Below are 72,089 nucleotides of genomic sequence, written 5' to 3' on the forward strand. Positions count from 1 at the left end.
GATCAGGTATGATAGAATGAGTGACCAGGAGAAACTCAATATCCAGACAAGCTCATTGAGCCCTTGATTGAGAGGCAGATGGCTGCATACATAGCCCATCTCTGCCACTTCAACTGTATGACCCTGACCAACTTACCTAACCCGAACCAAGCCTCAGTTTTCACATCTGTAAAAAGAAAGTGGTAGCTGCCACGCACATGTCATGTGGTTGTCATGACACCTAAATGAGCTAATGCCAGTGAAGCACTGTTACCTGTACCATTCAGGGAAAGAGGAGGGACTGTTGTTATCATGTCTCATTGCCTGCTGTTTGCCATGCCAGATTTCCAGTGTTCTTCATTGCAGGCTATGCAAGGGCCCTATGCTGCATTTTCTCTGTATAATGTTGAGTTTGCTTTTAGAAACAAAAAGGCTTGGTATCACATATTTTTTAGCTTTAGCAGCATGCATGATAAAATAGGAAAATATGTGTCAGTAGTCTCTGATTTTTCTATTGGAGGATCTCTGGGAATGGCCCTGTGGCTCTCAGGATAACATTTGGAGACCAAAGAGGCTGGGTTATGGCTTAATTAAACACTGGTCCCCTCTTGCTTGATGCCTTGAGTTTTTAAGTCCCTCAAGGGGTTAAAAGAGATGATATGCAAAATTTCCTGCTGTTCTGTAGCTTAAGAAAAAGACATTTGCTGTAGGCTATGTAGTAAACCATTATTAAAGCCACATCTGTTGGCTTCATTTTGTAATCAGCTTTGTTGTTAAGGTTGGTTGGGAGGGTTGGGTTCCTTATTACATATTGTGTGTGTGCATGTGTGTTCTTGTATGCACACACACTCTGCAGATAGCGAGGTGCAAACACAGACTGTCTCACAGTCAGCCTTGGGTACAAGATTCCTCCTCCCTGCATTAGCTAGCTATATGAACTGGAAAAAATGTATGCTCCTAAGCCACATTCACAGAATGATTCCCCTCATAGTTGGAAAAGAATTCCAAAGCAACCCTGTATGCAGCAATGACCTAAAATTCTGCTTTTGGGAGATTTTCCTGCAAAGCCAGGTCTACAAGACAAGAGAGCACTTTTGAGCATCTACTATGTGCTAGTTATTATATTACCGTCTGTTGTGGCTAGTGTTATAATTTCTGCAGCAACCTCCTAAATGATGGGTGTTGTTTTCCACACTTGACTAGAGAGGATACCATTTGGTCAAGGTTCTACCAAAGATCCCAAGGAGCTAATTGCTACTGCTACCTCCTCCTTGAACCTACTGATACACAGACAAGGGCGAGTGATGCAAATATGAGGCTTTTTGTTAAAGCCTGACTGGGAAAAAAATGGTTAGGACCAGCAGCCAGAATCAGCCTACTCCTCTTACTCCTAATCCTGCTCCCAATCTAGACACTGGGAACCCCCAAAGGAGAAAGGGCTGCAGAGATGTGTATAGTAAGACAGGGCAGCTAGAACACCTCAGGCGCTGCCTTCCCCCTCCACCATCCTTCCCGAGGTGCAGAACCTGCCTCAGGAGGGGCAGTCAATGTCACCTTACTGTGGGCAGGCAGATCCCAGAGAAAAAGCCAAGTGGAGGGCTGAGCTATGCTTGCTCACTGCCGAGTTCCCATCTCACAGAGCACTTAAGTAAGTGGTGAGAGGGGCAAATAAAGGAACTGGGGAGGGGATGGTGGAAGCCTTCTTCTCAATACTGGTCTTCCGGAAGAGTGGAGGTTCCTATCTTAAGGTACGAGGTAGAAATTGATGAGTCTCTGAGAGGGAGGAAATGGTTCCTTATTCTTTCACACAGCTAATAAGAGAGAGAACTTGAGTTTGCAATTAAGGTCCCAAGTGAAATACTACTGACCCTCCACAGTCAGCAATGCATTGTTCTAGTACACATTCTCAAACTGGGGCCTTTGGACCAGCAGCAGCAGCACCCAAGAGTTGGTTAGAATTGCATTTCTCAGGCTCCCTCCATGCCTACTGAATTTGAAACTCTGGGGGTGAGGCCAGAGTGTTCTGTGTTTTCATCACCAGGGGATTCTGGTGTGTGCTCACGTTCGAGAACCAATGTCCTAGAGACCTTAGTAGCTCCTTCCAGTGTTCACGTTGGTCTTAAACCTGGGTCTGATGAGGATATGTGGTGTTTCCACTGTTATCTACCTTACAAAAGATGTGACTAGGTACTCAGAGAGAGAAAAGCTGTCCTGGGCCACTGGATAGAAGTCTCCACTCACCTTTCTGACTTAGTAATAACGATGCTATTGTTTATCAGAATGAGTTTGAAGAATGAGGGAGGTGAGAGTCCACGGAATGAGGATTGGGTCTTGGGAGGGAGACAGAGGACTCCTTTGTTATGCTTCCCCCACCCCCTGCAACAATAAATCTCAGAATCCCCTCCAAAAAAACTTACCAAAATTTAAAATCTCACCAACTGATACAACAGCCCCTTCCTTCTTTCTAAAGTCCCAGCTTGCAGCTTCTAAAGGGTATCCACTATGCAAAGGATAAAGCAGTTTCCATTGCTTCTCCTCTGGGCTCCTCAATAAAGTGCCTCAGCTGCAAGGAAGGGGCCTGGCCCTTTTCCATTCATCCCTGCAATTTCTCATTTTCTGCCCTGAGCAAGAGCACCAACTGACCTTGGAAAATAGATCCTAATAGCTTACATCACCCTTCTTTTCTGCCCTCCTCTCATGTAGAATCATAGATTTGGGTTGCTTGGACAGACCTTACTAATGGCATTTTTAAGAAATGACAAATAACTAGACCCAGAGATAAATTACTTGCCAAAGTTTCAGGATGAGCATTGCAGCCAGGGCTGCAAACTCACAATTCAGTGCTCCTTCCACTTCCCTGTGCTGCCTTGCAACTTCTGCCTCCATCTCTTCCAAATTTTCTCTCCAGCACAGGTCCACACTCCAATTAAGAAACTTCTCAGGCTGTTATCCTCAGAAATCTTTGGCCTCAAATGGTGATACAACATCTATAAAAGTGGGGCACGAACATATATAATTCTGCACTGCCAGGCAGAGCTTCCTGAAAAAGTTAGCTGTGTTGTTTATATCTATTTGGATTTTTGCACATGTCAGAAACCCAAATATAAGTGGTTTAGACAAAAATGGAGATGGATTGGCTCAAAAAATCTGAATAAATATTGAATAGTCAAACGATTGGAAGGACAGAAAGGTAGCTAGGATTCAGAAACGACTCAAGGCCAATGTTGAAATATAACCGATGCTTGCTTTCTGCCACTTGTCCCTGTTTCTTTCATTACACTGACTTCACTTTTCTTGCTAAAAAGCCAGTTCTTCCCTCCACATACCAGAAACATGAACACCCAATTTGTACTTCCAACACATCCCCTATGGAAAAAGGACTGCTATTTGTTGTCCGTCCCCCATGCTCATAAATCTCAGGGAAGGGCTCTGATTGGTCCAGCTGGGCTGGGTGCCCAGCTTACACCAATCAGTTGTGGGTATGGAGTGTCATGGAAGAGTATGTTTACATGGTGGAACCACACAATTCAATTGGGGGAAGAACCAGTTTCAAGACAGACATAATAAGCCATCCTTCCTTCTTTGCTTAAAAGCCTGGGATGGATAAAAACCCGTAGGCAAAATATCTGCTGCTTTAGAAGAAGAAACTAACTTGCCCTCAAGAATGTAAAATAACTTAACCAAAGTGAAGGACAGCTCTTTCACATCTTTCCGGGCTCTGACTTTCCTGATTTTGTAGGATGTTCCCTCCTCATTATAATTCATTCATTCATCAAATATTTATTTTCCTCTAGTATATGCTCAGCACTGCTCTAAGCAATGGGAATTAGCAGAGAACAAAACTGACAAAGTCCTGCTGTCATAGAGCTTACATTTTAGAGGAGAATGGCAGACAATACTGTAAATAAATAATGCAGGATGGGCATGGAGTGATGACCTCAAGCGTGTGGAGTGCTGATTTAGAGAGGGTCATGGCAGAAGGCCTTTCTGAGAAGGTACATTTGAGGAGAAACCAAATCACCTGAAGCCTCAATGATTTTGACTTCCCACTCACTTACCTTTATTAGAGCCTCAACACTTGATTCCATCATTTATCAGCAATTTGGTCTGAATAATATAGATATGCTTTCCCATTATCCTCTCATTTGCCTCTCAGATTTCAAAATCTGGAGCACTTATAGCTTCAGGGTACAGTGAGAGAAAGTGACTCCATGAAATCCAAACAGCCCACAGTGGCAGAAAGGAAGGATTCTGGTCCTCTGGTCCAAGTTTTTCCTCTCTTGGCTCACTTTGCATCTTACTATGACCTTGCTATATGCACGGATATCCTGATGAGCTGGGGCACTTATGGTCTCTGCTAGGCTGTTGAACTCAAAAATGAGAGCCACCCTGGCTGGTGTGGCTCAGTGATTGAGTGTCGACCTATCAAGCAGGAGGTCACGGTTGAATTCCCAGTCAGGGCACACGCCCAGGTTACAGGCTTGATCCCCAGTGGAGAGTATGCAGGACGCAGCTCATTAATGACTCTCTCTCATCATTGATGTTTCTCTCCCTCTCTCCCTCTCTCTGAAATCAAGAAAAACATATTTTAAAAAATGAGAGCCAAACCAAGGATTTTGGCACAGGATAGTTAACTAAGTGGTGTATTTCCCATTAAATCTACAACTCATACTTCTAGTTCCTTCTATAGCTATGTAGGCTGTGTCCCATGTGGACTTCATAGGGACATATGTGGCCCAGTGGGAGAAAATATGTGTAAGCCCTTGCCTCAGCCAACCATAATATTGAATTTACCATAAATTTCCTTGGACACAATAAGGGGTGGGAAAAGGAGTGAGGTCAGGAGGGAGAAAGAAAGGAGAGCTTCCTGCCGCTGCATTCACTGACTGGAGTCCCTCTTTCCATCAGTCACCAAAAAGACCCAGTAGAAAGCCAAGGCATTTCTGATCCAATGAGGGCTGGCATCTGATTGAATGACAGGATGCAAGAAGGCACACAGACCCTAAAAGAGGAAGTGGGACCAAAAGAATTGTTAGGCTATAAGATCTTTTTTCTGGACCAGCAAATTCAGGTTCAAGGTCATGTGCTCATTCCACTTGCTCTAGTAGACCCTTCTTTCGTAGCATTCCAGGAGTCTGATTTTTCTTTCTTTTGTTTGATTTGAGCTTGTTTTTAACTTTGGTTTCCTGAATAAAGCTTCTGTGTATTATTACATTAGAAAAATAAGTCTTCCATGTTAGGACTTGAGACTCACATGAGTGTCTCCTTTATGTCGTTCCCCCCCCCTCCCCCATCTAGCTCTACTAACAACTCTGGCCAAATAGATCAGAGTTGGCCTCTGGGTAGAGCGGGCAAGGACCCCTTAATCATTATTGAGGTACCTCTTTTGTATGCAACAAGCTGGTGACTTAAAAAAAATCATGTCTTATATACAAGAGACTGAATTTTTATCAGGTCACTTACCAAACAATCAGATATCAACCAGAATCAGATACAACTGGAAGTTTCCTGGGTTATTTTACCACAACTTTTTCCGACTGTTGTCTTCATAAGTTATGTTAATATTTTGAGAGACAGAATTGGGCAGAGATGCACTAAATAGATCAACCAAGTTTTAATTTTTTCATCTGAATATAATTAACTTTTTGTTTTTTCCATTGACCCTCTTGGCAGTTTGGTAAAGCCTATAGATCCCTTTTCAGAGTGATATTTTTAACGTATAAAGTAAAATACATAGGAGTTCATAGGGATCCAATTATACTGAAGTACAGTTATCAAAATATGTTTTTAAATTTGGGATATAGTAATATATCATCTTTTTAAATTGAAGCATTAAGTAACAACATTTGGTGGTGAGTCTAATAGCTCCCATAACTTCAAAGTGGTGATGAGAATATACGATATTTTGAGATATCTGCAACAACTGTAAAGTGATATGAAGACACCTGAGATATTTACCGGCGATGCGCCAGGGTTCGAGTCCTCCTTCGGCCTTCGGGTGATGGAGTAGGAGGAAGTCAGTGGAATGGAGGGAGAAGCAGATCTACATGTCATCCAGGCAGCAGTATAGATTGGCTGTTGGTAGACTGGCTAGGGTCTTCTTGGTCTATGGATGGTGGTTGGTGCTTGCTTTCGGTCACCCAAGATTATCAATACTGAGAGAGGAATTATTGGGGCCATTTTTGAAAAAGAAAAGAAATCTATCATAGCCCCCACCAGTCTTGGGAACTTAAGTTAGAGAAAGCCCCCCTATGTACCACAGGCTGGGGACCAGGCTCTAAATTCCATAACCCAGGGAACTTAGGATGGGTTATTACCCTACTGCCATAGGCCTTCTAATTTCTTTTCCAGCCAAACTTAGAGTCTTGGGGTCTAAGTATAAGATATCCTTGGGTCAAGAGGAACATCTCTCTGCATCCCTCTAAGCCAAGCAATCACAGATCCAGATGTCTGGTAAATTCTGGGGAAAGTCAAAGGGAAGATTTTTTTTTTTTTGAGGGTGAGTAATGAATTCAAACTGAAAAAATACTCTCAGCTTCTTACTGTTTCTTTATATGAAATTTCACTTGGACGTGTCTTAGTGAGGGCAACTATGTTTGAAGATTTTCTCTGCCCTTGCAGAAATGCCCACTGTTTGAGCAAACCCTGCTTTGTTCTCTAATTGCAAGAGCTCCCCATAATGGCAGGACCGATTCTCTGCCAGTCCTCCGCCCAGTGAGTGCTTTGGAAAAGGGAACCCAAGGGAGGAGGCAGTGGAAAAAACCCTGAAGGCTTTTCAGCGGTGCTGCTGCGTCATGGATAACAAGCCGGGCACCTGCACCGGGGCCTCGCAGCAGGCCCCGCCAGAGCCTTCGCCTTAGCTCTTCCACACATTAGCAGGGAATGTCTGGCTCACCCAGCTGTCTAGTTGGGCACTTCCGAAGAACATTCGAGTCCTGCCTGTGTATTTTCTCAACTCACTTCAGACACATCAGAGAACAGATCCTTTAAGGTCAGACCCTGGGCAGAAGAACTGTCCACTCTTGCAGATCCTGCACCAGCTTCAATTTACTGAGCTCCCAAAGGGGGAAAAAAATTAAAGGCTTTTAAATTATCCTTTAGTGAGAATGCTACCTTAGGTTGGGTCCTCCCAGAAGCAGACCCTGAGAGAAGGGTAAATGTACATGTTTTATTTGAGAGAGGACCCTAGGAAGCATGGGTAGGGAAGCAGGGAAGCTAGATAGGATGGGAAGGAAGCCAATACAGGGGGTATTAGTGAGCAGCAGATCACCACCTGCTGGGGCTCAGTCCTTGAATTGCCCCACCCCAAGGGCAGGGAATCCGGGCTATTTATGCCCTAGCTCCGTATAGATGCAAACTTGCACCCAGCCCTGTGTAAGGCCAGGCCTACTCCTGAGACCAGAAATCCCTAAGGCAGTAAGCAGTAGGTGCTTGCAGTAGAGGCCCTCAGAATATACAAGAAAGGTGGGTGTCAAGGAGATGTAGGTAGAGCTCCAAGAATGGCTGCTACAATTTTGCAAACTGTCATCTCCAGACACCCTCAGCATCACAACGGCTGTCTCCAGCTTTGGTGCATTCATATGTCAGCATATGTGCATCACATATTCATTGGGTTCCTACTGGGTACCATTTACTCAGCACCCATGTGCCAGGCACTAAGCTAAGCTTTTTGTGTATATCATCTCATTTGACTCCCATGACAACCTTAAACATATTGCTAGTTTTATTTTACAGCTGAGAAAACTAAGGTGCAGTGAGATAAAGTCAATTACCTTAAGTCCCTTAGCTTGGGAATGACAGCTGAGATTTCTCATCCAGACCCATCTTCAAGACTAAGTTCCATCCACTGTAATCGCCACCCCAGTGAGGTGGAGAGTCTGTTCTCCTGCTGAGTGGAGAGAAAGGCCACCCGTGCCCAGCCCCTGTCCCTCCATGTCTCCAGAATCACCATCCTCTTTCTCTCTCCTTCCTTTATCTGTTGTTCTCAAGTTGGATCCAGGGAACGAACTTCTTCTGTCCCTTTGGTGTTCTTAACACTCTCTCAGGGCAGTGGGTTGCCCCTCACACCCACCAGGCCCACGTACCCTGGGCACTGTGACCACTTTCTCCAAGCCCATTGCATCTTTGAATCTCTGGGTCCTTAAACATCCTCTGGCTCACACCCACCCATGACTGTGCTCCTTCATCCAGCTTCCGTCAGGTGCTTTGGCAGGTCCTGCTGCCTCTGGTATCCTCCGGAGGGAATCAGAGAACCATCTCTTTGTGACTTTAGGGCTGATTTCACCTGTGAGCACCAAGCAAATGGAACCCAATGGTTTGTTTTTAAGCATCAGACCAAAATGTAAGTCCCAATTTACTGTTGTTAATGTTTTAAAAATAAAGCAGCACACGGTGAGGTCCAAGGGAAGGAATAATTAGTTCCAGCTGCCAGCAGAGGCGTGGGAGGGAGGGGCAGCTCTCCCAGTCTCAGAGGGAGGACCGCAGCAGTAAACAGAGCTTCAGCTTCCAGCTGGCAAAAGCATACATGTATATCAAAGGGAGTGGCTAGGCACAAAACAGTGCTGCACAGCTCCATTTTAGAGATAATAGATCTGCCTTCATGAGACTCATACTATTATTTTGCACAACAATATCATTGGAGCATCAAGGCCAATACCACCTCGCGTGCTCTGAAGCCAATATCGTCGGTGAGCGGCTGATTCTCTCCAACCCTCCCAGGACAAAACAGAAAATAAAGCTGGAATTGAAAGAACTAAAAGAATGGGGCTGAAGTTGTTAATGGAAAATGCTCTGGAAAAGATCAGTGAGTGTAAGTTTTATACCATGGGCCCAAATGCCCACCGACAAAATCCACGGTGCTTTAACGGAGAGGAAGAGTAGGGCCCCTCTGCCATTCAGACCTGGTTTTGAGTCCCATCGTAGATGCCAGCTCTAGGTGCTTTGATCTGCTCAGCAGGCCACGCCGTCCCTGTGCCCCCAGGTGTGGGGCTCGTCCTGGAATCATGGAGTGTCGAGCTGCAAGAAATGTTGGGAAGCTTCCAGCTCAAACCCCTCACTCGCAAGTAGGGACACTGTTGTGAGTTTGTTAAATTAGCGCTTGTTAAGTAGAGCCCCACGCTATCCCGCAAAAGCCACAAGCCTTCTTAAGTAGAGGAGCAGAGGGAGAAGAGGCAGGTAGAAGCCCTCTGATTTCAGAGAGGTGGCACCTGCGACCCACAGGGGCCTTTCTGGAACCCAGGTGAATTCCCTGTCTATTGCTATGCAACAGTATTACTGCAAACCTAGTAGCTTAAAGCCACACACACTTATTATCTCACAGTTTCCATTGGTCAGGAGTCTGTGCACAGCATGGCAGCCCAGGCTGCTTTCTCCTGGAGCCTGAGGTCCAGTACCAAACTCGTTCAGGTTGTTGGCCGAGTTCAGATCCTTGCATGGAAGGACTGAGGGTCATTTCCTAGCTGACTGTCAGCCAGGGGCCACCTTCAGTTCCTTGCCACGTGGGTCCCTTATTTTGCAGGAAGGGCCAGGTCCTTCTTTTAAGGGCCTTCACCTGATTAGGTCAGGCCCACCCCAGGTAATCTCCCTTTTGATTATCTCCAAATCGACTAATTGGGGACCTTAATTACACGTGCAGAATCCCATAACCTTTTCTCATAACATAACCTCATCATGGAGTGACATCATGTCACATTCATAGGTGTCACCCACACTCCAGGGGAGGAGATTACACACAGAGCTTGGGGACCAGGGGTGGGAACCTTGATCCGTCTTAGAACTCTGCCTCCCACACTGGGGAAGGCACAATCTGTCCCTTCAGCTATCCAAGTGCTCTAACCCTAGAGGGCACCTGGATCCACGTCATACAGTCAGAGGCCTCCCAAAAGACCATTTCCTAGCGGCCAGGCCTCCTTCGGAACTGGGTAATTTTGATGTTTGCAGACCTGCCTGCCAGCCTGAGTTGGAGCCCGCAGGCATTTTTCTGACCTGATTGCCTCAATCCACAATCATCGTTCCAGAAGAGCTGAGGCCCGCAGAGCCCTGGGAAAGCAGGCGGGGGCCTCTAGAGCATTCAACTTCCAGTGTTGGCAGTTAGCATCCCGGGGAGTGAGGTGAATGGCTTCATCACTGTGTGGAGCCAGCAATCACTGAGGGCTTTGGGGGTCCCTGACATGCGCGACAGAAACACAGCTGTGAAGCAGCTGCTGGGGGTAACGGTAATGCCCTAAGGCCTCACTGAGCTTTCACGGAACCAGGCAAGAGGGCGGGGGCTGCCCATCCAGCTCAAGGGAGGCCAGTGTGGGCTGTGGGGCCCTCAGCATACTGAGCCCTGCCAAAGCTGGGCTGCCTTGGCCAGAAAGAGAGGGAGGGATTGGGACAGACTTTGAGGGAGCAGACTGGCAGGGGGGGAGCAGACTGGTGTGGGGAGCAATCAGAGGGAAAGGGTAGCATCTTTGCTCTGTGAGTTACAGGCAGCCTGGCAGTGCCTCCTGGGCCTCAGAGGGCATCAGGAGGATTCAACACTGCAGATCTTCATAACGTAGAGTTGGAGCCCATAGCAGACATCAGTTCTCCCTCCCTCCTTCTGTCATTCACCGTTTATTGAGCATCTAGTACATGCGTAGTGCTGCTCTAGGCACTGGGATAACAGGTGAACTTGTCAAGCAAGAACTCCTCTTGTGGAGATAACATTTTAGTGGGAGGAGACAGCCATCGAACAAACCAACAGACGGACAAGGACAATGTCAGATAGGGATGAGGCTAAGCAGGAGATTAAAATAGGTGAGGTGGTAACGAAAGGCGGGGTCTGAGGAGGCCTCTGAGCAGAGGACAGGTAAGCTCTGATGAGAAGGGACCCAGGGAGCAAGGGACCCAAGGTGCTCACGGAACAGCAGTGGGCCAATGCTGTGGAGGGAAGTGGCAGAAGAAAGGTAGTGTGAAGTGAGACCAGAGAGTTAGGGAGGACCAGATGAGCCGTGGCCTGGAGTCTGGCTTTTGTTTGAAGAGCACTGGCAGGAGGGTTTAAGAAAGGGATTGACATAATCTATCATTTCACAAGGTCACTCTGGACTGTGGTGGAGCAAGAGCAGAAACGGAGCCCAGTGGGAGACAATTGCAGTTCCCAAGTTTGGCTATGAATGAAGAAATTTAGACCAAGAGAGATGACGTGACTTATTTAGGGGCTCCCAGCTAGACAGGGGTGGCCAGCGGGGGAGCAGCATCAGGCGGGGCCCCCAGAGAACCCTAAGCTGGTGTAAGTCACGTTCCCTGCAGCAGAATTCATGTGCAAGTGATTCGGTGAGAAGGGGTTCCCAGGCCAGGCTACAGAAAGGTGACCAAGGCAGGGTGGGATGGGGGAAAAGCCCAGCAGGATGTGGTCTCAGCTGAGGACCAGCCTCAGCCTGATCCCACAGGGAGCTTCAGAGTATAAATTGCATCACAGTTTGTCCTGCCTTGAGGCAGGGAGGTGGCCCTGTGACAGTCCATCACCAGCCAGCCTGGTGTGCATGGGCATGTAAACTCCCAGGCATCTCAGAGGAGGTGGCCCCTGTCAACCAGGGCAGGTCTCAAGAGAGGCCACAGGTATAAACTGTGAGCCATAGCAAGCCCAGTGTCTAGGGAACGGGTGCCCCTGCCAGTACAGTGTAATGGAGATCTGGGCAGGGCACCTCCAGCATTCATTATAGTAGCCATGACCTTCCTGAGTGAGGGAAGGGGGATGATTGGACTATGAAATGCCCTGCTGCAAGAAAACACTGGACCCAAATTTTAAAAAATAAATTTAATGAGCTAACATGGGAGGTCTCTTAGAGGAAGGACCTCTCATTGCCCATAGGTTCTCTTCAAATCACCTTTAAATAGTCAGCTCCCACTATGCACTGAAAACAGAAATTGATTTACGGTGTTCCACTCACTCAGCTGCTCAGGAATAAATTCATTGCATGCTGGAAGGTGTCAAAACCCAAGCTTTGCATGCTGAATAAAGCAGCAGAAAGATGAGTTGTTGTTTTTTTAAATATGTCTTTATTGATTTCAGAGAGAGGAAGGGAGAGAGAGAGAGCTTTGAAACATCAATGATGAGAGAGTCATTGATCGGCTGCCTCCTGCACGCCCCCAGCTGGGAATCGAGCCCACAACCCGGGCATGTGCCCTGACTGGGAGTCGAACCGCGATCTCTTGGGTCCTAGGTCCATGCTCAACCGCTGAGCCACGTGGGTCAGGCCAAAGATAAGTTTATTGCAAGGAATTCGACCTGCAATCAGGAAACTGAAGGCTGTGGGAGCAATGAGTTCAGAGTTGCTTACAAACTAAGGGATTTTTTATTTGGGTTTGTCATCCGATTGGTTGCTTTCCCCCCATCTGGATCAGAGCAGCTGAGTCAGGGGAACAAGGAAGTTCAGAGACGGTATGAACAGACTCAGAGTTTGGGGACTGGCTGGTGTCCTTTGCTGAACCCAATCATGATGTGAATTAATATACTTTTATTCCGTGCCCTTGGGAAAATTCAGCCTGTCTTTGATTTTGGGAGGTTGGAGGGGGTAGGACACCTCTTTCAGTAAGTGGAACTGAAGGTCAGCATAAAAGAATCTGGACCACATCCACCCTCATGCTTTGTCTTCCACACTTAAGAAAGGCAACTCAGCCTCCTTCATTTCTGTGTCAGGGGTTGGTAATGCAAAGGAAGTTTCTCATTGTAAGAATTTAGATGGCATCCAGTTATGTTTCCGGAGAATGACTCTTCATAGGGACCTATGAGTCTAAAATAAATGCTGTGTCTGACAGTGTGGGTTTTAAAGTATTGCATTTAGGTTCTCGCCCTGGGTATGTCCCCAGATCCATATGCTTGCACCTGAACTCAACTGCAAATTTCTTAGTGACAGGAGAGCTATCTTATCCATCTTTTACACATACACACACTGAAAATTCCCACACAGTAGGTGCTTGGTGTGTTTTTAAATGAACTTATAATTAAATAGGCTCGTGATAATGTACTGTGACTTGTTTATTATGTATTTGAAACTGCATCCAAATTTGAGACCACAAGAGCACTTGTAAGTCATCAGCTATGTCCTTGCCGTTGTTTCATCGCATCCCCTTATAAAATCATCTTTCTGATTCCAAACTTGAAAAGGAGTAAAAGTATGTTAATTCACATTATGATGGAAATTTTAAACACACAGTTACGGACATCTGAGAGTTCAAAGCTTCAGCCCAGGTAGTGAGTGTCCTTGAGCGCTGGCGTGTTTAGTGAACCTCACTGGGATTCATCTTATGCTTAAATATATTGACTCCACTTCTGTCTGAAGCCTGCTGGGAAAACTCAGAATTCTGGGGTTTCACTGGGAAGGTGGGTCTGAGCTGATTCTGACCCATTATACTTGAGTGAATTTTCCTGGTTCAGAGCAAATGAAAGGATAGTGGGCTTGTGAACATCTGTACATTATGTGTGGGTGGGAATAGGAGATGGAAGGAAGGAGATTAAAAGGGCTGACCTATTTACTGAGAGGAGAGCAAATTGCACTTGTAAGATTCTCCTTATCAATAAAGACTGAATGAGCCCATGGAATGTTGATGTTTGGCTAAAACATCTTATACAGAAGAAAGGAAAGAGGGATGCCACCTTGACAACGGCAGGTGAGGGGAGGCTATCATTTTGCTACCTACCATGTGCAAAATCTCCATCGGTTCCACGGCCATCTGTCACCCACAGAACCTGAGTGAAAACAGCATGCTTTCTGGGAAAACTCACTTTCCAGACAAGTCTCCTAAACTTTCTACCAAATTGCCACTTTTAAGCTGTAAAGAATTTTATGGTCCTCTTGAAATCCAGAAAGAATGGCCCTTCAAGTGGAAAAATAGGACCAGAAGAGGAGAATACATAAATACTCATCACTAATATTTTTTCTCTAGGAGTGCTCACAAACCCCCAGGTGCAACATCTTTGTTAGGGCTTCATGGCTAAGGCAAGGGTCTTTCTTACTCCCTGAAGTGGCAGAGAGCACCTTAGTTTTGCATCTGGGCTCTCATTAATTGATGGCCGTTAGCAGAGTGGACAATAAGTATCATCAATAATCACTTGGTCAGATCAGTGGGTCCAGCCCTACATCCATTTTTTTCAAGCTCCTTAAATGAAATCAGATGATAACACTTTCTTTTACCAGCTACATTCTTCCTGTCCTGCCCACATCCTTCGCATTCCCCTTCAGACTAAGATAGACATTAAATTGGAAATAAATTTCAGCTTCCAAGAGGAACAGACTAAGAATAGAACTACTGGTTGTCCCTGAGATGCCATATGAAAAATGTATATTAAGTCAGGCTTTTCTCCCGCCTTTTGGCCTATCTTCTTTTTTTAAAGGGTGTGAAGGGAGCACCTTTCATTACGGATGTGGCTCTCAAGCATGCTTTGCTTCTGCTCTACTTGCTGCCTGCTGCTCACTCATACTGATGGTCCAACTGTCTGTAAAATGCTTAACATGAAAGAGTAAAAAGAAATTTGACTGCTGCATGTGGAGAAAAGAACAGGATAGTTGCACTATAGCACTCCTTAGGTATACTCAGTATATATCAGTTAGCTTTTGCTGAGTAACAAATAACTCCCCTTAGTAGCTTCAGATAACATCCACTTATTTAGCTCTTCATTCTACAAGTCAGCAATTTGGGCTGAGCTCAGCTGGACAGATTTTCCAGTCTTGGTTGAATTTACTCTGTGGTCAGTTGATGGGTCAGCTGGGAGCTACTTGGTCTAGAGTGGCCTTAACTAAGATGGTTTATTTCTGTTCCACACTGAGAACTCTGTGGAGGTACCTTCCAAGGAGGACAGCTGACCCTCTGGCAAGTTTTAAGTCTGCGTGTCTTAAACTACTGACCATCGGGATCACTTGGAAACCTTGTTAAAACATAACTTCCTGGGCCACACCCTCAGATTCTCCAGTTCAGCAGATCTAAGGTGGGGCTCATGAATTTGCAAGCCTAACAAGTTCTCTGGAGAAGCCCAAGGATGCTGCCATTCCTGGACCACACTCCAACAAGCACTAGCACTCCTTTAGCCAACATTCTTCTTAAAGTAAGCAAAACAAGCCCGGCCAGGCGTGGCTTGGCAGTTGAGCATCGACCTAGGGTCCAGGTGATCAGGGTTCGAATTCCGGTCAGGGCACTTGCCCGAGTTGTGGGCTCCTCAATCCCCAACAGGGGGCATGCAGGAGGCAGCTGATCAATGACTTTCCCATCTTTGATGTTTCTATCTCTTTCTCTCCCTCTCCTTTCCTCTCTCTGAAATCAGCAAAGATTTTTTTTTTTTTTTAAATAAAAAGGGCAAAACAAGAAGCTGACTTCCACTTATGAGACCTTTTCAAGATCTCTGATTCTACAGTTACATTTAAAAATGATAGTTTCTTAATTAAAGAACTCATTTTCTTCAGAAAACCACTTACTTTTAAAACCTATTTTGCAACCAAAGTCTATACACTGTTGAAAGAGCGCTGGTTCTGTGTCCAGGTCATGAAAGAGCTAGTTGAGACTAAATGAGTAGAAGACTGGACAGTACAGCTGCATGATTTCATGTTCGTGAGACTTCGATCACCCTCCATCTGCTTAGAACCAGATCCCCCGATAAAATTGCATGGGGAAATTGCATGGGGTTAAATTCTGGGTTAATCAGGCCCCCAGAATGACACCTAAATGGCAAAGAGTGGTCTCTAGATTCTCTATAAAGGAAACCTTAACATTTTTCTCAAACATTTGCCTTCACTCTTAAGCCTCAATACTTGACCTTCTATGACACTGAGGCCAACGATTAAGTGTTTGAGTGTGTGTGTGTGATTTATTTTATTTTTTATTTTATTTTTTCCATCACTACTTACCCCCTCTGTGCCTTCTTCCACCTCCACCAATTCCCTTCCACCACAGAAATCACCACACCATTATCCATGTCCGTGACTTCTCTCTTTTTTTTTTCCCCCCTTTTTTTTGGTTTTGTTTTGATTTTTGTTTTTTTGTTCAATCCCTCCACTCCCCAACCCTCACTTCCATGACTTCTTAAATTGCTTATTGGACTCTCAAATCTATATTAACATGTTCAAGTTAATTGAGAATGTATTTCCTTAAATCATCAAGGGAAGATTGAAGACAAAAACTGCAGGAAATAATTAAGCATCTTATATGTGGGTGCCTACTCAAGTTTGAGAACCTAGCATCAAGTCAAACAAAAAATATTATAAAGAAGTATGATCTAGGATTCTTTTTTTTTTTTTAAGTATATCTTTATTGATTTCCGAGAGAGGAAGGGAGAGAGAGAGATAGAAACATCAATGATGAGAAGGTCGTCATTGATCGGCTGCCTCCTGCACACCCCCAACTGGGGATTGAGCCTGCAACCCGGGCATGTGCCCTAACCAGGAATCAAACCATAATCTCCTGGATCCTAGGTCAATGCTCAACTGCTGAGGCATACCCGGCTGGGCTGATTTATGATTCCTGTCCTCAAAAATATTTACTCACTGTTTCTGTGTGCTAGCCACTGGGACCAAAAGGGTCCCTGTGAGGACCTGTCACAGAATGGGGGGAGTGGGCATATAGATACATAAGGACGCCAGTGTAGTATGAGGTGAGAAATACTAGGCCAAGACATTTGAGAGCACATGGGAGACCAGAGGAGGCCTTGGCCTGGGCCACCAGCTTCCCCCAGGAGATGCTGCTTGTGCTGAATTTGGAAGGCTAGGTGGAAGCTGGCCAAGAAAAGAAGGCAGGGCAGAGATGAGAGGTGATATTATGGCAAATGAAATAACAGGGATTTGGAGGATTACAGTAAAAGTAAGTAGATAAGCATTTTCATCAGGCTTGCTCCTGAGGGAGCAATGATTAATAGGCATGAGATCTGAATCCTTGGAAAATGTTAAATAAACCTGCTGCTACCTCTGAAGAGGAGCACATAAATCTATTTGAAGGAGTCATGTTTGCACTTGTGATTAAAGCAAGCTAACCTTTCCTGGTGCCTTTGTCTTTCCACTTTGTTATTCATGAAATCTTTCATTTTCATCAATCCCTGTGAGGTTCTAGCTTAAGTGAACTTCAGGCAAGAAAAGCCTGTTTGCCTAGAATACCTGCCCCCTAGAAAGCGAATTTATGGAAATTTTGAATATTTGTGCAGCTAGAAAAAAAGAAATCTCAAATCTGGGGGAATGGAAACAACAGGAACCTGGAGAGACACAAAGTGCAGATTCTCTGAACTCTCTTGTTTGCCAGGGCACCCCACCAGTCTATGCCAAGTAAGAAAGAGAATTGCAAACTTGCTTTCTAATATGGCTGTCAAGACTTTCTAGAACCATCTAGAGCTCTACCATCCTTAGGTGGGTAAGACAATAAATGCCCTGATTTGCTCTCTGGAAGAGTCTGGGGACACAGGGATACATGGACATATTCTGAGACACACACACAAGCTTGGTAGTGGCAAAGTTTAATTTCCAAACAGTTAAAAAATGATTCTCCTATCAACATATAGTGAGCATATGTCAAAGGTTCATTTACACTGTTAGTGAGAAAACCAGTAGGCTGGTAAAGCTCATTCACAGAGTATTCGAGGAACAAATTTATATAGACAATCAGAAAAGGAATAGTAAAGTAAATATGTTCAGTTAAGTAAGAAACTGATTAATGTTCTATAAGGCGATAAAACTAGAACACTTGAGATTATCTTTTCTACCAAAGAGAAATCATTTTCATCTCTATTGGGCAAAAACCATTTGCTCCATCTTCTATAAAGTACCATCTGACTTGACAATCTGGTCTCTAATTGAGAGTAAATAGTAAAAACTTTTGAGGAGCTGATGGATATATTTGTTACCTTGATTGTGGCGATGCTTTCATGGTGATGTACATATGACAAAATGTATCAGATTGTATGCTTTAAATATGTTCATTTATTGTATATCAATTATGCCTCAATAAAGCTGATGAGAAAGAAAAAATAGTAAGCCAAACAAAGGCACATTCCCCTAGAAAATTCAGTAATCATTGGGTGAGCCAATTAGACAATGCGCCAGCATGGTATAAAAGGATGCTGCCCTTCTTTCACTTTAGTTCCCAGTTTTGGATAATTTTTCTTGACCCTAATTAAAGCAATTGAATCTAAAATCAAAGAGATTTAGGTTTTGGCCACTTGCTAATCATGTAACCTTGGCCAAATATTTAAATCTCCCTAAAGCTCAGATTCTCCATGTGGGGAAAAAAAAGAAGGTAACAATAGACTCCTATGTCATAGGCACAGAACTAGGATTAAATAAAATAATGCATGTGGAGTGCTTAGCAAAGCACCTGATGCACACTGTACTAAGGGCCTAGTAAGTGTTGACTGATTTTCATTGTTGTCTTTAAGGAAGAATATAGGTAAGGAGACTGAATGAGACGATCTGGTGGCTAGAAAGACCACAAACCAAGAATGAGCTGCTAAGGATACTAAGGACTGTGTGATCTTGACCAAGTCACTTTTCTTTACACCTATAAACTGAGAAGAGTAAATGAGGGCTAAAGTGGGATCTAACTCTTAAAGTGGAATTCACTCACCAGGCCTGAACCCCATCCTGGTGGCATCCTGGCTGCTTCACATCCAGAACCCATTCATAAGCTCTTAGAGCTGTATGTCACCACACTAACTTCATGGTCAGTGGCAAAGACCCTGGATTCAGGCTCACTGGCTTCAGATCCCACTTACTGGCTATGGAGCCCTGGCCACTGACTTAACCCTCTGTGGCCTGGTTTCCTATCTGTGAAACAGATAATAAAGGCACCCATTTCATAGACTTGCTGGGACAGTTGCAGTGAGTTATCACATACATCTAAACAGGGCTTGGCAGACACTAAACGTTCAGTGATCATTTTATTATTATTAGGGCCTTTGAACGAGTGGTAAGTAGCCGAGGGTCCTGGACATTTAGCAAGACTGAGGAGTGTTAAGCTTCTCAGAGTGATGAGGGTTGAAAAGGTGATTTGTATATGCAGAACAATTCCAGATGCACCTTTAGTAACTCTAAAGGTGCATTTGGGGCACTAACACAAGCTGTCTGACGGCTGCATATACAGTTTATGACAAAAATGTTCTGTCATCTGCTTGTCAGCACACACACCTTGGGGCTGGAGAAAAGATGTTGATGCCCGCAAAGGGTCTGGCCAGGCAGGTTTCAGGGTGACCTGGCTAGACCTTCCACCCTGCTGACTGGCAGTGTTCCCTAAGCAGGATGTGTCCTCGTGTTCCCACAGAGCCCACAGATGGCTCACCACCTGCTTTTGGCAAGGTGGCTCCTCTCTAGTTCTGGAGTATGCTCAGCCTAGAGCTACGAGAAAATCTGTCCCCAGAGAGTTTCTATAGCAGGCACTGTGCTCCCCCATGGGGTCCCCTTGGGTCCCTGTTACCAGCCCCTTACGCAGCTTCTGCAGGTTTTGCTGCTAAAGGCAGCCTATGACTGCGCATACAGAGGACTGCCTGTGGGTGACACCATAGCGGATTGCATCACCCATACAGACAGCCAGAAATCCCTGGGAGTTTTTGTGCCCCTGCCCCAGTCAGTGGCTTTCACCAATAACCAACAGGTATGGGAGGGATTCCAAAAGCCCAGCTCCCTGGCTTTGAGGTGGGACATACTCTAAGGTATGTTTTCCACTCAAGAGCTCCCTACAGGATGAGCTTGACTTGCTCAGCTTCTTTCCCTTTCTTGACTTACTTTCTCCACTCCCTTCCTCGCCTCTCCTGGGAGCATTCCCCCAATAAACCCCTTGTGCAGAGGTCCTTGGCTCAGGGTTGGCTCCTGGGAGGAGCCAACCTAGGATCACCTTCTTTTCCCTCCAGTCTCACTGCCAGGAGAAAAGTATGTCTCTGCCATGATTTTTTTCCAAAGGAAAAAAACCATGGCCCCAAGATGACGTGTGATCTAGTCAGACCTGCCTGGAGTCTAGAACCTTTTTTCCAAGCACTGGGCCATCCCCAAACCTCAGAAACTTCTCCCAAAACAGAGGCAGCCTCCTCTGTGCCTCATTGACTTCAGGTTTCTCCTCCAGCTCAGCCTTAGCAGGGGGACTGAGGCTTCTGCCGTCTTCATTTGAAGTAAAAAGGTTGCTGAGATACAGTGGGACTCCTCAGCTCAGCCATCTACTAGCCAAGGGTACTTGAAATGACATTGAGGCATCGCTTCCCTAGAACGTGTCAGGGCAGCCCATAGCCTGGCCTTTGAGAAATGTTGGAGAAAGGCCTAAGAGTTTGCCTATTTGAGTTTGCCAGATTACAGAGTCCGAGGGGGCCCTTCAGTGAGTGTAATGACCGCGACCACCAACCAGCCAGGTTTCAGAAGTCAGAATTGTCTCACATGGACTGTTTGGTGCTGGAAAACACTTAAGTTTGATTGCTTCTAGGGCCATCAAGTGATGCCTGCTCCCCTAGACATAGATGACACCCTTAATTCCTGTCCACCACCTCGCGTGTATCCTTCTAATGAGCAGTTCGCTCCTTAATCAAGACACGCTGGGTGGGAGACGGCGGAGCCAGGGTGAGCTCCCCCCAGTGTCAGGAATAGTAACACGCACACACGCACGCACACACGCACACACGCACACACGCACAGATGCACACACATCTTCCTCTGCCTTTTCAGGGTTGTGGTTGGAAATTCACCGAAGTCAGCTGTTCCCTGTCACACACTCACTAGTGATCTGTTTAATGCCTGGCAATGGGAGATGCACAATAAAGGTTTTTCTCAAACTCAACAAAGCTAAAAAAGAGTAGTAGTGCTAATGGAGCACACAATTCATTAAAAAACTTAGTAGGGAGAATTGTTTCCTGTGTTCGTTGAAAACGTTTCTGTTTTCTTGAGCATAATTAAAATTTCTGGCTTCCTTTTCCTTTGGGGAATGTGGCTTTGATAATTCCAGGCTTCATTTAATGATTTTAAATCGGGCTTTTAAGCATAGAACAATGAGACTTTAATAATTATAGAAATAATGTAAAAAACAAATATATACATAAATAAAAAATATATTAAAATGGATCCTGCTAAATTCAGAATTGGTAATAAGTCAATCTGGGACATTATGTGGAAAAACCTTTCCTCATAGGTAATGCAAAGGTATAATCAATATTACAGAAGGTGAGTATTTAAAGTAGAACAGATTTGCGCAGGCCTGTTATTGGCAAAGCTACAAGCTCCTTGAGAACAGATTAAAGCCATCTTAGAAAGGATGAGCTATGAGTTGTTTTTCAACACCCAAGAGTTCTTTAAGTGAGTGAGAGTTAAAACCAGAACTAGATAGTGCTAAGAAATGGTAGTGGTTAAAGATGGGCCAAGAATACGCTCAACACAGTTTGTTCATAGTTTCCACATTTCTGTGAGTCTCTTCACTATTACAAAGTACAACTTAACTAACCTACATATTATATTCTTTTCTTTGGATCATAAACTAATGGAGAAGATATGAATTATTCCACAAATGATGTTGAGCAAAGGGCCTGTTTGGAAAAATAACAAATTAGAGTTATAACTATTCCTTATATACACTAAAATAAGTTTTAGCTGGATTAAAAAGTTAAAAATGACCACTGGGAAAGAATTAAAAGAACTTTTTAACTGTTCTTGGGATATACAAATATTTTATAAGTTAAAAAATTGAGGAAATCATCAATTGAAAAGTATATATTTTGGTAATATGTCTCAGATGTCATAAAACATTTATTTTCTTTGACCTGTAAATCCACTCCCAGAAATCCATTGTAAGGAAATAATCCAAGATGTAGATAAAGTTTTTGTATAAATATGTTCATGGCAGTCTAACTTATAATGGCAAAAAAAGAAAAAAGAGAGGAGAAAAATGCAAACAGAATTAAACACCCAGGAATAGGAGATTAACCAAAATAAATCATAATATATTTACATGATCAAACAGGATAGTCTATAAAAATGGCATTTGATAAATGAAAAGTTAAAAATATAATTAATAATAAAAGGAAAACAGTATATATTAGTATGATCCCAATTTAAAAATAAATTCATGTACACACATACTCACATACATACACACACATATTGATTCTAAGTAGTACAGTGCTTCCCAGTCTTGGCGCATATTAGCATTGCCTGAGAATTTTAAATTATATTACTTCCTGGGACCTGTTCTCAGAGATTCTCATTGACTTGGTCTGGAGTGTTGCCTGGGTATCTGGATTTTTTTAAAGCTCCCCAAGAGATTTTAATGTGCCCCCTCCTCAGACTCGATAACCACAGGAATAAGTTGTTTTTAACTTTTCTTCACTAAGTGCACTAGGAGAAGCATGAACATCCACTCAGCCCCAAACCAAAAGTTCACCAGGTGGCTGTGACCCAATTCCATGGTGCAGTGTCCAAGGAAAATCTCACCTGTTTCTGTTATTAGGAAAACTTTTCCAGCCCGGCCAGCATGGCTCAGTGGTTGAGCATTGACCAATGACCCAGGAGATCTCCAATTCCCAGTCAGGGCACATGCCTGTGTCGCAGGCTCGATCCCCAGCAGGGGGCGTGCAGGAGGCAGCCGATCAATGACTCTCTCATCATTGATGTTTCTCTCTCTCACCCTCTCCCTTCCTCTCTCTGAAATCAATAAAGACAATATTTTTTTTAAAAGAAAGAGAGAAAATAAAAATTATCCAAAAGGTGATGGAAAAAATAAAATAATTTTATTTAAAAAAAGAATTATCCAAAACTTAAAAATAAAGCAAAAAGGCTGGATACATGTCTAAGGGATTTGTCCAAAAATTATAGAATTATCTTCGTCTTTTAACTATTTACTTTTGATTAGGCTCCAGACCCTGTGAAGTTACATGTTTGTTGACTTGGAGATTTTTGTGTGCTAAAAATTTAAATGCTTTCTGTCTCGTAGAAAAGATAACTGTTGAAGTTATAAGGTTGGGTTTTTTTTGCCCCAGAAGATATTAACCAGATTTTGTATGTAATTTAGCAATCTCATTCCAGCATTATTATATAGGAATTTTCTTTAAACCAGCTTTATCATTTTTTGGTTCCTTCAGTAATGAGTTACGTAAATCTTTGACATATATTCACTGTATATTTTTACGAGTCATGTTTTTAACTTTTTGAAATTGTACCTTGAAACTATCCACGATCAAACACACTTTCATTGATAGAAGTAAACACAGGACACTCACAATGCGAGGAGGTGTATCCAGCATGAACATCTTACTGCTTGGCCACAGAAAGCCTCCTGCCCTCTGATGTTCACAGTACATGCTCTCTGTGTGGTTTGTAAAATTCCCCAGGCCCTCTGTGCACAGTCTAATCCAAAGTGCTTTTAAATCCACTCCATATTAATGATAGTGAACGCCAAACTGAGTAACTGAAGAAGCCAGATTTAGGCACTGGGGTGGCTACAGCCACACTAGAGAGTTGGGTAAATCTAATATTACAAATCAGTCCTCTGTTCCTGTTGACCTACACAATCACTTCAGAGGCACTTTAACATCAATTGGAGCGCTCTTGCCATCAGCTGGAACTCCCCACACTTTGGCCAGACTTTTTAATTTTTTTGTTCCCACTCTCTCTTTGTCAAGTATTTAATGATCTATAAAATGCTAGAATGTAAGTTAGGAGCTTTGCTATTTAAGAAACCCTGCAGGAGATTCATTTTTAGAGCAAATAATTTTCTGTGAGTTTCTTAGCTTAATTACCGCAGTAAGTTGGTGCATGATGAGTTTGTCTGGAGAGGAATTGTGTTTGTAGGTCCTGGTTGCAGAACTGTTATCTAAGGCCAAAAAATAATAATTATCTCCATCAAAAGTGAAAATAAAGACCACGGTGAATGCCTGTGTTGTTTGATATGAGATCATTAGGTGAATCTGAGAAGTGATGGTAGGGTGGCATTTCTGGTTCTCTCACCTCTATGCAGTAGACTTTGCAAGTGAGTCAGCTAGTTCCTTGGAGTTTGTCCACTTAGGGAATATTCTTCTTGTCTCCTACCACAGTGGATCCGTACTTGATAAAATATAGCTCATAAGCCAGTGGAAGTAGTCTTAGGTTTGATTCCTTAGAAGCAGACCCTTAGGCAGGGATTTGTATGCAAGTTACTTAATAAGGATTTGCTCCCTGGAAAAAGCAGAAAGGGAGGGGGAGAAGCAGGACAGCAAGCTGGAGAGGAAGCCAGGCAGTGGCGCAATGCAGGTGAGGTGCTAACTTTGGCATGACCCCAAGAGGGCCTTTGGCGTATCCATTACACCCCAAAGGTGTGTCTCACTTTAAGGCAAAAAAAAAAAGAATCTGGCTTCTGTACTCCTGTGCCGGACAGCTGCCAGCGATGGGTCTGCAGCTCTCCGTGGACCTGTGACGCAGTCCTGTGGGGTTCTTCCAGAGAGAATCACAGGTGCAAGTCAGGAGTGGAACATGCGGAGACAGGCGATGGCCACACGGAACAGAGAGGGGGCCCAGGGCCGAGCAGAGCACAGCAGCGTCCACTGCCCAAGGGAGACAAGCTGCCTGCGAGCCAGGACCTGGAGCAGCCCTCTTCTCACCGCTGACCTGGTCACTTGGGCTCAGAAAGCATTTGTTCCCATGAAAATGAGGGTCTTTCTGCTTGGTCTTGGATTCTGTCCATGCACACCCCTGAGTGGAACCATTTTATTTGGGGAGTAATGACACTTGTTTTTCATGGGGCCGAGTGTTGGCCCAACACGGATGTCGCTCTTCTCCCAGGAACCAGGCCAGGTACCTTGGAATACAAACATTTCCATCAGTTCTCTCCAAGGCGAGATAGAGAAGGAGACCTGAAAGCAAAAGGCTTCCAGCCAGAGCCCCTCCAGCCGTCCTGGAGGCGGCCAGTCCACGCCGGCTGCGCTGACAGTGGCGCTCAGTAAATATTGGCGATGACTGTGGTTTGCTTTGACTATGATCGGCGTAGACGAGATGAGGTTCGGTTCCGCCCCTCCCTGTCTCCTGGTCAGCGAGTCCTCCTTGCTTTGGCTCCAAGTAAACAATCAGGAACTGTTGCATAATACAAACCTCAGTGCTAAATACCCATTTGGCCACATTTGCAAAACAGACAAAGGAAACATTGGCATTTTTGAAAAGGGGGAATTTAGGCATAATCAGTGTTGGTTGTGGCTGACTGCCCTGTTGCAATTACAGGATGCCAAAGCTAGCTGCATTGAAATGCCAGGCCACCCCAGATCCAGGTCCCTAAAAACAAAAACCAAGCCAAAGCCGCCTGTCAGCTATGCTGTCATTAATCCCAGAATAGGGAAGGGGCTCTTTGGGGAAGTCAGACTTCCCTTCTCAAAAGGAACGAGATCAGGACTGTCTATGTTTCTATATCCAAATGTACAGACATAGAGTCTTGTTTAGGAATGGGGTGGGGTGCGGTGGTTTGGGAAATAAATAAGCCAGGCTTGAAACAAATTGGTTCTGAGGGTGATGATGACACTTCTGTGAGCTGGTTGAAATATCTGTCATTTGAGATGGTTCTTAAGCCTAACTTTCCTGTAAGGAATGCATTCATGGGGTTTTTAACATAGTACATACTATAACATCAAATATTGAGAAGAACATGATGGGGAGGAAAAAAAGGCTGTCACCTCAATTCAAGATGACCTCCTAAATGCTCCAGAGCCAAGTGCTTGCTTGCGTTTCTAGATGGTTTTATCATAGGATTGTCGTTTCCCTTTGGATACTTGGAAAGCCCTTGGGCCTACATGATATTGTGCATGAATCCTATCCTGCAGGCATAAGAAGGACTTGTGATTGTTGTTAAAAATGCAACTTTCAGCCCCACCTTCATAGATCTCTTTCCATGGGTGGTGTGACTAGGTACCTGCATTTTAATATACCACTAAAAAGGTTTAGATGCAAGGACACCTCAGGCCATGCTACTGAGAAGGCCTGCTATGAGCACTTGTGATTTAGCTGAAAACCAGATAATGGGCATAAAATGGATGTAAGATGGTAAATCAGTCATTCATGAGCCATTTATTCTTCATATTTGAAAGATAATCTTTTGATTCAACCATGAAAGTTATAAAAACCATTAGTTTCCACTATGAAAAGAGAAGGGAGTTGAATTTCATGCACAAGAATGTTCAGAATAGACGAGCAGGGAGCCGAGTCCAGCCCACACTTTAAAAGCCTGACACAACCACAGACACAGCATATTTAAGAAATGGCCATTTTAACAACAGAAGCGGAAACAGAACCTTGCTACCTGCTATCTGCTATCCTTTGCTCTGGGCCTTAGTTTAGCATTAAGACCTGCACTTTAATCACCCTCATTCTCGGAGGAAGAAGAATTTATCAGGACAATCTGTAGAGTCTCCAATACTCAAAGTCCTCAGTGCTTTCTCCCCTTTGAGCTCTAATGATCTTAAACAACAAGTCTAAGACTTCACAGTTATTTGGGGAAGATGGAAAATCTCCAGGGTGCTTTTTCTGATAAGCATCTTCCCTTTGTTTTCTGAGTGAAAGACTTTGTATCATGGAAATCAGCCAGTGTGTCCACCCTCCTAGTGCAGGGCACTGTTGTAAGACATTCAGAGCCCATGGCCCATGGAGCTTTCAGTCTGCTTGGGAAGCAAATGCAACTGGAAGTCTGCAGGTCATGTTTAATGGGCAAAGTGAACTAATGGCATGCAGTGCAGCAACGGACATATAGGCACAGAGTCAGGATCCCCAGGGTGGCACACTCAACCTCTTCCATTGACCAGCTCTGTGATCTTGGTTGGTTATCAAGTCAAGCTGTGCTTCATTCTTTTCATGTGTAGTATGGAGATAATGTGGTTTAGAGCAGCACTTCTCAAACTTCTGATGCTTGATGATCCTGTGCAGAAGCGATCTGATCCAGTAGGTGTGCTGTGGAGCCTGAGCTCCCAGATGAGGCTGATGCTGCTGGTCTGAGGACCACGTATGGAGTAACAAAGGTTTGGGGTTCTATATAGACTCCCCAGTTTTATATAAAGTTCCTGACTTGGTTCTTATCACATAGCTAGTTCTCAATAAATGACTATTATTGTATGTAATATTTTGACAACAAGAGTTATGTGACATAGACTGTTGAAACAAATGCAGCTGATTTTTCTTAGTTGAGAAAGGCTGCTACAAACCTGGGGCGAATTCTTATTATTCAGAATAGAAAATGCTCCCAATGCACTTGAGGAATCTTTGGGACTTGTCTCAGTGGCTGTCACTGTGCTTCACTGTTCCCTTAGAATAGGCACATTGGGTCTTACAGTTCCATTTACTTCAAGGAGAGATTTTATTCAATGAAAATAAAGCACTAGGCCCATCCTTGATCACATTCAGTTGGGGAAAGATATAATTAGCTCCTGCCTTCAAACACCCAAGTGCTGGCCCTTTCTAGAAGGTGAGGATGAAAACCCAGAGAAAACAGGCAACTGCCCCACTGTTGGTTGAGTTATGAGGCAAATGAGAGCTCCCACAGCTTAGATGCATTATACTGGTTTGTTTTTGTTTGGGGTTGTTTTCTAAAGATGAGAGGGATAGGTCTAAGATATATATTCCCATCCCTTGAGTTTAACCAAAGTTGTGTAACATAATAACATAGTGAAATAGGGTATATGGGTATAATACTAATCTTTACTATTGATAAAAGAGGAAATAAAAATGAAATTTAAAGCTATTTAGAAATAAATTAGAAAAGCCATATTATATTCTAAAACCTATAAGATAGAACCATTATAGCACTTTGAGGACAATTTATAGCAATACTGTACCCCAAATAAGAAAAATACAAAATAAATGAATCTTTTGTTAATTCAAGAAGATATAAAAAGAACAACACAATAATACATCTTAGGAAGAAAAGAAAAGTAAAAATAAGAATAAAGACAAGAAGAAAAAGAACTGGAGATAAATAACATAGGTGGAGATGATAAATAATATCAAAAGCTGGGATATACTCAGATGGGCTTGTCAAAACACTCTGTAATATTTCCCAACATGTAAATGAAACTAAAAGTAAAATATTTCCAGTTTTTAATTAAAAGACAAAATATCCTCACAATATACTTTGAGAGTAAATGTGCTTTGAAAATGTTTTTGAAAATGACTGAAATTCCTGATCTGAAATTTATCTGTGTGTCAATAGTTACCTCTAAGCTTGTTTCCTAATCTACAAAGCAAGGATGGTATTAGTACGCACACCATGCGTCATTTAAGGTTTATGTATGTTATTATATGAAAAGCACTTAGAACAGTGCCCTGCAAAGAGTAAGCCCTTGATGTGTTGATGTGATTTTTATTAATAACTAAGAATTGTCCTACATATAAAGTCCTTTTGTTCTTCTTTAGGCTTTGTTGAATATAGTGAGTCTTTAATAAATGTTTGCTAAATTTTGTTGAGTCTTTAAGAAACTGTTGTTGAATTCCACCAGGAAGCAGGAAGGGTGGGCAGGAGGAAAAATCCACCCTAAAGAAGCTTCATTTGAATGATTAGCAGTGTGGGGAGACATTGAGATGTAGGTTTCGGTTCTCTGTGACAATTCAGCCAATAGATGTTGAAAAACATAGGTATGTTGGTTTGTTTTATTAGTTAAAAGGTAAAACCTGGAGATAATTATACCTTCCCCAAGACTTTCTGCCCTATGGCGCTTGGAATAATGGCCAGTGTTCCCAGAAAAACAGCCATCTATATCTCTGTTCACCTGGTATACCAAAAACACACACTCTTTGTAGCCACCCTCACCTCTTCTTCCCAGGTCTGAACCTCATATTGAGTTTAGACTCTGCATTGAGAAAGCGGCCTTAGCCTAATGCCTGTAAATAAGTAAGCCCCTTGATGAGGGAGAAAGGGTCATCTCTGGAATCCATCTGCCCTGTGTTCATTTGAGTCTCAAATAGATTTGCATGCATCATTAGAGAATGGAGAGCTTTATAAATTATGCTTGACATCAAGGAGTAACTGAAGCCTGCTCACTTTGTACCACATACCTCAACAGTGACAGACCCTCAGATGCTTCTGTGTCTGATGCAAACAGTCCAGTGATGCATCTGGGGCTGAGAACCTTGGTCTGCAGCTAGTCACGGAAATTAGGAATCTTTGTGAGGCCCGTGTGGGAGCCCCAGAACCCTGTGGTTACTCACATGGATTAAATCTGATTTGCATTCCTAACGTCCTATAGGAATTGTCAATCAAAGGCAAATCCATTCTTGTATCTTGCTTCATATATCATTTCTAGTTTTACAATATGGTCCAGGAAACACAAACCCTATCATGGGAAGCCCCATAAAAAAGGAATTCTACAGTAAAATACAGATGGGAAAAAGCCACCACACACTGTGTTTGTCTATAGGAAATGCACAATGATTTGTGGATATGGAAGACTAATAAGGAATGCTTTAGGGATTTCTGTTTAAATTTATTTAGCCCAGGGATCATCAAATACTTTCTGTATAGAACCAGAGAGTAAATATTTTCAGCTCTGAGGGTTATGTTGGTCTCTTGCAACCACTCAACTCTGCCATTGTAGCCTGAAAGGAGCCATTGACATGGTAGATGGGTACTAGACTTATCAGAGTGATCACCTCATAAGTTATATAAATGTCTGATTACTATGTTTGCTGTGCACTAGAAACTAATATAATACTGTATGTCAACTGTAATTGAAAAGAATAAAAATAAATCAATTGACCAAAAATAAAAGGAGCCATTCACAATAGGGTGGCCAATGGGCTTGGATGTGCTCCAATAAAACTTTACTTATGGACCCTGAAACTGGAATTTGATATAATTTTCATGTGTACAAAATATTCTTCTTCTTTGAATCTTTTATACCATTTAAATATGTAAAAACCACCCAGCCAGCATGGTTCAGTGGTTGAGCGTCGACCTATGATCCAGGAGATCGAGGTTCGATTCCCTGTCAGAGCACATGCCCGGGTTGCAGGCTCGATCTCCAGTGGGGGTCATGCAGGAAGCAGCCGATCAGTGACTCTCTCATCATTGATGTTTCTATCTCTCTCTCCCTCTCCCTTCCTCTGTCTCTGAAATCAATAAAAAAATATTAAAAAAAAAATAAAAATGTAAAAACCACCCTTTGCATGGCCAGTACAAAAGCAGACAGTGAGCTGGGTTTGGACATGATTCCCTGAAGCCCCCTAGTTGAGCCCACTGTTTCCCCACTCTGTATGACCACAGAACCTTCCCCCACCTCACCTGGTGACACATTGACATTCCATGGGACAGGAGCTCCTATAATAGGAGCCACTCACAGTGCTGACTGTGAACCAGCAGCATCAGCATTACCTAGGAGCTTGTTTGAAATGCAGAATCTAACCCTGTATCCGAGCACTGACTCAGTCTGAGAGTGGGACCCAGCGATGTGTTCTCACAAGGTTTCCAGTGATTCTGATGCCTGTCGAAGTGTTAGAAGTACTGCCCTAGACCACACAAGGAAAACTGCTGACTTGGGAACATTAAATGCCACCTGGCGGCGTCAGAGCAGTTCACTCAGTCAATTATTCAATAAGTCAATTAACACAGATTGAACACCTACTAGGGGCCAGACCCCTAAACACTGGTGATTTGAAATAATTAATAGAACACTGTTGGGCCCTTAATGGATGGGAGATTGTGTTGCATCAGAGCCCCAGGGAATAGTTTCGAGTGGCTCTGCTTCTTGTTTCATTTACTCAGCAGGCTTTGTTGGCTGGGGCCACACTCCCAGCTTGGGCAACACACAGGATGGAAGTTTAATGTGCTAATGTGAGGCAAGTGTTCTAGGTCGCCTAGATAATAAATGCCATTTCACTATCAACATCCTTTCAGCTACTGAAATGACCATTGAATGCCGACCCTCAGCATGTTAATATGCTTGAGTTTTGGTTTTGTGAGACAAGTTATCAAACACTAGCATTAAACATCCCAACAGAGAGTCCTGATGTGTGCTCCATGCCCGCTGTCCCTCCATTCTTCTTAGGAGAGGGGATATTGCTTTTACAGCTTTGAAACGCTGTACCCTTGAGATCTGCCACATTCATCAGCCTTCCTACAGAACCTCAGACACACACCCACACTTTAGAGCAGGACAAAGGTGTGGGAGCCTCTGGGGGACCATGAAAGTGGTGAAAACAAAGGTGTTCACCACGTGGCTTCTCTGCCATCTCCCCCACTGCTCATCAGCCAGCTCCTCACAGGGTACCATGAACTTGAAGCCAGGGGGCCCAATGGCTGTTCTTCAGATGCTGAGAATAGCAACTCATAGAGGAGATCGCCAAGGAAACACATGAGACCAGAGGGCGTCCACAGCAGACAGCCTGGAGGAGGGGAAATGGCAGCAGCTTTACGGACCCGAATGCACACAGACTTCTGCTTCTGATCAACTGACCTATTAAATGGAGAGGTCAGCTGCTCGCTTAGCTTGAAGGAAGAAGTCTCCCCAGGAACCTAGCGGCAGAACGCAGAGATTGAGAGCAGGGCGAGAAGGCGCTCGTTTGCCCCCATGTGGTAATCCCACGAGAGGCGCTGCTTAGGGACTGGAGTCCCAGGCGCTCTGCTGGTTTCCCTGGTTTCAGGCTTCCGTGGGTGCTCAGCATGCCTGCTGCCCAGCCACTAGTAAAGGAAGCTAATTAACAAATATTGGATTTGTTCCACCCTTAGCAAAGGGTACAGGCTTGTCCAGAATGAGCAAGGCTTTACGAATATTAAACCCCCACATCCTTACACACAAGGTAGATCAGAACTTTCTGTAACATTTTCCCCTAAACAAGCCTGTGAGATTGCTAGTATTTGCCCTGTGGAGAAAACTGAAGCTCAGAGATGGTAATAAACTTGCCCAGAGTCACCCAGCAACTGAGTGCCAGACCCAAAGCCCCAACAAGGTCTTTCTGACATGCAGGCCCTTATCCACTCCACTAAGTTCCAGCCCACAGTCTACTCATGTTCCCACAATCCATCGTTTTATGCCCCAGTCACTCGGGAACATTGGAACGGTGCTTCTGTTCATCTCAAGGTTCAGGAGTGACTTGGCGTAAATTCCTTCCATTTTCTGTTTCCTAGGTCCCTGATTTCTAAAACGGAGACCTGTATTTAAGCAAAACACAAAGCATTTGAAGCTCCACATCACATCATGAGCACATACTCTGGTGGCCAGAATAGGTTTGTGAAAATTAGCAGGCTCGTGGTATGATGCCCAGTCGATATTTCAAATGACCTCCCATAAAACAAACTTAACATAAGCTTACTATCTTTCTTTTTTGAGTGCCACTAGTAGAATGCAGCTCTGAAGCTTTTTTCTTCTTTTTCACTAGGATTTCATATCTGATGCTTTGCCCAAGAATCACTGGGTACAAAAGAACTGTAAAATCTATTCTCTCCAAAGAAGCTTTACTTCAGGGTTCCTCCTGCCCAGGAACTTGGAATAGTCTGAGTTACTTCACAAGAGCAATACATGTGAAAGATTCTAACAATATGTACTAAGTTAAAATCCCAGAGGAATTCTGCCTTGGCTGTCAGGAAAGCACTATAGCAGTGGCCCTGGGAAATGGGGTCATACAGCCCGCCTCCCCAGGCTAAATTTCTCTGTGAACTTTGGCTCCCTTGCCTCCCAATGAGTATGTTCCTGATTCTTTTTTGATGCAGAGCTTTCATTTCATTTTTGCAAAAAGTGCTTCTCATACAAGTCATAATAGCAATAACAATAATTTTTTTAAAAAACATGGTATTGCCCCAAAGCCCTAAATCTAATTTCCCTTCCCAGCTTCAGTTTTCACTGGAAGGACAAACATAATTGTGTTTTTCAGTTAGAATATCATGCTTCCATGCAATGCCTCTATTCCATTCTAAGTTTCTTCAGGCCCTTATTAGTTAGTGGAACACCAGCTGCTATAACAAAACAAAACCCTCACATTTCAGCAGTGTAGTACAATGGAAGTGCCTTGTCACCTCATATGAAGGCTCAGGTCTTTCTGGTCAACTATTAAGTTTCCTCCAGGCACAGATTTGAAGGGCCCAATTTGCTGCTCAGCCACGGCCTGGCCACCCTCTAGGGCCCTATTTTTGCTGGCAAAAGGGGAAAGAGAGGGTATGGAAGGAATGCTTGCTTCTGCACTGCTTTAGTCTGGCAGGTACACACAGTATTTTGACTACAACTCATAAACCATCTCTAGCCACATGGCACCACCTTCTTCCACTTGGGACTGGAAATGGAATTGCCAGCTGGGCAGCCATTTCCCTGAGACTGTGCTCTACCATGGAGGCGGGGGTGTGAATCCTGGTACAGTCGGCCATCTCAGCCACAAGACACGAGCCCATGCCTTCTACAATTGTGCTACTTACAGAGAAGTTGTTATTGTATCAGATAGTTATCTTGTTGAACCCTCTGTCTGATGGCCATTTCTGGGGACATGACTTCCTTAGGGAGGCCTGCTGTGACCCATGGGTACCCGTGGTGTGTCCCCAGATATAGTTAGCTTCACACTGAACAATCCTAATCTCCTTGTTTCACTCCCATCTTTCCCATTAGACTGTAGTTCTGTGACAGCAGTGAATTTGCCTGCCCCGTTCATCACCATATTTTTAGTGCCTAACACTGTCCTGCATATTATAGGTACGCAATAAATATTTGAGAAGGAAGGAAGTGCAGAGGAAGGAAGGAAGGAAGGAAGGAAGGAAGGAAGGAAGGAAGGAAGGAAGGAAGGAAGGAAGGAAGGAAGGAAGGAAGGAAGGAAGGGTGGAGGGAGTGGGCTGGTTGGCTCTGGAGGCAGCTGTCAGGCTACCTGTAATTTGTAACACGGGATTCTGAGACAGTAGCCAGAAAACGGGCTGGTCACATTTCGGGGCCAAGAACCCATCCCTCTTTGGAGAAATCGTTGCACACACCTATATAATCCCTCTTGGCAATCTCCGATAGAAACTGAAAAAGACTGAAGATTTTCTCTCTTTTGCTCCTACATGTCTCTAAATACAATGGAATACTACTCAGCAACAAAAAGGAATGACCTATTAGTACATGCTACGACGTGAATGAATCTCAAAATAATTATGCTACATGAAAGAAGCGAGACAAAAAAATAGTGCATGTTGTGTCACTCCATGTATATAAAATTTTAGGAAATGCAAACTGACTTTCCTTAGCCTGGGGTAAGGGGGCTGGGGGTGAGGGATATGTTCATTTTCTTCCCTGGGGTCATGGTTCCCTGAATGTGTGTGTGTGTGTGTCTGTGTGTGTGTGTGTGTGTGTGTGTGTGTGTATATATATATATATATATATATATGTCAAAACTTCTCAAATCATGCACTTCAGATACATGGGATTTATTGTATGCCAATTAAGCCCCGGTAAAGCTGTTAAGAATAACATTAAAATAGATAAATAGGTTAAAAGTGTGGTAGCCCAGCAGCGCCTCGGTGCAGGCCCTGGCTCCTGGAAACACTTAGGGAGCAGCGGGGAGCAGGCAGGCCCCCGGCCGGGCATCCTGGCATCCTGGCATCCTGGCATCCTGGCATCCTGGCGAGAGAGCGCCCCGGGCCCTCGCGCCAGGAGCCGGTCCGGAGCGGGGCGTGGGCCCCCGCGTCGCGCATTTGCGCAGCTACCCACGCGCGTGTGCAACCCGCTGTCCGCAGGTCCCGGGCCGAGCCGTCCCTGAGCGCAGCCGGGCGCGCAGCCCCCCTCGCCGCGGCCATGGCCGAGGACGCCGACATGCGCAACGAGCTGGAGGAGATGCAGCGGCGGGCGGACCAGCTGGCCGACGAGGTGAGGGGCCCCTGAGTCTCGGGGGAACACCCGCACGCGGGCCGGAGCGGGTCAGTGACACAGCCCGCGTCCCCTTCGGGTCGCGGCCCAAACCCTCATCTCCTAGGGGCGCGGGGGAGCCGGGAGCCTCCGGGACGAGCGTGTGGCCGGGTGTCTTACAGGGAGTGGTCGCAGGAGCTGGCCACGGTTACGTTTTCTGGAACTTTGCGAGCTGGTATCGCAACTGAATTGTATAAACTGACAGTTGAGTAGATGGTGTTAAAACCAGAGGCACGAAATCCTCGAAACTCATCGCTCCCCGGTCCTTTTACTCTATTTTACCACCATCTGTGCTGTCAAAGGGCTTGACACGCTTGGGGCCTGCAGTGGGGAGACGCAGAATGTGCCCAAGTTCTCCCTCAGCGACAACCTGATGTGCTACTTAGAAATCACACAGGGTGACAGTATTTATTCTGTGGGAACCTGCAGACACTACAAGTCAGGGCTGGACTTACTGTTTTGTTGATTGCCTAGGCTTAAGAAAGGGGAGAAAAAATTAATAACGCAGATTAAACTTAAAAGTGTGCACGTCTGCAGCTATTACACTATAGATAGCACACAAAAATTGAGAAAATCTATATTTGAAAACGATGATTCTCTTCAGCAAAGAAGTCTCCTGCATCACTGACAAATGAGTACAGTTCCAACTATGTCTTCGTGGTTTCCCTTTCCTCTTACTCATTAACATAAATTAAACTATCAACCAGCGTTCAGCAAAGAACCAACTTGTTCCTCCACAGTCAGTTACGGGCTCAGAGGTCAGCACAAAACAAAAGCTTTCTGTGAGAACCAATTGGTTATATGGAACTTATAATAAAGAGTACTGTATATTTTATTATCATTTGTAAATTTTGTGCTATTCATCCTTTATAAATGTAAATCACATATATTCCTATATTTTTTCTGGAGAGCCAGATGTTAAACATTTGCCAGCATACCACTGCTTACAGCCCTTCTGTTTTAAAAAGCAGGCTGCTCACAGCTCTTCCAGGAAAGTTAACATGCTTTGTGTTTCTGCAGAATCTGGCCCCAAATAAGTTGTCACCTAAAAGCACAACTTTGAGAAATCACACTGGTTTTTAGGGTCTAGTAGTTTGAAAGGAACTTAGAAAAAAGTGACAACACTGTGCCTGAGGGACCAGACTTTCTATCTCATTCTTTCTTATCTGAGGTGGAAGATAATTATTATAGCTGGCTCCTATGGGCTAGTTATTTCAAACATGCTTGGTTTTTTTCACCCTAAGGCAACAGCTTAATTTGTATTGATAAGAACTTCCAATTGTGTTTCTAGGGGCTTTATAAAAAAGTTCAATGTTAGATTCATCTCAATTCATGTAAAATTCTGTTTGTGCCTAAAATTCAATATTCCTGCTCCAGGGTGGTCAAGTTAGTCCTCTAAGTATTTGAGATCATTTCTCATGCATCATGCACATGCAAAATAATCTTTTCCATATTACTTTGTCTGATATCAAGATCAGCTTCATATGGTTTTGATTTTAGGAAGATTAGCTGCAATGTAATTGCTTTAGGGAATCTTATGATATAGAAAGCCTGATAGGAAAGAGATTGAAAATGGGAAGACCTTTTGTGTTTCAGTTACAGACATAAAAGCACATGTGATAGCAACCCTTTGTGTTTCTCAAGGGACAAATGTAGTTCTGATTTTCTAAGACCTCTGGATCCTGCACTTATAATATTTATGTTCTTTATCTTAGTCGCTGGAAAGCACCCGTCGTATGCTGCAACTGGTTGAAGAGGTAAGGAGTGATCATATTTTATGATAACCTACTCCCTTTTGCTGACATATTCTATCCCTAGACCCCACTGCCTTTCCCTGGGCCATGATCCCATTGATTTTGCATTAATGGAGCCTGCCAGGAAGCCATATAGTGGGGAGGTGCTGTATTGAAGTTGCCAGGTAGTTATCAGAGTATCTGCCTCCCAGCCCAGGCTACCTTTACAATCTGAGAAGCAGAGATGGATGGTATTTCCAAATAAATGCTCCCGATTTAAACAAATCAGAGTGACTTCTAATACACAAAGGAATTATCTGCATAAAAACCTATTTGTAGTGATTTTGACGCCTTAAGTTGCATCTAATCTTGACATTCTGTTCTGTCTTTAGCCACATGTATGACTTTTTAAAATATGCACCCCTATAGGTATAACATTTTCAGAAATTTTTATGTTTGGACTCACGCACTAACATGCATGAAATAAGAGGATAATTCTTTAATAAGGGGAAATATTAAGACAAATAATGTAAATATAGAAGTTCTTTTATATTCCTGACTCTGGATTAAACATCCATTTTCGAGGCATGGTTAATGAATCGCAAAAACTATTTTTAAATGGGTAAAATAGGTCAGATAGCAATTACAGAATCAAAAGGCCATTTGCCCTAAAACTCACTGATTCCAATTTGGGAGAGCAGCAGTCAACCAGGAAGAATAAATGGATTAATTGAACTTGTCCTTTGGGAGAGATGAAGTAGAAAAGGAATGGGATGGGTTATATTTATTTAAATGAATAGAATAAGCCCAATAGTTTTCTTTTCGGTGAGATGCTATTTTAGCTATGGTTTGAAACTGATAATCAATGTGTAAATTCATGTTTCGTTATCATTTTTAGAGATCTTGGAGGTTCTCTAGCAGAATAATTAAATGAGCCGACTTGCCTCATGCCACTGTAAATTGCTTACGCACTGATACGAAAGGGGAAAAAAAGATAAATTTTACAAGGCTAACAGGAAGGGCAGCTGCCTCTCACACCAAAGGAGCTCCCAGGACACTTGGGAAGGGCAGGGAGCTGGACTTAATAAAATCTGTTATCACAAAAAGTGATGATTTGAGCCTGTAATGTAGCACAAACTGGCACCCATAGGAAGGCAGGCCGGGAAGAGGCCCTCAGCAGCACAGGAAAGCAGCCTTTGCTCTCTAATAAAGAGAAAGTGTTCTTTGCTCTATCCTGGGAACACCATTCATGCAGAAATACTTGAGGGCCAAGATAGGGGCAGATAATCTAGATCTAGGAGTGCTGGAGAGGCTTCCAGAGTAGGCTGATTGTTCCTCAACCTGAGAGCGAGTGAAGGGAGCAAACCTTAGTGGCACTTCTGTGTAAGCTCTGATGGTGACCTGAAGGGAGCCCAGAAGTCTGCTGGCATAATTATCCTGCTACGTCTTCATCACCTTCAACCATGGCCTCCAAGCTCATTTTTAAAATTTTTACTTACATGTGCGCACATGTGAAGTAAATTTCTAAAGTAGCAGACCTATCTCCAATTTGCTTACCTGTGCAATGTCAAGACACTGTCCGAGACGTGGACTGTGATGGAGCAAATGCATCAAAATGCACCCCTTTGAACTGGCCCCTCGCCCATCAGTCTTGGGGCCAGAGACACTTCTTGTTTGTGTCTTAAATTGCAGGCAGTGTGCGCCAATCTTGAAAAGGGAGTGTCTCTGCTCTGATTTATTCTGGGGCAGGGGGAGGAATCTCAAAAGCTCTATTGATTGAAGTAGGATTCTTGAATCATACATGTTTGTTTTTCCTCAAGTGTTTCTCGATCAAGCACAAAGTTACTTCCCAGAACAAGGGGTGAAACAGATGGACGCTCTCTCCCACCTTTAATGAGCGAGAGGGGGCTATTAGACTTTCCATCCTCGGGAAATTATGAGCAGGCCATTACTAGAATAGATTGATTTGTTCTTACTTCCTCCTGGGTTATTTTATATTTATGGTCAAACACCTCTTATGTCTAAGGCATTGGCTATTCAGATGATATTCTGCTTTTCAATCAAAAAGGAAATTCCCTTTAAAGAGAATCAGCATTAAATATTCATCAAGGGCAGAAATGATTTGGAAAATCTGAGCATTGAAATACCAGGATCTTGCCCATGATCCCAAAGTGCACCAATGCTATATAATTTGAATTGAGCAGAATTCCTATTGCAATTCAGTCTCAAAGACAGGAAAGGTTACTGAGCTCCTGATGTCTCCCTGAGGCAAACAATCTCACTTTCAGTGGAACGTCTGACTTTGTGCCGTCTTTCATGGCCTGTAGGGTGGAACGTAGTTGTGGGGTAGAGGCTTGTTTTTTGGCAGAAGCAGCATTAGCATTGCAAGGATGATGTAAAGTTACACAGAGGACAGTGGGGAAAGTTGAGAAGAGCTGAACGCCATACACAAGTAAAAGGGTTAGAAATTATATAGCACTTGGTTCCCAGCCTGGAGGTGGGCACTGTCTCTTTTGATGGATGCATTTCAACAAATAAGTATGGAATGTCTAACTCTGGTGGTGGGAGGGAAAATAAAAATTTGTATCATGCAGGAAAACAGCTATGAAAAGAGCTCTCCAAATTCAAGGTCGTACCTGCCTTAAGAGCACAGAGGAGGCAACAGTGACTTCTGGTAGGAGAGCCGTGAAGGTATCCTAAAGGAGGGAGTATTTGATTCCAGACAAAAAACGTTAGCTCTGCTAACACTAAATGCAGTGTACACGTGAATGCCTTGGGCTATGAAAACTCAGCCCAGGAGAAGCCACACTGCTTTAGGCAGGCTCATTCAAAAGCCTGGAGTGCTGCCTGGGGGTTCCCCAGCGTTTCATGGCTGTTTTAGCATCTTTTCTTTTTAAGCCAATTTACCTTTCAAGACACTTTGGCCATGAGAAGAGAATAAGCATTCTAAAGCTCTGGCTGTGATATGGCAGACCTTCTGCTAAAATGGAAAATGCAGGCTGGGCAGCTGCATCCAGACAGGTAGATGTGGGCCTTTTGGAACTTGCAGCTGGAGAGGGCCTGGCCTCTGCTAGTTTCAGCTCACATGTACTGAACTGGGGGAAAAGCATCTCAGAATGACTAAAGAAAGACTTTAAAATGTTCCACAAACGTGATTTTAGTTCATACGCACAAAAGGAAAAATAAAAATGGGGCGGGGGGGGATAAAAAAAAAATCCCTCACATCTCAAAGTGCCCTATTTTTAGGCAGACAGTTTCCCTAGCAATCTCAAATAGAAACCAAGAACTGAGCTAAGATAAAAATAGAGTCACCTCATCTCGCCCTTAGCTATTATAACACAATACTTGTTAAGAAGAGGAGAGAATAATTTGTCTCCCCTGAGATACTGTCCCCAGGCCTGCCCTTCTCTTTTGCACTGTTAGTTCCCCCAATGAACAGTCCAGTTATTGGGATGAAAGCTGTCAGCAAAACAGTGACGCCAAATGTACACTCTAACATTTCTTGAGAACCTACTATGTGCCCCTTACCGTGCCGAAAGCCATCACCAAGCATATATTATCTCACTCAATCCTTGTAGCCACCTTTCATTACTACAGATGACCTGTGAACCACGCAGGGGTTAGGGGTGCCCACCTCCTGCGCTGTCAAAATCCAAGTATAACTACAGATTTTGATCCCCATTTGACCAAGGAAGGAATGGAAGCACACATTGGTTAAGTAGCTTGCATGAGACACACAGGTACAAATGGCGAGATGAAATTAAAGCCCAGGTCTACCCAATTCCAGAGTGTGAATTCTTACACACCGCACCTAACTTCCTGTCCACCAGCAGCTCATACAATTTACTTTTCTTTAAGAATTCCACAAAAAACAGAAGGACCCAAGAAAACAAATAAAAATAAAAGCAACTCATTCTGAAGCCATTGAGATTCCGTATAAATGCAGTCCTTTATCTTAATGTGCTCCTTTTTAACCACAGCCTCCCATGGAGTTGAATTTGTAGAAGCCTTTTACATGCATAGCTCATTCTATCCTAAGTACTCTGGGAAGTGAAGGAGCTATTTCTATTACCATCAGAAAACTGGGAAAGCTGAGAAACAGAGGTGACTCTAGGAACAAAATTGCAAAGATTTGTCTGGAGGTCAGGGGTACTGACTCCCAGATCCCCGCTCCTCCCACCTGACCAGATCGCCTCTCAAGCTGTGAAACACAAGTGAGAAGCCATGCATTTGTCTACCTACCTCTTATTCTTAGTGCGTGGAGCAGAATGGAGGCTCAGTAAACGCTTAGCAAATGAATGAATGAATGAATGAATGAGCAAGTGAGTAAATGAACCAACCTACCAACCACCCAATTTTATTTGGCATTTCTACCCTTATCTTAAAGATGGGGCCCAGCCGGCGTGGCTCAGCGGTTGAGCATAGACCTAGGATCCAGGAGATCTCGGTTCAATTCCCAGTCAGGGCACATGCCCTGGTTGTGGGCCCGATCCCCAGTCAGGGGCATGCAGGAGGCAGCCGATCAATGATTCTCATCATATTAATGTTTCTATTGCTCTCTCTCTCTCTCTCTCTCTCTCTCATCCTTCCTCTCTCTGCAATCAATAAAAAAAAATTTTTAAAAAGAAAGAAATACAGAATCTCAGGCTCTCCCCCAGTCCTACTGAATCAGGATCCATCTTTTTCTAAGCAGAAGACTCATATGCACATTAAAGTATGTGAAGCACTGGTCTAGAAGCTTCTGATGGTAGTGGGTAATAATGTGATTTTTAGTTTGCCTACATATCCTGCTATAGACGCAGTTTCTGAAGGTATTTATTTTATAAACACTTCTGTAATGCCAAATATAGGCCAGGCACCATGCTATTGCATGCCACATATTAACTCATTTAATTTGAATAACTCGATGTGTTAACTATTATTATACATGACAAATGAGAGAACTGAGGCACAGAGCAATTAAGACATTTGCCCGAGGTCTTGCAGCTAGGAAATGAAATCGCCAGGAGCCCAGGGCAGAGTCTGGCTCTAGAATCTGTGCTGTCGGGGCTCCTGACGCCCTCCTGAGCCACCGCTCTCCAGACTACATCCTCATTTCTCAACCGAAGCCCACTCAACTGTGCTCAAAAGCAAGGCAGGCTTTTGGGTCTGGGAGAGTGAACCGGGCACATTCTCTGAAACGGGCAATTATAAAAGCTCACAGAAATCGCTTTTAGGGTTTTATTTAATTTTTGGAAGCACTATTGGAATTGAACTGTGAAAATACCGTTTAAAAATAAAAACCCTCTGTTGACCTCCACTAACATCTCTCTTTCTTAATTTAAAATAAGTCAGTGGGAAATAAATGGGGCTATGAGAGATGTCTTATTTTAGAATTTATTCTAGGGAGACACAGGAGCTCTCCCTGAAAAACATTTGAAACTGTAAGCAATGCCATTTTATATTTTGTGGAACAGGATGTCTCTGCTTCCATTGAGAGCTGTAGTGGAGAACGGTACTAAAACTCGTGAATGGATTGTTTTCTCATTACTATTGCGCAGAATTTCATGCTTCGGAATGAAGAAATTCAGATTTCACCTGAAATAAGAAATTGATTTATTTTAGGTTTTTCTAAAATCCTTATTTTATGAGGATGATCTTTATTTCTCATCTCCCAGGGCTTTTCTAAATCTCAGACTAGTGAGTTTCCTTCTGAGCTGTGTTCCTCAGCCTTTGCGAAGCAACCTTTCCTCTGATAACCCTAGAAATCCTGCCCCCTAAGATTCTTACACATCCCGCCCCAGTTCAGTGAGGGAGACTTTCTGATCCATCAGGCCAGAGAAGAAGATTTAGTCTAGACGATTTCGTGGGATTAGCTTTCTGTGGTGGGTGTGATGAAAACTGCAGGTGTTTTTATTTTCCAAATATAAAATCCCAGTAGAATGTTAAGTGTGTGTGTTCCCGTCGGATGCCAGGCCCTATCTGCAGCCCTGGCCTGTGGAGCTTGAGCTGCATTTCCCTCTTCTACCCTGAGGATCCCTGATGGGGCAAGTCCACCGGCCACCAGCTCCCGAGCCCCCTGAGCCCCCCGAGCCCCCCGAGCCCCTGATACTCTTGCCCTGTTTCCTCCCTCTGTTCCTCTGGTCCTCCTTCAGCTTCCATTTCTAATAGAGCGAATTATCCCCTTTACTGATTTTTCTTTCTCTCTTTTCTCTCTAACTCTTTTTCAACTTTGCTACCATTATTGGAATGTAGAGTAAAGATGCTGGTATCAGGACTTTGGTTATGTTGGATGAACAAGGAGGTAAGTTGAGATTTCTTCAGTAAGAACAATTTCTCGTCTGAATAAAGTGCGTTAAAAATGTTTTGCAGACACAGGTGGTCATTTTTAGACATGTTAAACACGTAGATGAGTGTGAAGATTCTAGAGTTTCCATCACTTGCCCTTTTTTTTTTTTCTGTTGAAAAGATTGGTAAAGGTAAATGTATTAGAAATATTGAGGCTTTCGTGATTAAGTGAGTAGCGCTCCTGTCCCTGTTATATATGGTGGGGTAACAGAATTTTGAAGACAAAAGTTATTTGTTTGGTTGATTTTTTTTTAAATGTTAGTATTTTAGACAGTGCAAGAATTTTTTTATTCTCCTTACTCCCAACCTTTCCCATAAATTTGATTTTCTTTTAATTATTGTTAGATAGAATAAGATTGAGGCACACACACACATATATAATGCTGTCCATTTCTTTTGACCATCCTAATTCAGTAGCTGGCAGCTTTGATTTCCAAGTCATTATAAGGAAGCCTTAAATAACTGGACACATGCTATATCAGAGGGGGATCGTAGGAAAATGGGAAATCAAACCAACTGAAATATTAGACCTGTTTTTTAAATTATGGAGACTCTAAAAGCAGTGAAAATCAGAGGGCCAACATTTTAGTGCAGGATCTCTAAGGTGGGATCAAGAAGGGTATTACCGAATGTTTCCTTTGTCTCTATATAGGGAGTCATATGGTGATGATTACTTTACTTTTAGCCACAAGTTAGTTACCCAATTTCATACTGAATTCTTATCATAATAAAGAGATTTTTGAGAAAATTTATCTTTGTTCATATTTTATGAAAGCATTAGAAAATTCTTCAGAATCATGAAAAAGTTTTATAGTGTCAAAGATAAAAATATAAAACTCACAACTTATTCACAAGTGTGTTTATGGGATCATAAATAAGCTTGTGAGTAAGTTGTTGTGAAATACCATAATCAACCTTGTAAGTAAGTTGTTGTCAATGTTTTATATTTTTACCTTTGTTTACGGGATACCATAAACAAACTCAGCATAAAGCTCAAGCTGGGAAAAATTTTGCCATGCAGATAAGAGACATAAAGCATTTTTCTAAAATCACAAAAGGAAAGGGCAACAAACTAAAATAAAAATGGACGTAAGTTCTAAATCATCAGTTTACAAACAGACATATGAAACCATGCTTCAAGCAACAACAATGAGATACCATTCTTTAGCAGACTGACACAAATTTTTAAAATGTATAATCACCAATGCTGTGAATATATTCCAAAAACACAAACACTTGCTCTACAGATGGGTACTACAGACTGATGACACGTTTGAAGGGTAATTTGATAATATCGTCAAAGTTTGAAGTGCACCTGTGTCTTTGACCAAAACATCCCACTCAGAATTGTACATTACAGATACACATTGACAATTATATTTTAAAAATGTCCATGCCTTACCTGCAATCATATAAAACTAGAAACAGCCCAAATGAATTATGGTCTGGCCATAACAAAATATATTCTGCAATCATTTATTATAGGATAGATAGGGTGGGCAGACACTGGGGAAAGGTGTATCTTTGGGGTCCTCTGGGAAGCTAATGTTAAGAATCATTTATGAGGGCCTGAGGTTGATTAGGGGAATGTCTGTGATGGGTGAAGGGGAGAGGAAGGAGCAGTAGGCAGGGAGAGCCTTCTGCCTGTGATGTGGATCTGACCCAAGAGACGAGGAGGGAGGAAGCAGGATTGGGGAGGAAGGGTCTCAAGTGCAGCACAGCTCTGAGAACATCCCAGCCAGGGGGATGGGAAGCCAGGAGCAAACACTACCCCAAGAGCAGCCCCGTGTTGGGCAGGAACACCTCAGCTCTGGTAATGCCACTGTGCTCAGTCATTAGCTAGAAGCTTCCTGGGAAGATGTGGCTTCCATGTAAGTGCTGTGGCAGATCCCACAGGCGCAGCAGCCGGAGTGTCAGCTAACACACTCCTCCCGGCAGGGTCCCTCTCAAAGGCACAGCTGAGGGGCAAACCCTCATGGCTGTCGTGTAAGGACTTATGTTCCTACATTATTTATTTGTATTCAAATTTTTCAGTAAGTAAGACACCAATCAATCAAAAAAATCAAGAAAAAAGTTTTTTGAAAGCAATAGAAAACCAACCCCAATGCTTTCCCCCCAATTTCTAATATACAAATTGTCAAAATTTATACGCAAATAATGGAGCCTAGTAGAACTGTATTTGAAGGACATTACAATGGCTGTGGCCATCTTCAGAATGCCCCAAATGAATTTGCTATAACTATAAGATTTACTGGCTTGATCTCTGTAACAGTGGTCCAGACTTTGAAACTTAGGGTGCATCAAACATTGTGTTTGTTTTTCAAAGTAGACACATATAGAGAGTGATGCCTCATTTCCAGAGCTAAGGTGATACATATACACTCAAATAATTAGCAGTTCCACCTTATTAACTCCTTTAGTTAAGAATTTGTATGTGCAGGGGATGGAGGAAGGAGCATTGCAATAGGAGGCAAGGTTGGGCAAAAGTTAGGAAATGCCTTTTATCCCCCTAACTAGAAAGCACTGATATAAAAACATGGAAAATAATATATACAGATCTGGGATTAAAAAGAGAGAAAGGGAATAGCAAGCATGCTTACTTGAGTCACAAAGTTCATTGTACTTGGATGAAAAAAATCTAGAGAAAAAATTGCCCAAATTGTCGTACAAATGCAAAAATATATTATTCTTCACAAATGATTCCCAGAAACATCTATATATTATTCTCTGAGAAGCAAAACAGAATAGCAGGTTTCCCCCACAAGATAGTTAATGTTCTCAGCTAAAACATTTCAAATGTGGCCGCACCACAGTAACTGCTGAATTCCTCGGTTAAATGTACTTCACATGCTCCCTTTATACTATAACAGGGGAGGTGAGCACCTTTTAAAACGACAGGTGAGCATAAGCCAACAGCTGTCTTCACTGCCACCGTAAATGCATTTTAATTCTGCATATGCTGTGTTGAGTTGTTCAGATCAGTAACTGCTTTAACATTTCTCTCCACGATGCTCTAGTACTTCTCTCTGTGCCTGAGCACCAAAGGTGTTGACTGTTTCAATCCTGCAGCTGCACAGGAGTCTCGGGAAATGGCCGTCCTGCTCAAGAACCATGCCAGGTTGTCCGGCTAGATGGTCGTACTCAGAAATTCCTTACTGGATTCTTGTTTTATGCCCAGGTATCAGGAGACACCAAGGAGCACTGAGCATGGCAGACGGCCCTGGAAATGTACTCAGTCCTGGGACTTTTCTTGTCTCCAAGAGAAATTCCCATGAAACAGCCTTAACACTCATGGGGGATGACTTAACCTTTCACTTCCTCATCTCTCGTTCCTGTTGGTCTTTGCTGGGTTATATGTTTGTTTTGAGGCTGAAGCTGCAGCTCTTGGGAAAAATCCCATGGGATCAACTCTAAACTAAACAGTAAAATTATTGACCCCTGCCTGGAAGAGTACAGGCAAAGTCAGGCCTCACCCAGAGAGCTTGCTGACTTTCTTAAAAGGTGCATGACACTACAAGGTAGCATTTGCGAAAACACCCCTCTTGCCAAAGTCCACTCACCAATACATAGTGAATGACTAAAGCTGCAACTGTCCAATATGGTAGCCACATGTGGTTATTTGAATTTATTTAAATGCCAAAAAAAAAGAAAATCATATAGACAGCATCCCTCTTATAACTGAATATACTCAGGAAAGCTTGCACACTGGTCAGTCGCATTGATACTTTGCTCTTCTTCCCGTTTTCTTATCAGGTTGGAGGTTCTATCAGGTTGATGCCTTATTAAGTAAGATAAGTAGAATAGATGTCTGAACTTGGATCCCACAGTATCCTGCCATTGGTGGGTCTATCACAAATAACCAGTCATCCAAACCCGATAGAAGAAAGTTCAAGCTCTTGCCCCAACGTATAGTGTTAGCTACTGGAATACCTCTTCTGACCCAAAATGTTATTCTCCTCCCGGCTCCAAGAATAAAGAAAAACAAGCAGAAAGCAAACTTAGGGCAGGAAGGAGCAGTCGGCCCTGGACAATGCATTGTGACAGCCTCCGAAATGCTGTCCACCTCAGAATGAATGAGGCGATTGGTCATTTTCAAGCATTTCCTGAGAGATGTCTTCATAGAAATTATTAGTGTGCTATGAAGTTCCAATATGCCTAACATACCCGCAAACATAACTCAGTCCACCCTAAAAGTTAATATTATTGTTAGCCTATCTCAGAAAATGGCTCCACAAATTTTTTAAATTAAGTGTTTGACTTACAACTGTGTGTAAAGATACATTCAACCAATATTGGTAGCTATAAAATAGTTTTCTGGGTCACCTTTTCTGAAAGAGCTTCAGAATCCTCTCTTAGCTATGACCTTGCCAAGCAAACCAGCAACCATGGCAGAACACAGCTCTCGGAATATGGATTTGGACCCGCTTGTTTTCATCTATTAATTAATTATTTTGTTCAGAAGTCCAATGCTTGTGGACCAATGTTTCTGTTACAGCCTAATCCCTGAAGGCACAAGGAGTGGGGCTCCTGAAATATAGTCAGAGAGTTAATATTTTGATCAAAAATATAAACTCAAGAGAAACTTCAGGAAGAGCACATATATGGCCTGCGGATATATATACACATCCACACACACATATATCCATATCCCTAGGCCAGAATCAGTATGTATTTCAGCTATCATTAGTGAGTGCAACAGCCTTTCTTCCCTCTGAGCCCTGACACTCCCTCAATCTCATCCCAACCCAGCACTCCAGGGAGCCATTAGCAATTATTCTGTTGGGATTTGGCACCCCTATTTTTGTCTGTACTTAACATGGTTTTTCTTTTGATGATGTTGATTGGTTCCCTATCACCAATCACTTCATTTAATAGTTAATTTGATCTACAAACTAATTTATTGCATTTTTTAAAGGAAATTGGAATGAAGTTTAAAAAGTACAAAATCTTCTGGGATGTAAAGAATCGGTTGTTTTAAAAACCTTACTATATCTGTATTTATTCGGCAAACGGTTGCCAGTACTAAACTGTGTTTCCTCTTGCTATCCAATGCTGGAGAACATTGAAATTTTGTTTTCACTGGTCATTTGAAAAGCATAGCAGAAACAGCAGATTCCTAATAATCTGAATCCTATTCTTCAGCCTCACAAAAGAGAAAACAGTAGGCTCTTGTTTTCCAAATGGACAGTCTCCCCAGTTTGGGGCACTAGTGAACCTTTGTTTTTCGGAATGATGATTTCACCATCCATTTCACATGAAATTGTTTTTAAGTGATTATTTATGCCCGTAGACTGGAAATGTATTTATCGGTTTAATTCTAATCATGCCCCTATTCCTGGAAGCATGGGCACGCATGCATGAAAGTACAGATGAAAATGAATGGAAGTGTAATTAGGTTTTGTCATGAGACAGCCAAGACATCCCCTTGCTGCCTTCCTTTAATGGTCTTAAAAGCTGTTTTAAAAATCCTTTCATTGAATTTGTAGTTTAATCAATTTGGTGACACACGTTTTGAAAACTTAATCAAGTTAGTGTAAGTGACTGGGGCAACCTAGACGTGCACTTCGCTTTTACGGCTATTGATGTCTGTCTCCGATACACTAAGGTCAGCCTTGCTGGCAGCGATGACCCCGAGCTGTTCTCTGTCCCGACCCATCGCTCCTCCAGAGACTCACACACACGTTTTCCCTGCTTTCTGCCTGCGGGTGACATCCAGCGTGTCCCCCATCGTAGAGGATGGGAGCTCGGGGGGCAGAGAAGTGAAACGCCTTCCAAAGCCTTCCTAGCAAGCAAGTCATAGGATGGGAAGATGAACTGAAACGCTGTGTGCTGGTGTTGCTGTTTCTATGGCTTCTGTATGATTTTCTATGATTTTGAGTTAAGCACTCAAAACCGAGAGCTGCCATGTGCTGCCTTCAGCCAGATGGCCAGCGCTAGGGGAGAAAAGACCTGAAACCCATTGCTAATTATCGCTTTAGTTGTTGTTATTTCCCCCAAAGCAAAAGGTGGATTCTGCTCCCTGCCCTTACTTGGTTGAAGGTGCTTCAAAACCAAGACAGAGACATTTGAAGGTTGAAGCCGATACTTGTCTAGTAGCTTTCAATCCGAGTGCCTGACTCATAAACTAACGCCCCGTTTTTCATTCTCTTGGATGTCACTGGCGCCTGAGTAAGTGAACCTGCCCGTGCCTCTGCCCTGGACACTCGGGCTCCAGCAGGCCTCCCTCCCCGCCCCGTCGGGTCTGAACCGCAGGGCTTTGAGCATCGCGTGTCCGCCTCCCGCAGCCGGGCCGGGCCGGGGCAGGAGCGGCCGCTGCGGTGCGTGCTCCCGGACAACGCCTTGTAACCGCTCTTTCCCTTTCAAAGCCCCTTTCACGTAGTCGTTTCTCATATTGTGTTGGAAGCCCCCCAAAAATTCATTCCGCACTGTCATCCCTTTGTCCTAACCAGAACAACTCGATCGTGTCGAAGAAGGCATGAACCATATCAACCAAGACATGAAGGAGGCCGAGAAAAATTTAAAAGATTTAGGGAAATGCTGTGGCCTTTTCATATGTCCTTGTAACAAGTAGGTACTGGGTACCGGCTCCAATCTGTGGCGTCCAGTTTTCTTTCTTTCTTCTTCTTTTTCTTTTCTTTTTCAATGTCAAAGTGAATGTCTGAAGTTTTGTCTTTTTTTTTTTTTCTTTGTTCTTTGCCGTCTGCTTCATTCTGTGGGGATAAAATACTTGTGTTTAATCAGAACAACTGGAACGCATTGAGGAAGGGATGGACCAAATCAATAAGGACATGAAAGAAGCAGAAAAGAATTTGACGGACCTAGGAAAATTCTGCGGGCTTTGTGTGTGTCCCTGTAACAAGTAGGTGCTGCCTGCCTGCCTGAAGCTTTGGTTTCCCAAGGCCCATCTCCAAGCCTTGACAAGCTCATTCCCGCCGGGCACAAAGGCAGGATGAGCATGTGGCATGCAGAACAGATCAGTCCCGTCTCCAACGCATTCATCTCGTAGCTAGATGATATTAGCGGGAGTTACTGTTGATGCATTAAAAAATCAGGCATACTACAGTGAAAGCTTCACTGTCAGCAACTTTTATTGACGAACGTTTCAACATTTTCCAGAAAGTGTACTTTGACACGGAGACTAGCCTCAAGAAAGAGACACCCAATGAATTTTATTTTCTCCCAACCCCCCCAAACCAAAATTGCATATTTAGAAAAGATGGGGGGGTAAGTTTGGAAGGTGAGAAGCACATATATCAAGGTTCGGTTTTTCAGAAGCGAAAGAGAGGTAATTTGGCCCAAGTAAGCATTCTGTAAGTTAGAGTCTGTGACAGTGACTCGCCCTCTCAACTGCCCACCAGTTGCCAAAGCTGATCAGCAATTAGACAAGAGATGCCACAGCCATGCCTAAGGCAGAGGCGAGGAGTCCTTCAGCAAGAAGTGCTCAAGCCTTACCCAAATTACCCATCCCTCTCAAATTCTTCCTCTTGGAAGATCTGCCTGTACACTGGCCGAAATGTTGAAATGTGTAGATTTTGCATGCACAACATCACAAAACATTCAACTGTTCTCCAGGTTCTGCAACGCTTTTTTGGAATGTAGCAGAAATGTGACATGTGGTTATAAAGGTTTGCAACAGAAGGAACCTGAAAACGAGGGTTCTGGAAGATAGTTTCATTTGACTAGCAGTGGGAAAAAAATGCATGAGTGGGTTGTCCAACATGCATTTGGAAAATTAAACCCATTACCCGATCTCCCCTACCCCTCCCGTTTCCCTTCGAACAGAAAACTTTTTCCTAAAAGCTCTCCTGGTCCTAGCTTTTAGAATAGAAATTGATGTCATTTCTAGCTGATTATATGACCATCCACATCCTTTAAACTTTGAGGCTGATTTAAAATATCCCACTTCCTGTTTAGGAGGGGGAGGGGCTCGATTTACAATAAATTCAAAACTTTTTAAAAAAAGAATGATCTACAGTAAAGCCTGATTAACTGGAATCTAGCTAATTGGAACCCTCAAATGTACTTATATTTTTGTTCCCTTTCACTTTTGGCAGAAAGAGACAAATGAACAAAGTGGGGGGCAGGGGGGAATCACATCAGGTATTGAAAATGGGCAGTCTAGGAAGTTTGGATTCTCTCACTCAGTCTCTTCTATAACTTCCACATCTAAGAGGACCAAGCAATGAGTTGACTGATCTTCGGAGGAAAGGCCATCAGACACATCAAGAGAAAACATAACCAAGAAAAGCTTTGGTCACCTTCACGACCCTAAGACTAAGGCAGGAAAGTGGCTCGAGAATCTGACAATCTACAATGACCCCTGAAACAAAATTCTCCTCCATGGCCCACTGTTAATTAAGAAAGTCATATAACTTACCAAAATGACTTATTTCAAAGCATTCCAGTTAGTCAAGACTTAACTGTATGTCCTTCAGTGGCTACTTGCCACCAGGTGAGAGTTACACCTGTTTATGATGAATTCTGGAAGATAGATTTTTCCCGCTCATCAGCTGTGTGTGCAGAAAGGGTGGAGTAAGGCCCCCGGGGATGAATTCTAATGTTTGAATGAAATCATGGCCCCTGCGAATTCCCCGTATTAGTCGGCACCAATTCCTTATTGCACAAGAGACCCTAACTGAGCTTCAAAGCTTGACCGAAGTGTTCCCTATTGTGTGTAAATAATGCTTAAAAACCATGTGTCACAACGCAGTGTCTGGTGGTGCCCTGGACTCTCTGAGGGCTTCGCCCTGTCTCGGCATGTTTCGAAGGATTATGATAGATGTACGGCAGTTCTGTGAGTCTCTGTGCAGCATTGTGAGTGCAGTGATGTGCCTTCTTTCAGAAACGCAAACCTTCCTACCCCCTTGACTTTGCCAAAGATGGTGTACCAGACATTTACATAGCAGAAAACATCACCAGGTCCATGTAACTTCTTTTAATGTGAGGAGGAGGGGTTGGGGGAGTTGGAAAAAAAAAATAAAACCGGACACTAAGCTCTGTTAACTTAGTTCTTGCATCCTGGCCCACTGAGCGGGCCCCTGGTTCTTGAGCGCAGTAAATGATGACTGCTCTAAGGGCTGTGGCGTTATACACTAGATTGTGGGAGCTACTGAGATTCCATTTGTACAGTTTTCTAATTTGTGTCCAGGGTTGTTTGATCCTCAATCTGCAAGAATTAATATTAGAGCCAGTTTTACAAGATGGCTGTTCTCTAGTTAAAGTAAAAAAAGAGGCGGCAGGGGCAGGGAGGGGGAATGTCTTTAATAGAAATTGTGAAAATGGGACCAAAGGAAGTTCTTTTGTTCTTGGACTAAAAGAGTGTGGTTTCTACTATGCAAAGAACCTAAAAACATCTTTGATTGCCTTAAATTACAACACATCCACCAAAATATGCTGCACATGTTTCTATTGGGCACAACAGGTATGCCTGGATTTTAAGTTTCTCTCCAAGGCAGCTCAGTGAAATATGGCCCATGGAGACCACACTAGTTCCAGACCACTCCCCCTGCCACATCCCAGGATAGTTGGAAGTAGGAGTTTGTACTCACTCCCACCCTGCCCTTGAGCCCGACAAAGAAGCTATTGAAACTGCGTTTCAAATCCTCATGAAGGCTATTACTGTCCTGCTAGTGCCTTTTTCGAGAATGGTCAACTTCTGGAGTAGTTTGGCTTAAATGAGAATGCTTCACTTTCTACTCATGCCTGTAGCTGGTGCATGAAGAAGACGTAGAGGGATTTCCCTTTTTGGTGCTAGATGGCTTGTTCTCTCTTCTCTTTTTCTGCATTCATTTCACTACACCTCTTTTACTTTTTGTCTCTGTGGACAAAGGTTTGTACATCAACTCTGGATGTATGATGACTGTTTGAAAGTACCGATATATTATCTGATTCAGATCACGCTAGAGGCAACTCAGAGACCATCGCCCTTGGCCAACCACCAATCCTTAATGTCCTTCATGCAGAGTTGGAATGGTTAGTTCCACACGTGCATTGGGGGGAAAAATTAAACAGGGAATCCTGCATGATAGTGTGTAAAAACTTGGTCAAGTACGTTTTTCTTGATGACAGTGTGTTGCTGTGGTGTGATGTACACACTCGACTTGGCAGTCTTGTTTTGTGTCTGTCTGCCAGTATGTTTTCCTGTGTGTTTTGTGTCTCAGAATATAACCATGTCACCGAAATAGAACTGAATGTCCTCCAGCTACCTTAATCCTTGTCTTAAATCGAACTAAACCACCAAAACGTAACGAAACCGGAACAAACTGTGGGCAGAGGTTACAGACTTGACGATTGCAATTGACTCGATTGATTGGAAATGAAATTCCGAGTAGCTGAGGCATGGTGGTGGCCAACTGTTTGGGTCCATATTATGATATATCGGTATTCTCTAATGCCTCAAATTAAAACTCATTCGCTTGGTTCGGTTCTTGGCTTGAAGAGATAACCGTTGCTGTGAGCTTGATGCTCTACCCCCTTGCCTTGTTACTCACCCTCTTTTTTGCATAGGCTTAAATCAAGCGATGCTTACAAAAAAGCCTGGGGCAACAATCAGGACGGAGTGGTGGCCAGCCAGCCTGCCCGTGTGGTGGACGAACGGGAGCAGATGGCCATCAGTGGTGGCTTCATCCGCAGGTGAGCCCTGTGCTGCCAACACTGTAGCAGTTTGTCTGTTTTTGAGTAACAGACAACCCCAAACTGAGTGGTTCTTAAAACAACCCCCTTTTTATTACTTAAGATTCTATATGTTGGCCTGACAGTGCTTCTGAGAGCCCCTCCTGGGCTCATTCATTACAGGCAACTGGGTATCCGAAATGGCCTCACTGGGTTGTTTGGGGCTGTCCGCAGAGCGCCTCTGCTCCCCTCATGTTGACTCTCCAGCAGGATAGCTCAGGCTTCTCACATGGTGAACGCATTCCAAGGCCAGGCTCCAGTTCACAGGCACTTATCAAGCCTTTGCCTGTGTCATGTTTGCCAGAGTCTCTTCAGACAGAGCAGGTCACATCCAGGGTCAGTGCAGCAGCAAACAGACATCTCATTCCATGAGTTTAACTGAACAGAGCCTAAGTATGCCTTAGCTATTGATGATCATTTAAATAAGCTTCTCCTCTACATAAAAAAGCTAGGAAGTGCCCCTTTAATTTTCTCTAGACTGGGCTGCTTTAAAAACCTTAGGCTAGCCTGGCCGGGCGTGGCTCAGCGGTTGAGCATCAACCTAGGATCCAGGAGGTCAGGGTTCGATTCCTGGTCAGGGCATATGCCCAGATTGCGGGCTCATTCCCCAGTTGGGGGCGTGCAGGAGGCAGGTGAATCTCTCATCATTGATGTTTCTATATCTCTCTCTCCCTCTCCCTCTCCCTTCCTCTCTCTGAAATGGAAGGGAGGGAGGGAGGGAGGGAAAGCAGGAGACCAATTGGGCAGTCTCATCTTTCATTAAAAAAACACACACAATAGAAACCCCTTAGGCTATAGTCTGCATTGGGAGTTCCCATGGGGGAAGGATTTTAACCCCTCTGAACATTTTTTGCCCATCTCCATGTATTGTGGAAAAATGTTATTTAGCCAGAACATTCTGGAATAAGTACCTACCATTTGCAGTAAAGAGTTAGTGCCTTTTTAACTTTCAAGGTGAGCTATAGGGAAGAAAAAAAAAAGGGCAAGATGGTAAGGCACTTTGAGAGCCTAATCCTTTCTCCCCACTTGAAGTAGAACAAAACCCTTCATTATAGTTTTTTTCACCTGAAATCACCCATTCACAATGCCACCCAAAACCCCATAGCATTGAAATGTGAGTAAATAAAAGTCATCTTGAACAAGTAGCTACCTCTGGAGTTCTTGGGAACAAGGGGGATTAAGGGGCAGATTGAAATTAACGTTACTCTTCCGATTGACATTGGTCCCAAATGGGAAAGCAGATGAGCAGAGAAATTCTCTGATTGGGCACAATGACTTTTTCTTTCATTCTGAATTCGACTCTTGGAGATTTTGGTCGATATTTCAGAAAGAAAAATATAGTTTCTAACTAGTTCCATCTTCTTTCTCTGATTTAGAATCCTCCCAACTAAAATAATTTTATTTTTAAAAAATGAAAATTAGGATAAATATTTGAAGGGAGAAAATGATGTGCTGGTGAAGTGAGAGAGGTAGATAAATCAATCTATTTGATAATAGAAATCCTTTAACATTAGAAATTCAAGGGTTTAAAAATGCATTCAAAATTTTTTTTCTAATACAATAACAGAAAATAAATAAAAATTATTTTCTAATGTATAAAAGCTAAATTGTGTTCTCATATTGAATGGAGATTTCAGAGGGATAAGATTGATACCTAGAGGACTTTGGATTTTTTCCTAAGTCTTGGTGTCCTTGGTGTTCAAGTTTTTTTCTCAACTTCTATCTACTAAAAATTGCTGTTTGATTCCCAGGGTAACAAATGATGCCCGAGAAAATGAAATGGATGAAAACCTGGAGCAGGTGAGCGGCATCATTGGAAACCTCCGTCACATGGCCCTGGATATGGGCAATGAAATCGATACACAGAATCGCCAGATCGACAGGATCATGGAGAAGGTGAGCATGTGGCAGTCAGCAGGTTTCCACTGTTCATTACTTCTGAAATAAATGCTGAGAAAGCATGAAGGTCATGATGAGGCCCTCAAACGGTGGCACTGGATTCAGACACACTGGCAGATGGAAATTTCCCATCTACCCCAAGACAGAAATTCAGCCACAGATAAGTAAATAGAAGATAGAATTTAATCTAGCAGATGTTCCTCAGAGGCACCTCTATTTCAGGCATTGTGCTAGGCATTGCAGAACATATAAAGATGAGAAGGATAGCATCCCTCTGCCAAGACTCACAGCCTAGGGGAGGCTGTTAACCTCCCCTATTTACTGCCATAGAAAATGTAATTCACTGAGAGAGCCACGCATAAAATGCTAAGTAGGTTAGATGAGGAAAGGGCCAGGGGGTGGGAAAATCTAAAAAAAAAAAAGAATTGAATTTGAACTGAGTCTTGAAGGATGGTTAGGAACTTGTCAAGTGGATGTGATTTAGGAATAAAATCAGGAAATGGGGGAAAGAACAGTTATTTTAGTTTAGCCGGAAGATGAATATAAGCTTTGATTTTTATAAACGCCAAAGTTTTAATGATTGTTCTAAAAGGCCCAGATTCCATTTTCAGTCCAATAATACACATGTCCAGATTTCAAAGTGAGGAACATAATGTGACGAGGTTGAATTCATACAAGGACACCAGATGTGGCCTTAAGACTGAGCCCATAGTCACCGAGAGGCCTAAGGAGGAGTGGCGAGAGTAGAATGGGAAGGGGTGGGTTTGGGGGCTTGAGAAAAGAAGGGAAGGGAAGGAAACACTGGAAAGCTTTTATAAAAAGATTGAGGACACCAAAACCTAGTATTCTACATGATATAAATCTGACATAGTTTCTATGTCCTTGTATTCCACCCTCTCCCCAATCAGTAGAGTCTTGACTATTACTTACAATCTCTTAAAATGTCCAGATGCCAAAAGGAAAAAATAGACACATTATAGGTTTAATGATCATTGTGCATCTATAATCAATTCTAGTTGGCTGATCTTACAATGTGAGTTTATTCCCTGGGAGATACTGAAGTTTTCTAACCCGAGACCCTGAATTTCCTTTTAATAATTCACTCTACTTTGGTGAACAGGGAAGGAAATTTTTGAGATCTCTTGAATCATAAGGCTAAATACTCAGTTTCTTGGTACCCAAGCAGTATCCACTGACTTGAAAAAGTAATGAGTAGACATAAAGGGAACACTTTGACCTGTTGTGTTCTATGGGCTCCATATTGAAAGTATCTGATCACATAATGTTTTGCCTGATCAATATTGAGCTACACCAGTGACAGTGTTGGTTGACAAAATGCTTGTGCTTTGCTTACTTTCACAAGTCATGACATATTTGCTTTTGTTTAGAGCCTTTCATACGCTTAAGCTTTTAACGCTGAGCAAATCAATAGATTTTAGAAGGATATTAAGAGTTTCAAAAAGCCCTGGAGCCAACACACTGACCTAACCCATTATGGCCCAGAAAAATGAACTAAGAAACATTTGCTGAACTACCTTGCAACAGAAAAATGATTTGAAAAAACAAGTAGTCGTTTTCTATTAATGGACTCACTTTACTCAAAGATGTAGGGAGATAATGTATTTCGAACTCAATTAGAGTTCCAGAGGAGAACTCTTACTAAGAGAGAGGGGTCAACCTTTATTGGTAGAGTTGGACTATAAGCAAGAAGAAGTGTTCCTGGAAAGGCAAGTGGCACTTTAATTGTGCCACTTTGCGATTCTAGCTTTCTTCTTTAGGGAAACCCTTTCATTCTGGGCCCAATATACCACAAGGACAGAGACGTATGCAGCTGTGTGGTTTAATCCAAAGTCAGGATGTGAAATAGCCTTTATGGTTGGTATCATTCCTTGAATGCTGAATTGCTTAAGAAGTGGGGAGGTGTCTAGTTGCCTTTGAATAACTAGCTCCCCACCCCATTAATTGCAATCTGGACATGATTTAGTTAGAACCCATTTTAACCCAACATTGCCTTCAAATGATACACGTTATGTGAGCTTCACAGTTATTAACAGGTTTTCACCTTCTCATGTATGTTTGCACTTCTGACAATAGGAAATGGTGTGCAGAGGTCTCCTGCATACCTGAGACTACATTAAAATAACGCAGTAGGAGTAAATAGAATTTCCTGATGTTTCTCCCATATTCTCTCATGACCCCAATAACAACCTTCATCCAGTTCCATCAATAATATCAGTTCTTATCACTTGGATTAATAATGAAGTTTTTGGGGTTTCAAAACAAGGCAATTTTCAATAATACATCCCCAAGGACTGTCAAGAAATTACTTAGCCTTTTTAAAAACCTTGCTTTCTAATTTAGGACAGTTCTATATCCAGGTGAGCAAAAGTAGGTTTACAGTTGCTTGTATGGAAAATAATACAATTAATTAATAATACAAGAATAAACTGTGTTTCGCATACTCACGACTGTAAACCTACTTTTGCCAACCCCGTATAAATTCTTCTAAGGTTAAAAAGGTACTATCCTTTCGGAAAACTAAAATGGGCAAGTTTATACCAGATGTTTTATGGGAACCTGTTGCTAAAGCAGTCACTAAGTGTTGTTCAAACTTGAGTGTAAAGTTGTCAGTGGTAGATGTCACACACGGTGAAATACAGGGAGGCTGCGTTAGCATACCTCAGATTTTCCTATCAGCAAGTAAACAGGATGTTTGAAAACTAAGATCTTGGTTCCAGCAGGGTTTTCCTGCTCACCAGCTTCATGACCTGGTTTTCTCATCTGAAAGGTAATAAGAGTTCACACCTGGAATCAGAACTGGCTGCCATGTAGGGTGATGAGCCTCCACTTCTGGCAGCCTGAGCTGTCGCCTAAAAGCTACCTGCCATGGTCTGAAGCTGAGATTCCCAGAGTGTTCAGAAGGATGGGCTGAGTAGCTCCTTCTAACTCTCTTACTGGCTTTCCAGTGGGCATCTGGGCTTCCCCACAGGGCAAATCATGTAGCACATCTTGGGCATGCCAGCAAGTTCAGGATCCTCTAAATAGAAATACGAAAACAGGATGGGATGTATTCCCTAAATACAGTTCTGAAGCATATAAATAGAATAAACACAGGGGCATTCTCCAAATACCAGGAAGACATCCAAGAGGAGATTATCTCAGGATTTTTTTCTAAAAGGGACTACTTCTGTTATACCAATAATGAAGATGGCACCTTTTGTGTCAGATATTGTATGGGCTGGAATTCTGATATGCTTCAGAAAGAATTTAGGTGGAAATCACAGATGTTCATTGAACACAGGTCTGTTCTAGCTCCTCCCAGATCCTTTGAAGATATCCAGAATAACCTCTTTCTCTACTTCAAAATATCCCCTTGCACCACCATGTGAAGCTCACCAGTGCATTCTTAGTGCAGGAGGTCCTAGAATGTTTGCTCTAGATAGAATGCTATTCATTTTGAAATGGATAAATTTTTTTTTATTTGAGCTTTACTCAGAGTTGAACCTGGGAAAACAGCATAATTCAACCTGCAGGAACATTTCCCATTGGTGTGAGCCTGTAATTTTCCTTTGCACCAAAGTATCATTATTTCTGATAGGATTTGTAGCTGAAGAAGGAAGATTTGAGAGTCAAGTGAAACTGGAGAGAATATCATTTTCCAAATTAGGAATCCAAGGCCAAAAATATTCGCCTATAGATCAAAACAATCAAAGAAAATTAATGCTCTCGCTTACTTGTTTTGAAAGTCAACTCTTGATAATCCAAACAGATGGTAGGGAATCATTGCCAGATAATTCGGAGTTATGAATAATTTAGAAATACTTCCATTTCCACTTGGCACTTCCATTTCCACTATTTCAATATGGATAACTCTAGTGCCCTGGGAATTCACGATTAAGCTGAATAAAGAAGACCCAACCTGATAGAGATTGGAATGTACCAGGCACAGTAGTTGATGCAAAATCAGTAGTCATTGAATAAATACTGATTGACAGAAAAACAGCTCAGTTTTCCTGGAATCTTTGTCTTTGCCTCTACTTGCTGACTCATCTGTTTCTCAGTTATGTTAGAAATAATTTATTTTCTGGGGTTTAAAGGTCTATCATGGTAGCAGCCCTGGGTTTCATGCTATATGAACAGCAAAAGGTAACTTAAGCAGTGAGGAGATTAGTCAAGGCACAAAAGTATGGTAAATGTACCCATGTTAAAGCAAGTCAATTATCAACTCATAGGAGTCAGTTTTCAGAAACGGGGCTGAAAAATTATTAATCATCCCCAAAGCAAGCCAAGTGTTCACCAAATAACAATAATTGCAAGATAAGATATAATGAACACTTATTGCAAAATGTTATTCTAAGCCCATTACGTGTATTTCATCCACACAGCAAACCTAAGAAGTGAAATGATTAACATAGTGATTAGCAGTGTGGACTCTGACTCCAAGCTGCTTGCCTTCTGATTCTCACTAGGAAATTCCCTCATATTACTAATACTGTGACTTTAGACAGATTGCCCAAATCCGCTCCTCTTGGTTTTCTTACATGAAAAAAGGGGCTAACTACAGTATACACCTCATAGTTGATGTCAGTCTTGATGTTACCAAAGTTAAATGAGTGAAACATAGTAGACACTCATGCTCATTGGCAGTACTCTTTACTGCCCTGGCTTATAGAGGAGAAAAGCCCCACCTTTAACTAAGGCCCCATCGTGTTAAATAATTTACTCAAAGCAGCACTACTACTAAGTTATCCACGATTTGAACCCAACAATACAAGTGTTATTAATTCAACTCAATCCAACAGATGTGACTGCCTACCATAGAAGTCACTGGGTATCACTTCAGGAGAGAGAGATAAATTACATAACTGTCCTCAAAAGGACACTCTCTGGTGGGGAAAATAGCCATGAGACCTAAGATCAAGTGTCTGTGATCTTGTCCAAGCAATGGTTCTAGGAACACAAAGAAAGGGATCGTCGATTCTGATCGGTGAGGCTTCAAGATGCCTTCACCCAACAGGGGGCATTTGAACGGGACCGAGGATGAATGGAGTGGTAATGGGTAACTGGATTCTGTTTTCTTCCCCTTTTCCCAGGCTGATTCCAACAAAACCAGAATCGATGAGGCCAACCAACGTGCCACAAAGATGCTGGGGAGCGGTTAAATGTGCCCACCTGTGTTCTCTTCCAGACGCTGTCGGGCAAGGCAGCGCCCTCATGCTTTTCTCATGGTATTACCTAGTAGGTCTGCACACACACACACATCAGTCCACCCCCGTTGTGAATGTTGTCTTGTGTCGTCCATCAGCTGCCCCAAAATATTGTGTCTTTTGTTCTTTCTGGGTCTCTTTCTTTCCAAAGGTTGTATATAGTGGTCATTCGGTGGCTCTAACTCCCTACGTAAGATGTCTTGGGTTTCATTTTCCTTCTCTCTCCTCAGTGGCGTTTGCTGAATGACAACAGTTAAGGAATGCTCAATGTGCTGTTGATTCTTTCAATACACAGTCTTGTTCTTGTAAAACTGTGACATTCCACAGAGCTACTGCCACGGTCCTTTCTTTGGGTGTCAGGCTCTGAAACTCTCAAAATCCGCTGTCTTCGGTTCCTCCCGGCTGTCATCTGTCTTTATGATTTCATGATTAGACAATGTGGAATTACATAACAGGCATTGCACTCAAAGTGATGTGATTTATGCATTTATGCATGAGAACTAAATAGATTTTTAGGTTCCTACTTAAACAAATTCTTTCCCTGGCAGTAGCACACTGATGAGAAAACACACACACACACGTGCAACAACAGCAACAAACAACAAAGCATGTTCAGTACCGAGACTGTCGAGATTAAGTTCTACCAGCAAAACTGCAGTAGTGTCCCTTTCTTTCTGTCAATATATAGACTTATTAATCATCATCCTTTTTTAAAAAATAAAGAATTTTAAAAAAAGATGAATTTGACACACTCACCATTTAATCATTTCCAGCCAAATAGACGTTTGGCGGAAACTATGTCAAGTGGATGTAATATAGGGTTCGTTTGCTGCTTTTGAAGGCTGTGTTTCGGAGAAGGCAATCTTGCTGTGAACAGTGTGGAGATGTAAATTTTATAAGGCCGACTCTTACCGATCACCATTTCCCTGTGATTTGTTACCAGTACAATTCTCTGTTGCTTAATCTAGAGCTATGCACACCAAATTGCTGAGATGTTTAGTAGCTGATAAACCTTTAAAAATAATATAAATGAATGAAATATAAACTGTGAGATAAATATCATTACAGCATGTAATATTAAATTCCTTCTGTCTCCTCTGTCAGTTTGTGAAGTGATTGACATTTTGTAGCTAGTTTAAAATTATTAAAAATTATAGACACCAGATGTCTGCTTTAACTTCTTCGTGGACCCCACCTGACTTTGCACTTACACAAGAAGAGGAAGCCTGGCTGCTCTGTCCCATTGCTCCTAAGAAGCCAATTCTGTGTGCTGAGGACACTGTATGGAAAAAGCAAGGGTGTCTCTTTTAGACAATTTCAATGGCAGTTGAAACTTGACTTGATTTTTATAATCTGTTTCGGAAATACTTGTGTGTAGATTCAGTGTTGGCTGTGGTAGGATATATAGTTTTCCAGAAGACATAGAAAAAAGAATGGGGGGAAATCTGTGGTGCTCAGACTTGGCCCTACTTAGATTTAGGTACATCAGTTGTCAATCAACTATTGCTCTTCCTTCCTCTCCCCGGTATACCCCCACCAGAACGGAGACCCCTACAGCCACCACCATTGCTGCCCCAACTTTTTAACAGCTTTTTGACATGTCATACAAATCACCTATTTAAAGTATATAATTCAATTGTTTTTAATATACTCGGAGTTGTGCAATCTAATTTTAGAATAATGTCATCCCAAAAAGAAACCCGATTCCCATTAACAGTCACTCCCATCCCACTTCCCCCAGCCATAGGCAACCACTAATTTATATTGTCTCTATAGATTTGCCTATTTTAAACATTTCACATAACAGAATTAGAAAATATGTGATCCTTTGTGACGGGCTTCGTTTATTCAACATAATGTTCTCAAGGTTCATCCATGTTGAAACATATAACAGAGCTTCATTCCTTTTTATGGCCAGATATTATATGGAAAACACATTTTGTTTATCCATTCACCCATTGATGGACATTGGGATTATCTTCGCTTTTTGGCTATTATGAGTTATGCTACTATGAACACTCATGTATAAGTTTTTGTGTGGACATGTTTTCAGTTCTCTTAACATCACTGTTTTTTCCACCATCGGTCTCTGCCACCAGCACTTCCACCAGCATCACCTTCACCATTACCTGTGGCACCTGCACCTCCACCCTAACCACTGCCCCAGCTACCACCATCTTCACCTTCCTCCTGCCTCCGCCACCTCTCCATCTTAACTGGCACCTCCACCTTTGTCACTGCCGCCTTCCCAGTCACCATTATCACCCCTCCATGACCACTGTCATCACCACCACTGCCTCCACCTCCGTCTCCGTCACCACCTTCACCAACGCCACCATTACCTGCCTCAGCTCACTGAGTAATTAAAACCCCACGCTGGATACAAGAAAGGCTTAGGGGCATTTTGCTTTAGTGGCCATCACATAATTCATTCTGAACGTATTTCTTTGATCATTGAATTTGTTCAACGTCAGCTCTGATGCAGGCAGCTCCTTTTGACTGAAAGAGAACATATTCCCCGGGGCTGAATCAGCCCCAGGTAATGTGCCAACTCAGGATGGACATTAGACATATAATGAGGAGGAGCACTGGAAGAGCTGAATCTCCCATCTCCCTCTTCCATGACCCTTCTACAAAAGATGGGACAGAAGGTCAAAGGTGGTCTTGGGTCCTAGTAACAGTCCTTTCCTCTGTCCGCCTCTCCACTGCCAGCTCTGTTATCCTCCCACATCCTTCCCCAGCTCCCGATCTGACCAGCTTTCCCCAATCTTGGTGTCACTGCTTTGCCAGCAAGTTGATGATTGCAAAAATTAAGAGAAAGGGAAGAAAATTCATACTTTGTGATCATCCAGTCCATGCCAGGTACTGTGTTAAGTGCCGTATTTATGTAGACTCATTAACCCTCTTAAAAACTCTATAAAAGAGGCATTATTAACCCATTTTTTCAGAAGAAGAAATTAATAGTTTATTTAAACAAGACCTCCCAGCTAGTAAGTGATATAGGCATGATTCAAACCTGATGTGTGTGACTCCAGAGCTAAAGAAAGGCCTGGAAAAGAAATTGAGGATGGTGCCTCTCTCAACTAAATCAGGAAACTCGAGAAGATATGTGGCCTCACAAAGAACTGCAAAGACCAATGTACTGGACTTCTTAGCAGGAGGTCTTGATGAACCTGCCTTTCATCTGCGAAATATTTACTGAGCTTCTATGCCACACCCTGAGTATTGAGAGCACATCAGGGAGGGGGAAAAGTGGGAAATTCCCTGCATTCATTGAACTTACACTCAAGCTGGGGAGAGATAAATAAACCAACAAGTAAAATTCAAAGTATATCAGATGGTAAGTGTCAGAGAGAAATGTAAAGCAATGGAGGAGGTAAACAGTGCAAAAGATGGGAGAGAGGGCGTTATTTTAAAACAGTGATGGGGGAAGACCTCACACGTGAGAATTTAAGCAGAGAATTATTCAGTTATGGAATAACTAAAATGATATGTTCCAAGTGAACCCATTTGGGAAGCAGGGGCCAGGATTGATGAAACAAATGTACAAGCTACTTATATTTTTTCATTTAGTAATACTGGAGTACCTCCTCTGCGACTCAGTCACTACTGGTTTAAAGTTTTCCTCCCATTGTTCAGAAGAGACTTGCAAAATCCTTGGCCCAAGCAAGGAGGCAAGTTTAGAGGGTGAAACAGTGTGCAAGGTATGAGTATCAAGTCAAACTTTGTTGGAAGAGTTGAAAGTGTTGACTTCATGGTCCACGATTTAGGAAGTCTTGCTCTAAGTGGTCTTTGTAAAATCATCAACTTAGTAATTTACTTTCAAGTAGGTTAGTCATATACCTCAGGTTCTCCATCTAGGTTTTAGAAATTCAAATCAACCTCCTAGAATATAAGAGGTTTGGAGAAAAAAGAAACTAAGGAAAAGTAAACTATTAATAAGTAATTTAACCATAGGGCTCTTGGCTATTTCCAGGATGAATATCGAACATTCTCGAGTTCATTCCCAGGCAGAGTGCCACCCGCTGATGTTCCCCACCCACCCTTACACCCATCCTTAGCTCCTCCAGGCTCTTGCCATAGGGGGTTTACTACTTTGAATTCAGGATCCTCTTTCCACAAGCAACTCTGAAAAATGTGGCTCATAATCCTCCTACTGGACACTGCTGGGGCCCTGTCCACATCCTCTGTGCACTCACCTCTACTCACAAAAGGCTGTGGCAGTGAAGAGCCCTGTAATGCTCTGCTCGGGGCAGGGAACGCCTGGAAGGCTGAAGTTTTAACACCCCTGGAAGCAGTCCTCAACCAGGATGGAAGGGGGCGAGTGAGAGGACACCCCGTTTCCTTGGCCCCAGGTTGAGATGGCCTGGGTGTGTGTCCTACATCATCTCCCAGAGTTTCCCCAGAAGAACCAGTCTCCAGTTTCTCACATGATAACTTAGCTGATGATTATTACTGTCTTTATTGGCTGTCTTTTCTTCTCTCTTCCCCACCTCACTACTTGTGTTTCCTAGGACCTCTTCTCAAATAAACTACTTGCCCCCAAATTCTTGTTTCAGGGTATGCTTCTGGGGAAGCCTTAACCTCAGGCAATACTATCTCATGAGATACTAACTAACTGCTGACAGTTTGTGGCAGCCTGTCCAGGAGACTGACCTTAATCCTGAAATAATGAAACTAATCCCTCCTATTCAAAGCAATAGCGTGTCAGCACCATCATTAACCCCTAAACAACTGAACTCGAAAGAAAACATTTTAAAACGTTCAAAATAGAACTGGATCCTCAACCAGCACTTGACAAATACCCTTATTCTAGACTGTTTTTTTCCCCCTGCCATCTTTCATTTGTTGCTATTTTGCAAGAATTTACACTGAAATTTCAAGGAGTGGGTGGGGGGCTTTCTTTTCTTTTCCTTCCTAATCTTTTCTGTACAAAAATATACTGTTCCCCTTGCTAGGATGATAAAAAAGACTGATTATTCAGGGGTGGAAAGGAAATTATGTGTGTCAGAGACAGCTTAAGTATACACAAGATGTATCTTGGGTGTCTGGGGGAGTGGGGGTGTGGGAGGTGACTGTTGCCTTCCAAGGCACTGTCTTACTTTAAAGGAACCGTGACAACCACCAGTTTAGGAACGATGAAGCAAGTGCTAATGGGGTGCGTTTTTAAACTTTCAGAGGCTGCGGAGATAGAAAGCCCTAGAGACCTAAGCCCATGCTCTTATCTGTTCTGGAAGGCAAAACTCCAGACTAGACCAAATAGATTCTCCAAGGGGCTAGAGCTTTTATACCTCTCCACTAAAGATCCACTCTCTTTTCCATACCTATTGATTTGCACATGGCAATGGCCCATATGAATTTCTGCCCACTGGACTGTCATTTATGCACCTTAAGTGCAAATAGCCAGCTCAGCTCAAGATATCCCAACAAACTATCTCAACATAACTTTATTCCAAGGCAATGACTGCAAGCCAAGAAGAACATTAGGAGTGCTTCGGAAGTGCTTTCCCCACCTCCCCACCCCCCAGGGGCTGAATTAGGGGGTGCTACAGGCTGACTCCTCAGAAAACAAAGCCTGAGATAAAGGCCTAAGTCCTGGTAGTTTATCTGAGAGTGTGATTCCAGGGAGCAGGAAAAAGGGATGGGAGAGTGAAATGGTGAAGCGGGGAGAGCCAATGCAAGAATGCAATATGGAATTAATGCTACAGGCACCTGGTGCTTGACTCCCGTGGGACAGCTGAGATGCCCCATCAAGTGCACATCAGAACCATCTTCCTGGAACAAGAAAGGGAGATTTACCCACCCGCTACCATGTTCTTTGGTCAAAGGTACCAACGGGGCAGGGCGGTAACTCCCTGTACTTCGGGTCGTGTGCATGGATGTCAGCAGGTTCTTTCCAAGGATGCCCTGCGCTAGCAGATCAAAGAGGCCCTGAGCAGAGGGGGAGGAGGGGCGAGGCCAGCACCGTCAGTTTGTATTTCTGTGGAGCTGGTGGAAGTCTGCGTGAAACTGGTTGCCACTGCAGTGGCTGGAGTAAGAGCCAGGGACAAGCGAACGTGCAGGTGTGTTTGAGAAGCATCTGCAGGGCACGGCGTACGGTTGTGCAGGTTTCATACTGTTCTTCCCTAGAAGGCGTCATTCACATCCTAACAGCAGCTTCATATTTTCCTGCTCCGTATACAAGGTCTCAACTGAGATTTTGTTTGAAAGAGCTTTCACTGCTAAAGAAGAAAATACAAAAACCACCACCAATGAAACCTTTTAAAGCCATTGTTTTAAAATCATTTGGAGGACCAGTAGAAAGGACCAACTGGAGAGTAGAGGAAAAATAAAGGTCCAAATATTGGTGGCAGATCAAAGGTTTCTGGATGACAGCAGAATTTAATGAGGAATTTTTTGGTTTTGGTTTTGAGTCCTGAAGACCCAGAGGTAAAGAGCCAGAAAGTTTAGCATGAGGAAGGAGATCAGAAAAAGGGACACCAAAGAAGACAGAGTTGGAAGATTCTGGCAAGATGATAACCCAGAAAAGATGGGGGGGGGGGGGGGAGAATGACATAGTTAAAAGGGAACAAGAAAAAAATATAAAAGGGAGCTTTTAAATAAAAGTATATGAAGGATTGGAAGGCGGTCTGGTTTGGATTCAGTTCCCTGTTGCCATCTCCAGGCTATTTCTCTCTCTGCTTCCTGATGAAATTGGCATTCCTTGGTTCTCTGCCTCAATTCTCATGGGCATCATCAAGGTGACCTTGATTACAAGCTTCTACACCACAAAGCCATTCTCATCCTGTCTCAACTCACCCAACATTGCCCCAAAGCCCAGAGAACTTAATCTCATTCTCTGACCAAAAATTTCATACCTCCATTCTCATGTTCTTACATCTTGGCACATGCCCCTCAAACTTATCTAAACTTCTAGTTGCTTCTCCTAAGTTTTCTCTTAGTAAGCCCAACTTCCCAATGTCACCAAGAGCCACGGTAGATACACAACGCCCTCCACTCTCATGTCAATATATATCTTCAATTTTCTCTCCTTCAGCACTGGACTGTAAACCCCAAACTCTAGATGAATGCAGTCCTCTGCCTGAGCCCCCTTGCCCGGGTCCTTGAGAACACAGGGTAAAATCATGCATATACCTGGACTGGGTCCAACAAAAACCTATGGTCTCGCTGGCACTCTCATGCCGAGTAGGTGGCAGTGTAAATTGGTACAACCACTTTAGAAAAACCAGTTTGGCAGTATCTAGGAATGGTACACATATGCATACACTATGATTCAGCAATTCCATTTCTAGGTATCTATCCACAGAAATGTGTACTTTTGATCACCAAAAGATACGTACTAGAATGTTCATAGCAAAAGTACTCATAATAGCCCCAGTTGAAATTTACCCAAATGCCCATCAACGATAGAATGAAGAAATCTCCTATGGTTGCTTACACATAGGATTCTTACGGCCATAAGAATTGAGCACATCACAACTACATGCTGAAGCAACATGCATAAACCTTACTAATCCAGTGTGGAATGAAAGAAGCCGAATACACAGGAGAACATACCGTGTGATTCCATGTATATAAAGTTCAAAAACAAGAAAATTAATCCATAGGGTTAGAAGTTAGGATAATGGTTACCCTTGGGGTGCAGGGTTGGTGACTTAGCCAGGACACAAGGGAAGTTTTTGGGGCATTGGTAATGTCTTCTTTCTTGATATAAGTGTTGGTTACATGGGTGTATTTAGTTTGTGAAAATTCACTGAGCTGTATAATATGGTACATGTGCGCTTTTCTGGATATATAACTCAACACGTTTTGAAACAGTTTTAAAAAGACAAAAAAATACAGTCCCCAACTTTTCATCTGGTTTTCCCTTCAGCTCTGGGGGCCTTTTCAATACAAAGGAACCTCTCCTGTCCCACCCTTTTCCTTTCCTCTCCCTTGGCATCACTTTACCTTGAATTTTAAGGGGAAACTAAAGTTGTCAGCAGGAGCACAGTTCACACAATTCTATCCCAGTGTGGGGGGGGGAAAAAAAGCCTCCTGGAGTAGAGCAGAGTGGCATTCTGCAATTATGAGGCATGGATTATTTGTACAGGGTTGAGCAAGCTCTCATGGGTGTCCATGACACTGGAAAAACCCTGGACAGAAGGGAAAACTCAAAGGACACACTAGAGGCAAGACATTGCCAGTCTGAAGTGATTCTAAGCCTGCACAGAACTATACCTATCTATGGCTGAAGTCAAAGCTGAGGCCAAGAGACCATGCATGGTCCTTCTACAGAGAAGTTCTTGGCTCTGTTTTCTTGTCTACTCTATGCAATATATCTCTCACCCTTCTTGGCCTTTGAGTCAAATCTTGCTCAGGTCACCATGAAACTCATCGTAGTTTCTGGGTTCAAAACATACAAAACCAACCACTTCTTAATCCTCTGACTCCTTAATGCTCCGACTCCTCTGGGACATTTGATACTGTTACCCTCCAACTTCAAAACACCTTTCTTGTTTTGTGTAAAACAACTTTCCTCCAGGTCTTCCCTTATTCTCTAGCTTCCTTTCTCAGTCTCCTCCAGTCTCTCTTCCTCTGCCCATCTTTTAGGCGTTAGTGTTTACCTGAGGTGCTAAATTTGGTTTCCTTCTCACTCTACATAAACTCAATCTTGCCTATAATAGCTTCAGCCACTGCCTCCATGAGATTAATGCCCCAAATTAGATGCCTGCTGAAGGCTCCTCTCCTGGGGCCCCAAACCTCATTTCTCCTGCCTATTAAACACTTTCCTCCAGCTCAGCCACAGGCACCTCAGACTCCTCATGACCCACATGGAAGTACTCACCACCACCCCTGTTCAAATTCTTCTGCCTCAGGACTGAAGCCAGGCATCACTCCCTCACTAATTGGTTGCCATGCCTTGTCTGCAGCACCTCTTAATACCTCCCTCCTCTGCCCGCTTCTTTCCAATGGCCAGATCTGGAAGAGCACAGATTCAAGGCTAGCCTCCCCAATTCCTGCCTGGGTCTACAACGCTCCCAGAGGGAGCTTAATAAACCATCAATCTGATCATATGATGCCTCTTCAATCCTTTAGTAGTTACCCTTAAGATAAAGAGCAAACTCTTTAGCAGGACATATGAAGCTATTAGGGAGCTAGTGGCTGCCAGCAATTGGGACCCATCCATTAGTATTGCTCCCTAGTTTACTAAGATGCTTGCAGTTATCTGAGAGCGCCGAATCCTAACCACTAGACCACCAGGGACTGTTGCAGTTATCTGAAAAGCATAAGCTTCCCCTTCCCCCAACTTCAGCCTCTGCCCCACTCTGGTAAACATCTGCTTGTCCTTAGGACTTTATGTAGGCATCAGCTGAAGTCTTTGACTTCCCTGATCACCCCGAGATAGATTTAAGCATGTCCTTCTCACTCTTCTCAGAGCACCCCATTCAATCTTCAAGTGTGATATGAATCATATTGCATTTCAAAACTTGTCTCTTTCACTACCCTATAAACTTGTATCAGTTAATATTGCTGCATAACAAACAATCACTCAAGCTCAATGGCATACAATAAATATTAATTTCTCACATGTTTGGGTGGTTCTGCTGGGCTCTGTCATTCATCTATGGGCAGGTGGGGTTCTGTCTGGGCTGTCCTAGGCTGGGGCAGCTTAGCTGGGATACCTCTGCTCCATCTGTCTCTCATTCTTGAAGGCAAGGATTTTGTTTGGTACCTGGTGTTGAATTGTTGAATCTAGGAGCACAATAAGATAGCTGGTTAATAGTCTATATATTAAACAGAAAGTGCTAAACTGAAGCCAATGGCATCCCTACTCTTCCCAAATTCTTCCCCTGCACCTAAGAGAGCAGGTACCATCCTCATAAGTATATTTTTCACTCTTACATGCTATTATTTTTCCACTATTCCAATGATTATAATGTAAGACTTCCGAGTGTCTTACAACTTCTCAGAAGAACTTTCAAATAGTAGGTAGTATTTTATCTACAGGGTAACAATGATTCGTTTGCCTTCTCGGGAGCTATTTGAAGGAAAGCCACTCTGATGGTTTAAAATATATCTGCAAATTCTTTGACATTCCCTCCAACAGGTGAAGCCTAATTCTCTTCCCTGTAAGTGTGGGCTTAGTGACTCACTCCTAAGAATAGAATAAGGCAGAAGTGACAGAGTGAGACTTCTCAGGCTAGGGCATCAAAAGCCTTGTGCACCTTCCTTGTTTTCTCTTGGATCACTTGCTCTGGGAGAAGCCAGCTGCCATGTCATAAGGTCACTCAAGCAACCCTCTGGAGAGGTCTATATAACAAAGAACCGAGGCCTCCAGCCAACAGGCATATGAATAAGCCATTTTGGAGGCAGGTCCTCCAGCCCCTTCTGAAGAGGGTAGGGGCCCAACCAACATTTTGACTAAACTTCATGAGAGACCATGAAAAGGAACATGTCGCCCCCACATCCTGATTCTCGGAAACTTTTTGAGATAATAAATGCTTGTTGTTTTAAGCTGCTAAGCTTTGGGATAGTTTTCTACGGAGCAATAGATAACTAATTCAGCTACTTTTTAATAAATTACTGCGCTCTCCTCCAAAGTCCAGGTTTGATAATTATAACATCACAGTGGCTTCTAAACAGTATAAAAGGGAGAAAATACAACACCACTCCTGCCTTGGAATCCCTCTGCCTAGTGTTAAAATGAAATAAAAAAGAATGTATACAACCTCTATGATCTTATTAACCAATGTCACCCCAATAAATTTAATTTAAATAATAATAATAATAAAAGACAAAGTCATTATCTACTTTCCTTGGAGGCTAATGGGAAACTCTCAGGCTTTAAGAGGGACTGTTAAATTTGACTGCAAATGTTGTCCAGGAAGTCTGAGTTAGGAAGCGGATTTGCAGAAGAATTTTAAAAACTCTAGCATCACCCCTTTGAGTGAAGCCAGTCCCTACTTTTCAAATTCCATATTTAGCCACTACCTCCTCAGAGCAACCAGATCACTAGAACACTCCCGCCACCCCAGTTTATTGGCTGTCACCTGCGCTGCACTCCCCAGCGTGGCCCTGAGGAGTGAAACACTGCAGGCCAACTCCTGTGCCAGCCCTAAGGCAATAAGCGAAATCATGAGGCTCCTAAAAATAATGAAAAAAGGCAGGCAAAGGGAGCAGCGCTTGAGGTTGTGAGTCACGGATGTTTGTGAGGCAGGAGAAAGAGAGAGCAGGGGAATATAAAAAAAGCCGAGCAGAAAATAAACAGGCTCTGCAGACACAAAGCCGAAGGGAGCACCCCAGGCCTGAGGCCTGGGAAAGCTTCAGAGTGGGCTGAGCTGGAGGGCAGGTAAGCAGGTTCACAGGGGAGAAGCCTGCTCACGGCTGCCCAGCCAAGGGGCTGCCACCCATCCACGTCCCGCAGGTTTTGGCCAGTGACATGAGGTTGAAATGGCTGATCTAGACTATCTTTACCTGGGACAGCTTTGCTCTCTATGTCCCTGCTCCAGCAGGATGACTGGGCGCACGCACGGG

General features: G+C 43.2%; 1 protein-coding gene across 2 annotated transcripts; it reads left to right on the plus strand.

Annotated features, from left to right (window-relative positions):
- Positions 1 to 34,624: 34,624 nt before the first annotated feature.
- SNAP25 (synaptosome associated protein 25) lies at positions 34,625 to 60,527 on the plus strand. Of its 2 annotated transcripts, none has more exons than XM_087818585.1 (7): positions 34,625 to 34,696; positions 36,451 to 36,492; positions 42,703 to 42,751; positions 49,245 to 49,362; positions 53,302 to 53,427; positions 55,218 to 55,362; positions 60,459 to 60,527. In XM_087818585.1, exons 1-7 carry the CDS (start codon positions 34,625 to 34,627, stop codon positions 60,525 to 60,527), a joined length of 621 nt encoding a protein of 206 aa, XP_087674711.1. The 2 variants fall into 2 exon arrangements, with proteins under 2 accessions (XP_087674711.1, XP_087674709.1); XM_087818583.1 differs by lacking the exon at positions 49,245 to 49,362 and adding an exon at positions 49,537 to 49,654.
- The last annotated feature ends 11,562 nt before the right edge of the window (positions 60,528 to 72,089 follow it).

The sequence above is a fragment of the Miniopterus natalensis genome, chromosome 7 (genome assembly GCF_054644295.1).
Source record: "Miniopterus natalensis isolate mMinNat1 chromosome 7, mMinNat1.hap1, whole genome shotgun sequence".
NCBI classification, from domain to species: domain Eukaryota; kingdom Metazoa; phylum Chordata; class Mammalia; order Chiroptera; family Miniopteridae; genus Miniopterus; species Miniopterus natalensis.

Excerpts from the sequence above, each read along its gene's own strand:
- SNAP25 (XM_087818585.1), top strand. The coding sequence starts at position 34,625 with ATGGCCGAGGACGCCGACATGCGCAACGAGCTGGAGGAGATGCAGCGG. Across the intron at positions 49,363-53,301 it reads TTCATATGTCCTTGTAACAA|GCTTAAATCAAGCGATGCTT; the intron begins GTAGGTACTGGG and ends TTTTTTGCATAG. Across the intron at positions 55,363-60,458 it reads TCGACAGGATCATGGAGAAG|GCTGATTCCAACAAAACCAG; the intron begins GTGAGCATGTGG and ends CCCTTTTCCCAG.